This window comes from Saccopteryx bilineata, chromosome 3, assembly GCF_036850765.1.
Source record: "Saccopteryx bilineata isolate mSacBil1 chromosome 3, mSacBil1_pri_phased_curated, whole genome shotgun sequence".
Classification (NCBI taxonomy): Eukaryota; Metazoa; Chordata; class Mammalia; order Chiroptera; family Emballonuridae; genus Saccopteryx; species Saccopteryx bilineata.
In genome coordinates this window covers 310246017-310314375 of record NC_089492.1, presented here as the reverse complement: position 1 = coordinate 310314375, position 68359 = coordinate 310246017, and the positions used below count along the sequence as shown (strand labels likewise).

Genomic DNA, 68359 nt, shown 5'->3' with positions numbered 1-68359 from the left:
AGTGGCTGGTTATATACCCTTGATCACACACACAGGCTGGGGAAGCATGACATCATGACACAATTCTTTTTTTTTTTTTCATGACACAATTCTTAATTTTATTTTATTTATTCATTTTAGAGAAGAGAGAGAAAGGGAGAGAGAGAGAGGAGAGAGAGACAGAGAGAGAAGGTGGGGAGGAGCTGGAAGCATCAACTCCCATATGTGCCTTGGCCAGGCAAGCCCAGGGTTTCGAACCGGCGACCTCAGCATTTCCAGGTCGACACTTTATCCACTGCGCCACCAGAGGTCAGGCTTCATGACACAATTCTTAACAAGCCCACAACGTTTGTTTAGGGGTATAAAGCCAGTAGCCACGGCCACCATCACAGCTACCTGGCCCATGCAGGTTCACATTGGATTCAGACAGTTGGTAAAGAAATAATGGAGCCAAAAACTGGTGGGCCATCATCTTTAATCCTAGCTTGCACCTGGCGGGCAAGTAAAAACATACACTGAGCTCCAAAACCCACTCACATTCAGTGCTCACAAAGCTACTGACTTATCCAAGTTTCCTAGAATCAAAGGTTTCTAGCTCACCAGACTTATTCACCTCTGTTCCCCATCTCCTTCCTTCTCCCTGCACAAACTCTGCACTAACTGGCTTCTCACTCAACACTCTGCCATCTTGGCTGCTTCTCCTGGCCTCCTCCACGTGGCCTCTCTCTGCTCGCCTCTCTGCTCTCTCCTCTAATATTAATCTCAGAAACCGAGAGAGCAAGCTTTCTTTCTGCCCCCATTTTATAGTGTAGAAATCCAAACTTTTAATCCAATATACAAAATAGGAAAGTCTCTAATACAAAGTCACTTATCTGGGGCATGATGGGATTACACCACCCTACATCAAAAAGGGTGGGAAAGGCTTAGTCCTAAAACCCAAGCCCCAGGCTACAAGGATCCTGCCTGCCCACAGCCCGCCCCCAACACACATTAATATCACCTGGGGACGAGCTTCCATGTGGGCAGTGCCATCTTTAACAAAGTGAGCATAATATATTTTATCTGCCCAACAAGGGTATACAGAAAAACATTAAGACTGAAGGTAACACAATCAAAGACATTTACAATCTTTCAGGGTTTATCTTCCCTCCTTTGCCTTAAGGTATATTATTCCCAAAATTCCATAAAGGGAGGTATGTAAACTCTGTCTGTTATTGAAAGGTAAAAGAAGTTCCTCAGGTAACCTTTATTCTATAGTTAGAACTAAATGACCAGTTGTTCTTGCAAACCAGAAACTTCTACATTCTTCTCCCTCCCCTCCCCAAAAGAAGGACAGGACAGGAAAGCCTGACCTTTCCTCCTAGATTATCAATATTAATTTTGCAGCTTTTTGGTACCTTACTACATTCCCCACTGGTTTTATATCCTAAGTAAAATCTTTGACTTAGCCTGACCAGGCGGTGGTGCAGGGGATAGAGCATTGAACTGGGATGCAGAGGACCCGGGTTCGAGACCCCGAGATTGCCAGCTTAAGCACGGGCTTATCAGGTTTGAGCAAAGCTCACCAGCTTGAGCCCAAGGTTGCTGGCTCGAGCAAGGGGTCACTTGGTTTACTGTAGCCCTCTGATCAAGGCACATATGAGAAATCAATCAATGGACAACTAAGGAACCACAATGGAGAATTGATGTTTCTCATCTCTCTCCCTTCCTGTCTGTCTGTCCTTATCTGTCCCTCTCTCTGACTCTCTTTGCCTCTGCCACAAAAAAAAAAAATATATATCTTTGACTTAATTTAACGATAGAGCATGAAGCTATTGTGTAGGAATATTAACTTATAACATGTAACAGATATTTAACAAACAGCATTAATAGCAATACAGTTCATTAAAGAAACAAATGTTACTAATTAATTTCTTATAAACTGCACAAACCTTTTGCAACTTACATAAAACTAATTGGCTTTTATAACAATTTGCTTTTAGTCAGAACTCTTAATTTTAAAACCTTTAACCTTTAGTGACAATTAAGCTGGCTTTCGTTTTACCCTAGTTTCCCTTTTTCCCCAAAGTCTGATTATAAAAGGAATCCTTAGTGAGTTTCTTCATGTATTAGCTGTACGTAGACCAACCAGCTTCCAGTTTGTGGTTGGGGTAGGGCATGCATTCTACCTAGGCAGCAGTGGGAGTGGCCACGATTACAGTGTGTGGACTGGTCCGTGTGGGAGTCAGTCCTTGGGTGATGTACTTCTTTACTCAGACTGAGTCCCCAGGATGAAAAGGATGTACTGGCTCTCCTGGTATTGCTGGAAGTGCCTCTCGGACAGTCTGCTGAACAGTTTGCTGAGTAACCTGCAGACCCTGCAAGTCCTATTAGCTGTGAGACTCTGGACACAAATGCAGGCCCAACACTAGAATGGGCAAGCTAAACCTGGAAAGAATTTAACACAGCAACTTCCTAACAACTGTCACTGTGGCCCTACTTTTAGAAGGAAAAGCTTTTATCTACCTGTCAATTATTTTATTAAAGTCTATATTTCTAAATATTTATCTGAGAAAGCCCTTTTCTCCCTGTTTCTTTTTACAATTTCCTTACTTTCCTTAGTATTTACTTGGACATAAACCAAACATTCAGATATTATGCCATCTGTAATAGATTTTAAGTCTGGCTTTTAATTATCCCTTTCCTGTTGACAAAATCTTTTTCTAATTGGTTTCAAATAAACCTTTGGCAATAAGGGTCCTAAAAACCCTGCTGGTTTTAGGTGGCATCTTTCTCATTTGAATTCCCATGTACTGATTATGAGGCAGACTGGAAAAATATAAAATAAACAATAAAATTAAAACAGCTAATGTTAACAAATACTATAACAAGTGTCCTAATACAATAAAGTGAACAAAGCCCACTAGATTATCAAACAAAGTCCTAACCAATATAACAGGATTCAAAAATAAAATTCTTACAGTCTTAAATGTCCTTAACATGTTAATGTAATTTCACTAAGTCCATGTTGACACCATCACTGCTTTAAATTATTTGTAAATGTAACTTAACCTCACTTTAGTCTGAGAAATGTCCCAAAGAGCAGGAGTCACACATATTCAGGAAAAGTCTATAAGGTACTGGAGTTGTAGTAACATTTCCACACCTTGCAGCTAGAGTCTAAGTCCCAATGACCACTGCTTCTAGCTGCTGATGATTCAGATAGACTGGAAAAGCCCTCTGCAGCATGTGTGGAGATGGAGCTTTGTTTTCTTTTGAACTGGAGAGATGAACCCAGGAGGGGCTTTCCCTGGGGCTCTGCAACTGTGGCGTGGTGAAGAGAACCCTGGGACACACTATGCTTGGTGGCAGAAGTGGATTTGTCTAAATTAGGAGCAGGTCCCAGCCTAAAATAGGCATGGGGTATTGAGATAAGAAGAATAAAGGAGACACTATACATTAAACAAAACAACAGAAAATAAGACTGTCAATACCCACAACAGAGATCTTCGAGGGATAAATAAAACCCGAATATTAGGCAAGGTATAGTAAATGGCCCTCATGTTTACAAGAAATGAGATCAGTCTATCTGTTACTTGGAAGAAATATCCTAGGCTCATCCATGGTGATGTGACATGGGGCCAAAGGTCCTGGGCACCTTTAATCTTCAGTGGCAAGTCAGCAGGCTGGGCAAGGTCAGGACACAGATGGCTGGAGCAAGGCTGGAAGAGACTGAACTCTGCCTTAAAAGAGTGAGGGTGCAGCTTACCTTCTCGTGTCCCTTTTTCCTACAGCAAAGGCATGTCTCCTGGTGGGAACTGAGATGTCTGGCAGGCTTTAGCTTAATGACCTTTCTTTCCACTCCTGAAGCAGGACCCTGATGGAATCCTATAAAGCTCCTTTGGGGTGCTGGAGCCTTTAAGGGCATATGCCAAGAACTGGTGTTTTCCTGATCTCTTTTGAGCTCTATTTACCTTTTCTGTTCCTTTCTTGGTCATTATAGACCTTAAAAGCCATGCTCAGAAGATCTCACTGAGGGGCTTGAGGGCCCTTTTCTGTCTATATAAACTTTTTTCATATATCTGGAACTGATTGGAAAAAGACAAAAACAGCATTATTAGCTGGATCAAATAAAAGAGGGTAGAGGGTTGCAAGACAAACAGGTTTGGCATCTCCTTAGGAATCCAGAGTCTCTCCACTGCTGAATAACTCAGTATATTAGTATTCAAAAGAAAATTTTAAAAATACTTTTTCAAAATGATAATAAACTAAACATTACATAAAAAGACATTATTAACAGTTATTATATATTTCCTAATATCTAAACCAAGATTTCAATATCACAGGGCTATGAAACAGAAAATAAGAAGAATTAACAAAAGACTTTTGGGCCCTGGCCGGTTGGCTCAGTGGTAGAGCATCGGCCTGGCGTGCGGAAGTCCCAGGTTTGATTCCTGGCCAGGGCACACAGGAGAAGTGCCCATCTGCTTCTCCACCCCTCCCCCTCTCCTTCCTCTCTGTCACTCTCTTCCCCTCCCGCAGCCAAGGCTCCATTGGAGCAAAGATGGCCCAGGCTCTGGGGATGGCTCTGTGGCCTCTGCCTCAGGCGCTAGAATGGCTCTGGTTGCAACAGAGCAACGCCCCGGATGGGCAGAGCATCGCCCCCTGGTGGGCATGCTGGGTGGATCCTGGTCAGGCACATGCGGGGGTCTGTCTGACTGCCTCCCCGTTTCCAGCTTCGGAAAAAATACAAAAAAAAAAAAAAAAAAACTTTTGAAATAGCATATACATTCCTAACATGAAAAATACTTTTTACACAATAAGGGATTTTTGGTACAAAAAGGAAGTCTTTGGATTTGGCAGGCTATAAAATTTTATATGCCTTATTATAAGCACAGTTTTAGTGCAGTTTACAATAAGAGGATTGTAAAGTACTACCCCTAATGAACTATTGATTTACTGAGAAAAATAAGGAGTGGTCAAAATGCATTCACTATTTTGTAACTACCCAGCTGGCAGAGAGATACTAATCCTCTTTTTGTATTTTTTTTAAATTATTTATTTATTTATTCATTTTTAGAGAGGACAGAGAGAGGAAGAGAGAGAGACAGAGAGAGAGAGAAGGGGGGAGGAGCTGGAAGCATCAACTCTCATATGTGCCTTGACCAGGCAAGCCCAGGATTTCAAACTGGCGACCTCAGCATTTCCAGGTCGACGTTTTATCCACTGCGCCACCACAGGTCAGGCCCTAATCCTCTTTTTGACCTACAGTAATTTACACTATTAAGTCAATATGAGTGTCGGGGTGTCCAAGGGGGAAGCAGACTTTAGGAACTGGGAGAGGAGCCTGCCGCTTTTTTTTTTTTTCTTTTCCTTTCCGTTTGTCCTGCAGCCAAGTTCATTAACAAGATAATGGGCTTCTCCCAAGCAGAAATTTAATTCAATCCACTACCTGTAACTAACGGCCATGCTCTGAGCAGCTAATTAAAAATACAAATTTTGCCTGGCCTGTGGTGGCGCAGTGGATAAACCTTTGGCCTGGAATGCCAAGGTTGCTGGTTTGAAACCCTGGGCTTCCCTGGTCAAGGCACATACCACAAGCAAGCAATGAACAACTAGCCTGAAACAACTATGAGTTGTTACTTCCCATTCCATGCTCCCCTTTCTCTCCTGTCTCTGTAAAATCAATAAAGTATTTTTTTAAAAATACAAATTTTGGCCTGACCTGTGGTGGCTCAGTGGATAAAGCGTCAACCTGGAAACACTGAGGTTGCCAGTTCAAAACCCTGGCTTGCCTGGTCAAGGCACATATGGGAGTTGATGCTTCCTGCTCCTCCCCTTCTCTCTCTCTCTCTCCCTCCCCACTCCCTAAAATAAAAATTAAAAAAAAGAAAAAAAAACAAATTTTGCCTGACTAGGCAGTGGCACAGTGGATAGAGCATCGGACTGAGACTGCCGAGGTTGCCAGCTTGAGTGCAGGCTCATCTGGTTTGAGCAAAGCTCACCAGCTTGAGTCCAAGGTTGCTGGCTCAAGCAAGGGGTTGCTCAGTCTGCTGGAGGCCCGTGGTCAGGGCACATATGGGAGGGCGATCAATGAACAACTAAGGTGTTGCAACGCACAAGGAAAAACTAATGATTGATGTAAGGACCAAGAGAAGATCAGAAAATAAGCAGGGCATTAATGGAACAGGGAACTTAAGGGTTACAGGCAGGTCCTGCTCCTGTTCTGTTAGGAAAAACATGCCCAAGGTCGTTCAAGAAGCAGAGACAGATAGGGACCCTGTGAGGCTGAGAGAAAAAAAAAGAAGACAAACGTTTGTATTCTATTGGTTAAAAGACCCTTATCAGAAGTTTATGTTTGGAATTCGCCAATGAGCTAGACTCCAGCCCCTGTTGCTATGCTATGTGCAGCCCCCTTAGCAAATAGGTTACCACCACATCTGCTTCTGTATTATGCTTGCTTGCTTAGCTTATAAAAAGATTTAGCTGTGAGCGCTAGGCGCAATTCCCATCTGCAGCTCCTTGTGAGCACAGTGTCTCCGGACACCTCGGGAACTTGCCCCTGCGCAGGTAAAACTGGCCAATAAAGTTACATCTATACTCCTGAAAGTCTCCAACGTTTGTTCTTGTACCCGGTGGATGTTACATCTCTGGGGGCTCGTCCGGGATTTCCCTTGGTGGAGTTTTTGGTCGGAGACCGGAGGGACAGCTCGAGCTGAGTAAGTACTCTTCAAAGATCCTCATTGGTTTTGTTTTTGAGCTCTGGAGCATATAAACCTGAGGTAGTAGGTGGGACACTGCTGGTAATCTACCCAGGGCTTTCAGAACGGGACGCCATTTTCTGAAAGGAATTGTTAACTCTAGGATTTAACATTAGAAGTGACCGGTCACATTAGGAATTTCTGCGCCGAGCTGCACTACGTTTTGTCTGTGTGCGAATGCCTGAATTGAGTGTGAGACAATCTTTTACTCTAGACTTTTTGCTTATTGGTTGGGGTATTTTGATAATTGTTTTGTTAATTCTTGAAGGTTTAGAAGCAGACAAAGTGGGATACAGAAGAATGGGACAACAAGATTCTGTACCCAGTTCTCCACTTGAGTGCCTGCTAAACAACTTTTCTGATTTTCAGAAAAGAGCCCAGGGGTACGGAGGGCCACCTCCAGACCGAGAGACCCTCCGGACCTTGAGTCAGTTAGAATGGCCCACTTTCAACGTAGGGTGGCCCACTGAGGGAACTTTTGATCTTCCTATTGTGTTTGCTGTCCGAGCTATTATCTACCAGGTGCCCCATCCAGACCAATATTTGTATATAGATGTGTGGGTTGATATTGCCACAGAGAAGCCAGGGTATATCAGAAAGTACATAAAGAATGGCAAGAGAGAGAGAAGGGCAGTATGTGTTACTGCAAGTAACCAGAGGGCAGGGAAAGGCAGTAGGAAGGAAAAGAAGAAGACCAATTCCCCGGTACGGTCCACTGTACCATCATCTAGAATTTACCCTGTCTTGCCTGAACCGCTGGAGGATCCCTTAGACCCAGTAAATTTCCCTCCTCCCTATCGGCGGCAGGGAGAACCTGATTCCACGCAGCAGGATGTGAGTGGATTTTTGAGTCCACCACACACCCGAGGAGGGGCGATATATTCACCTTCTCCTGCAGGAAATGCCGCCATCTTGCCTTTGTCTTCTTCTGCAGGAGATGCCGCCATTTTGTCCCTTCTCCTGCAGGAGGTGCCAAGGGGAGCGCGGCCATTTTACCGCTCTGGGAAGTGCCACCGGCACCAGATGCTAGTTCACGAGCGCCCCCTCGCTTCATCTATGTGCCTTTTTCTACCAGTGATTTGTACAATTAGAAGCGGGAAAATTCTCCTTTTTCTGAGAAACCGCAGGGACTAATATCCTTGCTTGAGACAGTTTTTAGGACCCACCAGCCAACGTGGAATGACTGCCAACAGGTCTTACAAACTCTTTTTACTACAGAAGAAAGAAATAGAATAATGAGAGAAGCAGCAAAGGCAGTTTTAGAGGACAGGGGAACGGATGGGGAAGTTGAGAATGTCCTTCCCAAACAGCCCCCGATCTGGGACCCGAATACCTCAGGGGGAAGGGAAGCACTCTTCCAGTATCGCCGGGCTCTGTTGCAGGGTTTAAAAGCAGCAGCCAGGAGACCCACTAATTTCAGTAAGGTAAGTGAGGTTATCCAGGGAAGGGAAGAATCCCCCGCCGCATTTTTAGAGCGGCTAATAGAGGCCTACCGGGTTTATACCCCTATAGATCCAGAAGCTGAGGAGAATTGCAGGTTAGTAAATATAGCTTTTGTGACGCAAGCTGCATCAGACATTAGGAAGAAGCTTCAGAAATTAGAAGGATTTGAAGGGAAAAATAGAAGTGAGCTAATTGAAATAGCTCAGAAAGTATATATAAATAGGGATGACTTAGAACTAGGGAGAGCAGCTGTCAAGATCCTCATTGCAGCTCATAAGTCAGAGAAGAAGGGAAAAGGAGAGTAGCAAAAAGGCAAAGAGAAAGGTCAACCACGGAAGCAAATAGGCAAGGACCAGTGTGCCTATTGCAAGGAGAAAGGACACTGGAGGAGAGATTGCCCAAAGTTACGGGTTAACAGTCAGAAGCTAAAGCAAGATCCAGAGGTCTTGCTCCAAACCTTAGACTGACGGGGCCAGGGCTCCATTTCTGTCAGCTCCCAGGAGCCCATGGTCACCCTAACAGTCGAAGGAAAGCCAATAGACTTCCTGGTTGACACAGGGGCCACCTATTCAGTTTTAAAGAAGCCACAAGGACACATACAAAAAGAAACTACAAAAATAATAGGGGTAACGGGAAAAGCAGTAGCTTATCCACGGACCACCGCAAGAATCACAAATTTAGGTAAAGGCACTATTACTCACTCATTTCTAGTCATTCCAGTTGTCCTTATCCTCTCATGGGCCGAGATCTCTTGCAGAAACTTCAAGCCATGATAACCTTTCAGCAAGAGGACAGCTGTTCCCAGGAGGGAAAGGAAAAAGTCAGTCTCGAGGTAACGGTGCCCATATCTGAAGAATACTTGATGGCAGTCCTACAGGAAGGTAAGGACGAAGTCATCGGGGTCCCCAGAGGAAATATGGGAGAAGGTGCCAGGGGTATGGGCAGAAAACAACCTACCAGGCTTAGCCGCTCATCAGCCACCTGTCATAGTGCAGTTGCTGAGCACTGCTAGCCCCGTGCGGGTAAGGCAATATCCCATACCAGCACAAGCTAAGCAGGACATAGCGCAGCATCTGAAGCGCTTACTAGCGGCGGGTATCCTCCGGGAATGCCAGTCAGCCTGGACCAGTCCAGAAGCCTGGGACCCAGGACTATCGCCCGGTGCAAGATCTACGAGAAGTAAACGCTCGGGTAGAGACTATTCACCCAACGGTGCCAAATCCCTACACTTTGCTAAGTTCATTACCCCCTACTTGTACATATTACTCAGTACTAGATTTGAAGGATGCTTTCTTTTGTATTCCGTTGGCCCCCAAGAGCCAGGAGATATTTGCTTTTGAATGGGATGATCCGGAAAATGGACTAGTGGGACAGTATATATGGACCAGGCTTCCTCAAGGGTTTAAGAATTCTCCCACTATCTTTAATGAAGCTTTGTGTAAGGACTTGCAGGGGTTTCGAGCTGCCCACTCTTTAACTGTGTTGCTCCAATATGTGGATGACCTCCTCATCGCTGCAGCCGAAGAAGAGCAATGTAAGACGGCCACCTTAGACCTACTCCAGGATCTCCAGCAGATGGGGTATCGAGTCTCTGCCAAGAAGGCCCAGATTGTCACCCAAACTGTAAGTTACTTGGGATATAACTTACAAGGGGGACAAAGGACATTATCCAGTCAAAGGATTCAGACTGTGTTGCAGATCCCAGAACCCACTAACAAAAGGCAAGTGCGGGAATTTCTGGGAGCAGTAGGATATTGCAGACTCTGGATATTAGGATTTGCAGAGCTGGCCAGGCCCCTCCACGAATTGATGTGGGGCAAAGAAGAACAGTTTATTTGGACAGACAAGGAAAGGAAGGCTTTCCAGGCACTGAAGGAGGCCCTAGTAGCTGCCCCAGCATTGGCGCTACCAGATATGGCCAAACCTTTCCAGTTGTACATTGCTGAGAAGGGAGGGGTAGCCTTGGGAATCCTCAGCCAAGAGCTTGGGCCATGGAAGAGGCCTGTAGCATACCTATCCAGGAAGCTAGACTCCGTAGCGTCTGGCTGGCCAACCTGTTTGAGGGCACTTGCTGCTACTTCAATCCTAGTTAAGGAGGCCAACAAACTGACATTGGGTCAGGACATCCAGGTTATTGGAGAACACTATCTAGAACAGGTGCTGCGTGCCCCACCGGATAGGTGGCTCTCCAATGCCCAACTGACACAGTACCAAGCACAGTTATTGAATCCCCCGGCAGTGCAGTTCTTGAAGACGAAGACGGCAGTCTTAAATCCTGCCACCTTGCTACCATTGCCAGACCCATCAGTGGTCCATGACTGCAGACAGATATTGGACACTATCACAGGGACCAGACCGGACCTCAGGGACCAGGCCTATGAGAAGGCAGACCTCACGCTGTTCACTGATGGAAGCAGTTATGTCCGAGATGGACAAAGATATGCAGGAGCAGCCGTAACTACCCAGGACAGTGTCTTATGGCAGAAGGCATTACCAAAAGGTACATCTGCACAGCGAGCAGAGCTAATTGGACTTACAAAGGCCCTCCAGATAGCTGAGGGCAAAGTGGCCAACATTTACACGGACAGCAGATACGCCTTTGCCACTGCTCACATTCACGGTGCCATTTACAAAGAAAGAGGCTTGCTAACGGCAGGGGGAAAAGAAATTAAGAATAAGACTGAGATCTTAGCCCTGCTTGATGCCATTTGGCTTCCCTCTAAAATAGCCATAATTCATTGCAAAGGACATCACAAGGGGGACTCTCCAATTGTTCAAGGAAATTGTTTTGCTGACATCGCTGCCAGAGAAGCTGCAAAAGAGGGAACTGCAGACATTCTACCGCTCTTGCCTCAACCCTTGCTGCCTCCAAACCCTAAGTATACTCCTGAGGAAGAGCAGGAGGGAAAGCAATTAGGGGGTAAAAGAAATAGGCAGGGGTGGATAGAACTTCCTGACACCAGACTCTACCTACCCCAAGGAGTTATAGGAGAAATTGCAAAGGAAATCCATGCAAGTTCCCACTTAGGGCAAAATAAGATAGAACAACTAATTAAGAAGTACTATGGGGGACCTCAGATTAGAAATATAGTACAATCTATAGTTTCTAGATGTAAGGCTTGTGCTAAGGTCAGTACTATAAACAAGAAGCTCCCCCCTTTAGTTAGATATAGGGGAAAGTGCCCAGGAGAGTTATAGGAAATAGATTTCACAGAAATGACTCCAGGAAAGGCAGGATTTAAGTATCTATTTGTGCTAATAGATACTTTTACAGGATGGACAGAAGCCTTTCCCACCAAAGGTGAAACTGCTTCCACAGTTTGCAAGATCCTGCTAAGAGAGATCAACCCTAGATATAGAATTCCTATAGCCATAGGATCTGACAATGGACCAGCTTTCATCTCTAAGATTTCCCAGGAATTAGCTACGAGACTAGGAATTGATTGGAAATTGCATTGTATTTATAGGCCTCAGAGATCAGGACAAGTAGAAAGAATGAATAGGACATTAAAGGAAACTCTAATTAAGTTAAGAGAGGAGACTGGCGAAAACTGGGTAGAGTTACTCCCTTTTGCCCTGTTCCGGGTTAGATGTACACCTAACACTAATAAATGGACCCCCTATGAGCTCATGTTTGGACAACCTGTTCCCCTGGTTCCCCAGCTCACCAGAGAGGAAATAGAGATGTCTAATCATAATTTCCTCAAGTCCCTACAGGCATTGCAGCAGATTGGGAGAGAAGTAAGGGAGCTGCGAGAACAGAGGACTGCGGCATCGGAAGACAATGCCCAGAGGCTGTCACCACCGGAACCTGGACAGTGGGTTTGGGTCCTTAACCACCGTCGAGGGAACCTAGAGCCATGGTGGCAGGGACTGTTCCAGGTATTGCTCAGCAACCCTTCTGCAGTCCAGGTAGTAGAAAAGCCCTATTGGATCCATCTCTCCTACGTGAAACCAGCCCAACCACCCGACGAAGGATCCTGGAGATGGCAAGTCAAGCAGACCCCGGGAGAGCCTTTAAAGCTCACCTTCTCCTCCACTTAGGACTAATGACTTTCTGTATTTTACCCAGTAGGGAACTAGAATTAAATGAATGGGTATTGATTAGAACAGCAGATAGCATTACAATAGCACAAAACAATACATGGGGCAACCAAGTAACTTTTAGTGTAGATTTTTCAAAATTTTTTGGTGATGAATTCTGTGACTCTCCTGCAGCACACAGGTCTGTAAAGTGGACGCCTCGGGCACCTTTAGGCTTACCAGAATGGGAGAATATTGAAGTGTGTTTGCCCTTACGCCACAATAGGGCATTGTGGTATACTCCACATTATGCGTGTCCTGAGCCTCTTCCAGGGCAACGCTACACTTGTGGTTCTACCACTGAATTTTATTGTAAAGCATGGGGTTGTGAAACCCTTACTAGTCAATGGAAATGGAAGCCGCCACGACCAGACCCCGACATAGATCTCCTCCACCTAGGAACTAAGTATGGAGAAGAAAGGCCTAATGAAGGTATAGATTACCAATGTTTTATAAACAATTGTAACCCTACCATTGTCACTATCAAGAGGCCTCAAGACCCAAATTGGAGTAAGGGAAAAACATGGGGACTAAGACTTTATACTGCAGGTGCGGATCCAGGAACCTTCTTTACTATTAGAAAGCTACCCACAAAGAATAAGCTTCTCTTTGAGGGAGGAAAGAATAAGCTAGCTCCGAGAGTACCCAGGCTACCAACCACATCTTCGACTAGTCCTTCCATAAGACCAGAAAGGGCAAATCAGAAGGTACCTTATCACACTCTCCATCCGTCACTGGATGGACAACTGGAAGAACTAGGTTTATTAGACAAGGTGTTCACTTACTTTAACAAGACTCAGCCCGACATCACTGAGTCTTGTTGGCTGTGCCTTAGTCCTAAGCCACCTTTCTACATTGGAATAGGGGTTAATACATCAAAAGGAGGGGAGCCTGACCTGTGGTGGCACAGTGGATAAAGCGTCCACTTGGCAATGCTGAGGTTGCCGGTTCAAAACCCTGGGCTTGCCTAGTCAAGGCACATATGGGAGTTGATGCTTCCAGCTCCTCCCCTCATCTCTCTCTGTCTCTCCCCTCTCTCTCTCTCTGTCTCTCCCTTTCCTCTCTAAAATGAATAAATAAAAAATTAAAATAATTAAAAAAAAAAAAAAGGGAGGGGACTTGGTTCCTAGCACTGTAATCCCTCCCACCACGGGGAAACAAGACCAAATAGAAGACTGTTTTTCTGGAGGATCTCTCACCATTGCTGAGTTACACGGAAAAGGAACTTGTTATTCCCTAGCAAATTTTACTTTAACTAATTCCAATTACAGTGACTATTGTCTTAATCAAGAAACTCTGTCCAGTAATCCAGAGAGGCCTAAGGTAATGAAAGCACTGGAGGGGTTATGGTTTGTGTGCACCCAAGGTATATTCAAGTGTATTGTTCCTACAAACCCTGAACTCTGTGTCAGTGCGTACATCATCCCACAAGTGTATCTGTACAGAGGCAACCCTAAGTTCCTTCTTGTCCCACCTGTAAGGGAAAAGAGAGCTCCCGTTCTAATACCTATTATAGCCACTATAGGTGTTATCGGATCGGCATCAGTAGGAGCTGCCGCTCTAATACAGGGAGACTTGAATTTGAAGCAGTTGTCTCATACTTTCTCAAAGGACATTGCCATACTCCAGAACCCGGTAATTTTCTTAGAAAAGCAAATAGATTCCCTAGCGGAAGTAGCCCTACAGAATATGAGAGGACTAAACCTCCTTTTCCTCAAGCAAGGAGGACTATGTGCAGCCTTAGGAGAAGAATGCTGTTTCTATACTAATCATTCTGGAGTAATTAGAGAAAATATTAAAGTGTTAGCAAATAGATTAAAGGATAGGAAGTTAGATGAAGAGGATAACCCAGGTTAGTATGCCTCTATGTTCAGAACTTCCCCTTGGCTAACTACTCTTATATCTACAATTGCTGGGCCATTACTGATACTTTTGTTAGCTCTCACTGTTGGGTCTATAGTTATTAATAAACTCCTTGCATTTATAAAAGAAAGAATTGAAACTGTAAAGGTAATGGTCCTATCTCAACCTACTTATACCATTCTTCCCACTGATGAAGAATCAAGGGTTTGATTTATGCCCTAACAGGAGTAGGGAATGTAAGGACCAAGAGAAGATCAGAAAATAAGCAGGGCACTAATGGAACAGGGAACTTAAGGGTTACAGGCAGGTCCTGCTCCTGTTCTGTTAGGAATAACATGCCCAAGGTCGTTCAAGAAGCAGAGACAGATAGGGACCCTGTGAGGCTGAGAGAAAAAAAAAGAAAAGACAAATGTTTGCATTCTATTGGTTGAAAGACCCTTATCAGAAGTTTATGTTTGGAATTCACCAATGAGCTAGGCCCCAGCCCTGTTGCTATGCTATGTGCAGCCCCCTTAGCAAATAGGTTACCACCACATCTGCTTCTGTATTATGCTTGCTTGCTTAGCTTATAAAAAGATTTAGCTGTGAGCGCTAGGCGCGATTCCCATCTGCAGCTCCTTGTGAGCACAGTGTCTCCGGACACCTCGGGAACTTGCCCCTGCGCAGGTAAAACTGGCCAATAAAGTTACATCTATACTCCTGAAAGTCTCCAACGTTTGTTCTTGTACCCGGTGGATGTTACAATTGATGCTTCTCATCTCTCCGTACCTGTCTATCTGTGCCTGTCTATCCCTCTCTGACTCTCTCAGTCACTGTTAAAAAAAAACAACAGGAACTAAAGTGAAGCAGCTATGTCAATAAATCTTGCTCCCCCACTCCCTCTGCTCTGTCTGTAAAATCAATAAATAAAACCTTTAAAAAAATACAAATTTTTCAAAATTACTTTCCCAATAGTGGGCTGCTTTAGCCCAAATGAGGTTTTTTTTTGTTTGTTTGTTTTTAAGGAGACAGAGAGTGAGTCAGAGAGAGGGATAGACAGGGACAGACAGACAGGAATGGAGAGAGATTAGAAGCATCAATCATTAGTTTTTCACTGCACGTTGCAACACCTTAGTTGTTCATTGATTGCTTTCTCATGTGCCTTGACCATGGGCCTTCACCAGACCGAGTAACCCCTTGCTGGAGCCAGTGACCTTGGGCTCAAGCCGGTGGGATTTTGCTCAAACCAGATGAGCCTGTGCTCAAGCTGGCGACGTCAAGGTCTCGAACCTGGGTCCTCTGCATCCCAGTCTGACACTTTATCCACTGCGCCACCACCTGGTCAGGCCCAAATGAGCTTTTTAATTTCCCCACAATTCCCTGAAAATTCTTTTTACAATTTTTACTATTATGGCTAAAGCAGTGGGTCTCCCTCATGAATCCCATGTTCTCCCACATCAGACAACAACCATGCCATATGAAGTAACTGAGAGATTTGGAGAGGACCCAACACACGTCTCGGCCCCACGGGAGAGTCAGAATTTTTCCACAATTATTTTACACTAGGGGGGTACAAGCCATCATTCTAATCCAGGGGTTCCCAAACTTTTTACACAGGGGGCCAGTTCACTGTCCCTCAGACCGTTGGAGGGCCGGACTATAAAAAAAACTATAAATAAATCCCTATGCACACTGCACATATCTTATTTTAAAGTAAAAAAACAAAACAGGAACAAATACAATATTTAAAATAAAGAACAAGTAAATTTAAATCAACAAACTGACCAGTATTTCAATGGGAACTATGGGCCTGCTTTTGGCTAATGAGATGGTCAATGTTTGGTTCCATATTTGTCACTGCTAGCCGTAACAAATGATATGACGTGCTTCCGGAGCCGTGATGCGTGTGTCCTGCATCATCAGAATTAGTACTGTACATGAGTGATGCCGCGCTTTGTGGTGCCATCACATACAGTACTCCAGAAGCACAGGATGCATCCACATCCTGTGCTTCTCTCACTGACCATTAATGAAAGAGGTGCCCCTTCCGGAAGTGCGGCGGGGGCCAGATAAATGGCCTCAGGGAGCTGCATGCAGCCCGTGGGCTGTAGTTTGGGGACCCCTGCTCTAATCCATGGACGGCCCACACAACCCCTATGTCCTAGGGAAGGGAAAGGGAGAGGCAGCCGGGGGCCCTCTCTTTGATAATTTTCATTTCCCATAATCCATTTTTTCTAAAATTTTTCTAAAGCAAAGTTCTAATTTTTATAATTCTATTCTTACCCTGTATTTTCCAAATGGGCAAAACCTCTTTTGGTCAGTAGGTGGATATCTGAAACTAGTTTCTACTCTATACTTCCTCTAGTTACCTCACCCTTACTCTAGCGCCCTTCCCCCCACCACTTCACACACAGCACGTCCTGGCCTTGCCTTCCGCTCTTCTCTCACCCAAACGACTTACTTGCCAGCCCTTCACCCCCAGAGTCTGGGGAAACACTTTCAATTTTTGGGCTGCGCTTTTCTCTCACCCCTTGGCTGCTTGTAATATTAGACGTCTCTTTTTCCAATGTCCTTCTTTCTTGCAATATGCACATTGATTCTTTCCTAGCAGAGCCCTAGTCCTTCTTGAATCATTTCCTTCCTCCATTGATCCCCCTCCTGGCCCTAGGGAATGCCTTTTTACAATATTGAAACTTGTCCTGGAAAATTCAAGAATTAGCACACTAATAAAAGCAAAAAGATAAGACAGATAGTAACTAACACTCAGAATAAAGGATGTTTGACTATAGAAGTATTAATTATTACACAAGATGAGGGAAAGGAGTCAGCAGAAGAGAATAATTTCTTCAGGGGAGAAATCAGAAAGAGTGCCCTGAAGCCAAAAGTCTTGGATCCAAGAACAAAGAGAATTTACAGTACAAACTATTCACCATTTAATATTGCCTTCTAGTTTTAAGCCAGAAACCTCCAATTTTTGACACAAAAACTTAAGCCAGGCCTTAAAATCAGACGCATTTAGACATTAAACAAAGACTTCACATATACAAATCTCAAATCAAGAAATTTAAATGAGTGTGCTTTACTTATTCTAATTTTTCTGACAAAGACAAAGGCTCAATAGACAAGGGAAGGGTTCCCCCTAGTGGCCTCTCAGGTGTTCACAGGCTGCATCCCTAAAAGGACTTTAGACTCAAACTCAGGGGTTTCAGACAAAAACAATAAAAGCAAAGACTGAGATCTTGACAAACACATAGGTGTCCCTGGAAGTCCTGAGGTGAAACTGATCAGCTCAGTATCAACTCAGTCCCTACTCAGGTCTCTTCCCGCGAGCACCCCAAATGTGTCATCACCAAATGTCCCCACTAATGTTTCCCTCTGAGAGCACTACTAGATATCTCTGGAAATTCTGGGCAGGATGAAGTCCCCACTAATTGTCTCCCCAGAGAAACAGACATCTCTGGAGTTCCGAGGCAGAACTGACTAACCTGGTTAGCTCAGTTCCCACTAATGCCCTCCTAGAGTATGAGCAGATATCCCTGGGAGTCCGAAGCAGGACCTAATCCCCACTAATTGTCCTTCCAGAGTACAACCAGACATCTCCCAGGGGAGCCTTAGGCAGGACCAAAAATTCTCCACTGATGTCTCGGCCTTGGAGAGTCCACTGTGAAAGTGTGACTGCGTCCAGTCCCCTATGCAGCAGATCCAGACAGACAGACTAGATCCAAACAGCAAAGCAGAAGATTGGCCCTACCTAGACCTCCAGAGTTCCAAACAGCAAAGCCAAAGATCTGCCCTACCTACATCCTAGTCCCAAACAGATTGACCAGTACTGACCCCAAACAGAACTCAGTAAAGCAAGAATTCAGAGGAAAGCTAGAATTCAGTAAAGCAAAAGAGTTGCTTTACCTACCTCCTTCATTTCTCTGCCGAATTGTCCAAATTGTCAAATTTGGGAACTGGGAGGTGTCTGCCGAAGAACTGTCTGGACCCACAGAAAAACCAGGAGCCCTGGAATGTTTCAGGTGGGGCGTCTCCTTGAGATTCAAGCGGGGTCTGGCAGCTCCCCAGAGAGACCAGCCGATTTGGGGTGTCTCTACCCAGTGCCATGAAACACCAGAGCCCCACATTGGGCGCCAAATGTTGTAAAGTCCATACTCCAGTGTAAAGCCAGTAGCCATGGCCACTATCACAGCCTCCTGGCCCATGCAGGTTTGCATCTGATTCAGACAGATGGTAATGAAACAACAGAGCCAAGAACTGGTGGGCCATTACCTTTAATCCCAGCTTGCACCCAGCAGACAAAAATACACACAGTGGGAAAACACTTCCCTTTCCATTCAGGGCTCCCAAAGCCACTGACTTATCCGAGTTTCCTAGAATCAAAGGTTTCTACCTCACCAGCCTTATTCACCTCTGTTCCCCATCTCCTTCTCTCTGTACAAACTCTGCACAAACTGACTTCTTCAGCACTCTGCCATCTTGGCTGCCTCTCCTCTCCTCCACGTAGCCTTTCTCTGCTCTCCTCTCTAATGCTAATCTCAGGAACCGAGAGAGAGCAAGCTCCCAGTCTTCCTCATTTTATAGTGTAGAGATCAAAACCTTTAATCCAATATACAAACAAGGAAGTCTCTGATACGAAGTCACTTATGGTGGGAAAAGTTTAGTCTTAAAACTAAGCCTTAGGGGCCTGACCTGTGGTGGCACAGTAGGTAAAGCATCAGTCTGAAACGCTGAGGTCACCGGTTTGAAACCCTGGGCTTGCCTGGTCAAGGCACATATGGGAGTTGATGCTTCCTGCTCCTCCCCTGCCCTTCTCTCTAAAAATGAATAAAATCTTTAAAAAAAAAACAAAGAACAAACCTGGTTTGTTTAAAAAAAAAAAAACTAAGCCTTAGGGTATAACAACCCTGCCTGCTTACAGCCTGTCCCCACACTCAATGCAAACTATAAGCGAGCAAACATATATATCATATTTATAAACTTATTTGACCAACACCCAGATGCTGAAAAGTACCGTATCTCACTTCTGCAGGTTTACGTAGAGACACCAAGTCCAAATGAATTTTGAAGGGTTTTAGTAAAGGAGGAGATTTATTAAATATGCTGGCTACATATGGCTGACACGAGGCATTTGCAGACCCAAATTGTGTGTGTGAAATCCACTTCAGGGGTTGGTTATATACCCTTGATCACACACACAGGCTGGGGGAAGCATGACATCATGACACAATTCTTAACAAGCCCACAACATTTGTTTAGGGGATACACAAAATCATTAAGACTTTCAAGGTAACACAATCAAAGACATTTACAATCTTTCAGGTTCATCTTCCCTCCTTTGCCTAGAGGTATGTTACTCTCAAGATTCCAGGAAAGGCCTGACCAGGCGGTGCACAGTGGATAGAGCATCAGACTGGGATGCAGAAGACCCAGGTTCGAGAACCCGAGGTTGCCAGCTTGAGTGCGGGCTCATCTGGTTTGAGCAAAAAGCCCACCAGCTTAGACCCATGGTCACTGGCTCCAGCAAGAGGTTGCTCGGTCTACTGAAAGCCCACAGTCAAGGCACATATGAGAAAGCAATCAATGAACAAGTAAGGTGTTGCAATGCGCAATGAAAAACTGATGATTGATGCTTCTCATCTCTCTTCATTCCTGTCTGTCTGTCCATGTCTATCCCTCTCTCTGACTCACTCTCTGTCTCTGTAAAAAAAAAAAAAAAAAAAAAGATTCCAGGAAGGGAGGTATGTAAATTCTGTCTCTTACTGAAAGGTAAAAGAAGTTCCTCAGGTAACCTTTATTCTATAGTTAGAACTAAATGACCCATTGTTCTTACAAACCAGAAACTTCTACATTCTTCTCCCTCCCCTCCCCAAAGGAAGAATGGGACAGGGAAGCCTGACCTTTCTTCCTAGAATATCAATATTAATTTTGCAGCTTTTTGGTACCTTAATACAGAAGCAGGGATCAGGGTGATATATACCAGCCAAGTAACCCCAAAAATTGCCACCAGGCCATCAAAGCTGGGGGAGAAGCAGAGAATGAGTTCTCCCTTACAACCCTCTGGAGGAACTAAGCTTCTGCAAAAACCTTGATCTGGGATGTTGGTCAAATAAGTTTGTATGTAAAGCCAGTAGCTGCCGCCATCATCACACATCACAGCTGCCTGGCCCAAGCAGGTTCGCATTTGATTCAGACAGTAATGAAACAACGGAGCCAAGAACTGGCGGTTCATTACCTTTAATCTGAGCTCGCACACAGAGTGTGCAAGCAAGAAACACACACAGTGGGAAAACACTTCCCTTTCCATTCAGGCTCCCAAAGCCACTGACTTATCTGCGTATTCCTAGAATTAAATGTTTCTACCTCACCAGCCTTAATCACTTCTGTTCCTCAACTCCTTCTCTCTGTACAAACTGACTTCTCCTTTAGCACTCCACCATCTTGGCTGCTTCTCCTCTGCAATGTTTATTTCAGGAACCCAGAGTGCAAGAGCCCCTGGCCTCCCTTATTTTGTAGTGTAGAAATTAAAGCCTTTAAGCTAGAATACAAATAAGGAAGTCTCTGATATAAAGCCACTTATCTGAGGCATAAATGGGATTCCTCATAAGAGTGCACCACCCCACATCATGCAACAGTCAAGGGTGTGGGGAAAAGCTTAGTGTTGAGAAAATCTTAGTATTAAAATGGTGGGAAAGGCCTAGTCTTAAAACTAAGCCTTGGGCTATAAGGACCCTGCCTGCTTACAGCCTGTCCCCACACCCAGTGCAAAGTATAAAGGAGCAAACATATACATCATATTTGCAAACTTATTTGACCCACATTGTAAAATATGATTTTTGTCTGCTCACTTATAGTTTGCATTGGGGGCTGGGCAGCACCAAGTATAGTCATCTGGGAAATTGCAAATTACCTTCCTGCTTGGGAAGGGCCATTGTTTTGCTAATGTGTGCTGGAGGAGAGGTTTTTAGGCCAGAAAGTTTTGAAGAGCAGAGAAGAAGAGGCAGAGAGAAGCCATGTTTGCAGAGTGAGAGCAGAGAGAATGCAGGGTGCTGAGGAAAAAAGCCATGTTTGCAAAGAAGGGAGGTGTACGGATGGGGTGCCAGAGCTGAGGGGCTTTGGAAGCTCCTACTGAGACTGGTGAGACCTTTGATTGTAGGAGGAACCAAAGGTTCTCCTGGTTGTGGAACTAGGTAATGTGTCAGGGTTTTGTGAGCTCTAACTGAATGAAGAGGGAAGTGTTTTCCCTGTGTGTTGCTCGTCAGCAGTGCAAGACTTTAATAAAGGAATGGGCCGCCATTCTTTAGCTTCACTGTTTCTTTATCTTCTGCCCAAATCCAATGAGAACCTGCATATGCATGGCCATGATGGCAGCGGCTCCGGGCCATACATCAGACTTCCAGCCTCCAGAGCTATGAGACAATAAATGTTTGTGGTTTGAGCTGCTCTGTTTGGGACACTTTCCTAGGACAGCAGGTGAAGGGCTCTTCCTGTTTTGGGGGGGCGCAGGTACAGGGACAGACAGACAGGAAGGGAGAGAATGAGAAGCATCAATTCTTTGTTGCGGCACCTTAGTTGTTCACTGATTGTTTTCTCATAAGGGCCTTGAGTGGGAGGGGGGGGATACAGCAGAGCTAGTGACCCCTTGCTCAAGCCAGTGACCTTGGGCTTCAAGCCAGCAGTCGATGACCATGAGATCATGTCTATGATCCCACACTCAAGCCAGTAACCCCACACTCAAACAGGATGAGCCCACTCTCAAGCAAGATGTGTCCGTGCTCAAGCCAGTGAGTGACCTTGGGATTTCGAATCTGGGTCCTCTGCATCCCAGTCAGATGTTCTATCCATTGCGCCACTGCCTGGCCAGGCTCTTCCTGGTGGTTTTATGGAGTTTCTTCAGTTCAACAAGCTTCTGTAGAATGCTGGCTGTTGCCCTGTCTGTTCATTTTCATTTAATTAAATGATGTTCATGGTAATGGGCTGCTTCTTCAAAGTTTTGGTGTTCCCTAGGGTTCCATCTGTGGTCCATTGTTTTCTTAGGATGATTTCATGGTTTCACATACATTATATAGTTAGGTCTCACATTTTTATTTTGGGGCCAGAAACTTCCTTTTTAATTATAAAAAAAAAAGTTAGACAACAAAAGAACTTTAAAAATTCCCAAAGTAGAGAGTTCTAAGCCAGGCAAGCTCTACCAGATGTTTAAAAATAATGTTAAGCCTCAATAAATAAAACAGTGTGATCCCAGTGCATGAAAAAAAAATTAAGGAAACTGCCTAGGAAAGTCAGAAACAAACAGAAACCTGCTTGAGAATGTAATGTATTTTGAGGGTGGCATTTGTAATAAAAGGGTGTATTCTTAACAAATAATATTAAGCCATCTAGGAAAAAAAGCAAGTTTGGAAAGGAAAGGAAAAATAAAATAATTTTTTTTTAAATATGGAATGCTACAAACTTTGGCAACTTGCTTTTCTGTTTTTAATCAGCTATGTAGGACAGATCTTTCCAATCCCTTCAGTAATTGCATAAGATTCCATCGTATTGATCAATTATGGCACTTGCATTCTCCAATGGAAGGTTTTTAGGTTGCTTGCAGTGTTTTATTACTATAAATAATGCTGAGGAGGCCCTGGCCGGTTGGCTCAGCAGTACAGCGTCAGCCCGGTGTGTGGAAGTCCCGGGTTCAATTCCTGGCCAGGGCACACAGAAGTGCCCATCTGCTTCTCCACCCTTTCCCTTCTCCTTTCTCTCTATCTCTCTCTTCTCCTCCTCAGCCAAGGCTCCACTGGGGCAAAGTTGGCCCCGGCTCTGAGGATGGCTCCATGGCCTCTGCCTCAGGCGCTAGAATGACTCCAGTGGCAACAGAGTAAAGCCCCAGATGGGCAGAGCATCGCTCCCTAGTGAGTATGCCAGGTGGATCCCAGTTGGGCGCATGAGGGAGTCTGACTGCCTCCTGGCTTCTAACTTCGGAAAAATACCAAAAACAAACAACAAAAAAAGGCCGAGAAGAATGTCCTTGTCATTTGTCTCTATTGGCTGCATTGTGGAAAATCTTTATACATGCATACTAATATCGCTTTAATTTTTTTTATTGACTTGAAAGAGAAAGAAACATCAATTTGTTGTTGCACTTACTTATGCATTTATTGGTTGCTTCTTGTATGTGCCCTGACTGGGGATCAGCTGCAACCTTGGCGTATTGGACGATGCTCTAATCAACTGAGCAACCCAGCCAGGGATCTAATATTACTTTTTAAGGATCTGTTATTAGAAGTGAAATTGTTGAGCCATGGAATATGCATTTAAACTCAATACTGCTGTGTAACATGACAGTTTTATGTTCTGTCCAACTACGTATGAATGCCCATTCTCCTAGTCTTGTCATGACCGGGAGGCAGCGTGGTGCATGGAGTCAGCTGGCACTGCTCAGGACTCCCCAGCTGACTCTGCTTCCTTTGCTCCCACATTGGTCCAGCCCTCGGTTTTTCCCGCCCCCCTGGGGGAGGCCCATATCTCTCTTGGGGGGCAGTAGGGAGGGGCTGAAATGCTTGAAGAACCGCTGGGTGACTGGCCTCAGGGAAGATCAAAGCCCCTTCCTCAGTCTCTGGGTGGCTCAAACTGGCACACTCCACCCAGACCTGAGCCTTCTTTCAAATCTCCACGTTGCGGAGAATTCCCTAACCCCCCCCCCTCCCGCCTTCGCTCTGGGGCTGTTCACAGACTCCACAGGCTCTCAGCCTAAGGCTGCCCCTGTCTGGACACAGGATAGATGAAGACAGCGAAAAGGACCGGGAGTCAGGCAGAGATGTGGACAGATTGATATGGACATAGACTTGTCCCGAGAGAAAGACAGAAGCCTGCCACACCCCTTCCTGGTGTTTCCAGGGCTGACTGCACCCCTTTCCCACCACTTTTCAGCCTGACATGAAGGGTCCTGCAAGACCCAGCTGCCACGCATCTTCCTCTCCAGGAACCTTGACCTCACAAGGTTCCCTACAGGCCGCACCCTTCATACCCTCAGGCCTTTGTGCATTCTTCTTTCTCTACAAGGATGCCTCCTCTGAGCAGGCCCTCTGAGCCTGTGAGTCTCAGTAAAACCTCTCCGGTACCACTGTCCACTCCCCCACAGCTTCTGGTCTTTTCTAGGGGTCATGGCCTTGTGATCTCATGTACCACTGCCATGTAAATACTTATCACTCTGCACTGGGACTCTCTCTGTGCAAGTGTGTTTCCCAAGAGCAGAGATTGAGGCTCTTTGCTTTTTTTGACTGTGAGGACACATGCTGTGGACTCATTCATCTGATTGAAAACCCCACTCCAACACCTTTTATCTGTGTGACACGGAGCATATCACTCCCCTTCTCTGATCTTCATTTCATCTGGATAGTGGGGACAGCAAATCCTACCTGATGCGTTCTGAAGTCCTACCTGATGCCTCATGGTACCCAGCATTTCTTCCCTAGCCTTTTCTATGGGGGACCTCTAATATCCACCAGCATTTACACGTTGAGGCACTAAAATTGTTGATTGGAAGCTAAAATGGTGATTAATGTTTATCAGCATGTCTCACATGCCAGGTCCAGTTTGTAGACAATTTCAGTGAACATGCTCATCCACACTGGGCTGTAGACACAGATGAGGAAACTGACAGCAAGACAAGGGGACATCATTGTTTCTAGGGCTTGTCACATGGACTGATCTGTTGTCCTTTTTCACCTATAGTGGACAATGTTGGTGGTGAGCCCAGGTCCCCCTATCACTTCTGTTTGGCCAGTCCCCAGCTGCTGTGAACTTTGTGCATTAATTATGCCTTTTTTTGCCTTCTGTATTTGTGGTGCTTTGACATCTGGTGCCTTGCTGACATTGGAGGGACTGTCCCTGATAGGGTTAGCCAATTCCTAGAGGTAATAAAGAACTCACCTGTGCACAGCCTTTCCTATGCAAACCAAGCAACCTGTAGCCTAGACTCTCAACCACTTACTTTTCAAGTTTTTATACTCTAGGATACCATTCCCCTGCCTGACCACCTCAGGGCCAGGGCCAGGGCCAGGTTCCAGACCCTCCAGGACTCCCACGAGCCTGCTCAAACTATTCAAATTAGCAGATCTTAAGCCCACTTACCCTCCTGCCTTATCCATGCTTTCTTGAGGAAACCACAATAAATGTTCTTGCCCATGGTTCCCCCACAGTCCCTCTGCCTCCTGACTGGCCCTGGGGCTTTCCCACGTGGCCCTGCATGGCTTGGAGTATTCCTTTCTTTTGGGACCTGTGAGAAAAACTATCTTTCCAATGGCAATTGTCTCCTGATCTGTTGACCTCATCATACCTGAATAATATCTACATTTTAAAATACTTTTCTGCTAACAAATTACCTTGTGACCTTTTTTCCAGGATTGCCCTTGAGGTCACAGTGCTTGGAAGTTTGTTTCCTAGCCCCTTTTCAGGACCCATAGCCCATGACTAACCAGAGGAATGTAGTAGCAAGTTTCTAAATCTGGTCCCCAAGGACCACGACTTCCCCTCTCCTCCCCTCTCCAATATTAACACATTGGAGTAGTCCCGCCCATATTCAGTCAGAGTTAGCCTGACTTGTATTAACCAATAGAAAAGGTGGCAGTGACACTGTGATTGTTCCAAGCTTGGTCTATAAGAGACTGGCAGCTTCTTCTTCCTCCCCTAGAAACACTCACTTTAGGAAGGGAGAGCACTGAGATTACACAGAGAATGAGAAACGGCCGGCTGTCCACCACCCATCTGAGTCCAGCCCAGCAGCCATCCCTGCCAAGGCACTAGGCATGTCTGAGTGTCATTTGGATTTTGTAGCCTGGTTGGGTCCTAAGATAACTGCAGCCCTGTTGACACCACACAGTGCTGAAGAACTGCCTTGCTGAGCCCAGTCTACCCATGGAATTGTGAGCAATTGTAGAGAATAATTATTTTAAGATAAGTTTTAGGGTGGTTTGTTATTCAGTGATAAAAACTCAAACTAGGATCTCCCTTTGCCATAAAGGACCAGTTTCCTTTGCCTCAAGGTAGGAAAGACTGTGCAACTTAATTTATCCTCAGGGATCAGGCTGAAGTTGGGACTTCACCTGACTGCACACTCCTGTCGGTCGGTCTCCTTCCCCTCTACTCTCCTATTTCATCCACTCCTTTTTGGTTTCTTTTGGGAGCATTTCTTTAATAAATCATGGACACATGAATCTTGTCTCAGGTTCTGCTTCCCACAGAATCTTACCTCGGACATGACATTTCTGATTTTCTCATCTCCAACCAGAAGCCAAGGATCCAGCTCCCAATTTTCCCTCCTCACTCTTCCCTGCCCCTCTCCTGCATCCAAAGAGCACAGACCACCTTCCAGATGCCCCAGCAACAGGTAGCCATGTAGTTGGTGGGATGAGGAGGAGAAGAAGACATCCAAGAAGTCTCTGAAGGAAGCATCAAGCAGCTTGTTTACCCTGGCCAAGCAGCAGATGAAACCTTCCTACCCGCACCACACAACCATGGAGGGAAACCTATAGAGTTCAGGCAGGCAAAAGTCAGATGGTTGGCATGTCATCAGCAGTTCAGGGGACAGATGGAGAAGAGAGTTTTTTTTTTTTTTTTCTGATTCTGGGTCTGTGGTGGGAGGTGACTCTGCTGGCTGATCCAACCCCTCCTTCAGGGTGTCTGTCTCTTTGATCTTCCCATCCCTATCAGTTCTCAGTCCCTCAAGACCCCAGAAATCCATCACCATGGATCCTCCAGCAGGTCCCACAGCCGGCTGCCACTGGAGTCAGACAAGTCAGCAGAGAAGATGCTGGGAGCAGGAGGGCCACAGCCCAGCGGAGGACCCCCACTCAGAGCTTCCAGCCAGTCCAAGGAGTCCGTGGGGCCTCTGGGAGAAGGGGACGGGGAGTTTGTGGGGGATGGGAGCGAGGAAGAGAAGACAGATGAGAGGCCTTCAGAGTCTGGGGAGGGGGACAGCACGTCGAAGGAACCGGGGAAGTCCAGGGGGATAGGGGGTAGCAGGTCTGCAGGAGAAGAAATGGAGCGTGAGTTTAGGAAGGCAGAGACCAGACCCTAACTCCCTAAGGGTTTCCTGTTTCCCAGAGTCCAGATTCTCAGTCTCCTTTACCCAAATCTAGGAGTTCGGCTCTTACCATCAGGCTCCAGCTGATCCTCCAGGATGTCATCGATGCCCCGGTTGGGAAGCAACTGCGAATGGGCAGAAGCGGAGTGAACCTGGGGCTCCAGCCAGAATCTTGACCAGAGACCACTAGCCCACTCCCTCTCACCTGCGCCCTTCGGATGGCTTCCTGCAGCTCCTCCTCCAGAGTCAAGGCTGCTGAGATTGGTGCCGAGGAAGGGGTCAGCGCTGAAGCCGGCGCCAGAGACTGAGCTGGAGCGGCCAGGAGGGTTCCAGCGTCACGAGGAAGAGGAGGTGGGTCTGATGTTGGGCTTGACTTGGACTAGACCCCAGAAGAGGGCGTTTCCATAAGTCACGCCCACTCGCGCAACCTCACCCTCTGGCAACCCGCGGCTCTACTCCCGAGTCCTGTTCCGGTCCTTCACTCCTCGAACCCTCCGGCCAAGCCCCTTATTCTTTCATTGGCTTCTCTTCCCCCCTTTTCTCTTAACCACGCCCCCGCGCTTCATTGGCTAGTCATTTCTCTATTATCTTCTCCTCATTGGCCCACACGAGCAGAGTCCCGCTCTCACCGAGCCCTGCCTTCGGGCCGCTATGAGGGCCTTGGGCCTGAGGCGTGGCCAGGGAACACCCGCCAGACAATCCTCACGCCGCGGCTTCTGCCGCTCGCGGGGTGGGGCGCCTCCGCGCATGCGCTCCAGAAGCATCGACTTGGTCCCGGACACCGGGAGGCCCCGCAGACGCAGCTGCTGCCGGAGCTCTGAGACCTGGGGCGAGGGGCGGGGCGGGGAGAAACCGTGCTGGGTGTGCTCGGGGCGCAGGAAGAGGTTGGGGCTGTATAATTGGAAATGGAGAGAGGAAGGACTGGGGGCCCCAGCTTCTGGATCTCTGATGGGGCAGAGGCCGCAGGGTTAGACTTCTGCGTCCGCACCGAGGGAGAGAGCCAGCCTGGGAAGTTGTTCCCCACACTCACCGTTAGCTCCTCCAGCTTAAGGGTCTGAAGTTCCAGCTTGTGTGGAGAAGGCGAGGAGTTGGAGACTCCTGGGAGGGAGGGAGGAAGGAGAGTGGGCTTCATCCTGGCGATAGTCGTGAGGTGGAAACAGCGGTTAGAGGAAGCACACAGAGAAAAGTCTTTATTGGGTCCATAAAGACAGGGACTCGTGAAGATGCAGAAAAATATAGGACCAGAATTCAGGGCCTCCGAGGCAGCAAACCTAGGAGGCTTATTCCTGTGCATGGGAGCAGAGGGGCTGGGGGCTCAGACTCCTGAGAACCGAAGGAAGAGGGGCTGGAGTCCTAGGGGAGGAGGGGGCTAAGGGCTGGACTCTCCTGACCTGGGACTTTGGGTTTGAAGGAGGAGGATGCTGGGGGCTTGAAGTTCCTGAAGGACAGAAACGGGAGTCATACCTCAGAGGTGGCTGCTGTGAGTTTGTCTCTTCCCACAGAGGTGGCCCAGGGGGGTCCATGGCTGACCCTTTGGCCTGGGGGTCTGCCCTAGACCCTTGTCTTGGCTCTGGGGGAGTGTACTGGTCGTATGTCAAGTTCCTCTTGGGTTTGACCTCCCTCCAATGTTGGGAGATCTTGGGAGACTCCTGAAAAAGCAAGTGTGATGTCATGTGCTTCAGCTTCATTCCAACGTCCCTGCCCCAGAGCCCCAAAAAGGCCAGCAGGAAGAAAGACCAAGGCTAGACACTCAGGGGGACTTCCCCTCACTCAGGTGGAGACTCACCTCCAGGGACCTCCAAGAGCAGTGTTGTGACTCAGAGTGCAGGACCCCAGGACTGGAGAGGAAAGGGGCAGGGCCCGAGGGTTGGGCTGAGCTGGGGACCAGAGCTGGGCCTGAGGCTGAGATCCACGGATCTGGATCTGAGGCTGGAGAGGTGGTAAAGGACCCTGAAAGACCTGCAGGCAGCATGCCAGGCAGGGAAGAATAAGGCTGTGTGGGAAGGAGGGTCTGGAGGCCTCAGACACCCCCCCCCCTTCAGTGTGAGACAAGACCAGGAAGGGAAACCCAAATGGAGGGATCTGGGTGCCCAGACTTATGGATGTGCGGGTGGAGGTGCTAGAACCCCCTCCTTTTACATTCTCAGGAAAGGCAACAATCCTGTCCTCAGTCACCAATGGGTGTGGCAGTTGAGGACCACAGATTTCTGGGGTTTTGCTGGAACAGGGGTGGGGCTAGCAGTCCGGTCTTGAGGGGAGAGAGAAGCCCAAAGCCACGTCCTGAGGTTCATATGTGTGCCAAATGTGGAGTCTGGGACATTTTCTTTTGGGTTCATGCATTTCACTGGAGTGGAAAAGCCAAAGAGTTCCTAGGGGTGGGGTGGCAGGAGATTTGTACTCCTGGGACCTCTGAGAGGACAGGATGGGATGAATTTTCATGTATCCTGGGGCGTGGGGACTGAGGCTTGGGAACCAGCAAGAAAGCCTGGCAGCTGCACTCTCCAGGGTGCCCCAGGGGTGTGGGGCTGCCACTCCCTCCCTTTCAGGGCCCACACTTACTCGGGTTCTGATACCGTCTGTGGATCCGAAGCTGGAGGACTGTGCAGGGAAGAAGGGAGTGGGAGGAGAAAGGCAGGAAGGGAGTGTCTGGGAGCCTGGTCTGGCAGGCGGTTCAAGCTCCAGTTGGTTGAATACTATGCCCAGCCCCCTTACATACACCACGGGCAGGCGGGTGGGCAAGCGGCCCGCTCCCTTTCCTGGGCCTCCCGCCTGCTCCCTGCCAGCAGAGCTCCGAGGGCCAGAGCCATTCCAGGGCTAGGTGCCAGCCAGTGTGCGGGCAGGAGGCAGCCCTGCCCCCATCCCCACCTGCCCCCTTTAGGAGTGTGTGCCCACCCCACCCTTGGCACAGTCACCATCTTAGCAGCCTGGCCCATTTGTACCTCGCCTGCTTTTACCCACACACTCTGCTTTGCACATGCTTGCTGCCTGCCTTGCTGCCTCTCAGCCTTTCCACAGTCATCCCCCTGCACGCCCACCTTCAGACACGCAATTCCCTGGGCTCTAACTTTGCATACACACCACTTTTGTACGGTTGTCTGTACCATTTGACACTCTTCACTCTTGGCTCACTCTGTCTTGCCACTCACAAAGTCACATTAACACACTTATTTGCATATTCAGGATTTGGTCCCTTTGCACATTTCTGCCCTTCCTATACTTGCACTCTTGCATACTCCTTGCTCTTTGGTTACTTTGTCTTTGCACCCACCCAACAACACAAGCACACTCATTCACACACTCAACTACACTTTGCCTATTCAGGAATTGACTTCCACTCAGTTGCACACTTTCCACCTGCACTGGGACCTAAAATACAACTTTGACATTTTCACAGCCTGATAGCTCACTGTCCTCTCACCCACATTCCCACACTGGTCACTCCGGAGTCTCTGCACTTCGCTTTGCACAAGTGTCAGCTTAAGTCCCTGTTCCTTTGCAGGAACTGATTCCCTGTACATCTACCCCTAGGCGCCCACTTCCAACTGTTCACATGAACAATACACTAGCCATTTGCACACTCATTGATCCAACACAACTCAACCCTTTTGCTGGGGCCTCCTTAATGCACAAGTGCTCTTTTGCACAGAAAACACATGCCTTGTGGGTTCCACCTCCCCCTCCCACCTTACCCGGCACTGCACACTCCCAGATAGAGTATTCCCTGGACCCAGAGAACCCCCTTCCCTACAAGCACAGAGAAGCCTCTCACCAGATCGGAACTTGGAGCGAATGATTTGGGAGCGCTGGGAGGAAGCCGCCAGAGTCATTGCCAAGGCTGGGAATGAGGACCTGGACTGAGGGGAAGGCAGGACCGCCACAGGAGGCAGGGTCAGAACGGAGGTCAGAAGGTTGCCCCTGCACATGAACGCAGCAGGAAAAGAGTCTGAAGGACTCACACAGGAGAGGCTTTGGGCCATAACTTCTGGATCCTGGGGATGGAGGCTGGGAACCCGGACTCCGCGCCTGAGGAAAGAGGGCCTGGACTCCTGGGGCTGAGAGAGGAGAGGCTGGGGTCCCGGACTTTTAGAGCTAAGGGCCCCAATTCCTGGAGCCTGGGGGAGAAAGGACCTGGGATCTGGGACTGCTGGGTCCTAAGAAGGAGGACACTGGAGCACTGACCCCCTGGGTCTATGAAAGGGGAGGAAGGAGAAAGGGGTGAAGGGTTGGAACTCAATACTCTGAGGAGATTAGAATCTAACATCCTTGATCAAGAGGGGAACGGGATCTGATAGGTCCCGGGGACATGAAAAAGTCTCTTCTATCTGCATCTGAGAAGGGAGTGGATGGTGTCAGCTTCATGGCCTGTGGGGAAGGGACTAGGTCCAGAGAGGGGACAGAAGAGGTAAGATGGGTCACCCCACCACCCCAGGGGCTTCTCACCAGGTGGGCTCGGTGTAGCTGTGCTCTGGAGCAGGTGGAGTCCCGCGGTCTAGGCTGGAGACCGCTAGGCTCCACCCCACCAGCCTGGGACCCCCCCTTTTGGGGGCGTGCCGGGAGCCCGTGAAGCCGGGCGGGGAGACCGGATCCCCGCCTGGGACCCTGAGAAGGGGCGGGAGCACAGGCTGAAAGGAACCGGGGCGGGGCGGACGTCGGGGTTCCCCGGCTCGCTCCTCCTCCGCGTCCTGGGCTGAGGGGTCGGGCAGGACGGCGGCGGGCAGATTGACAGAGGCAGGTGGCGGAGAGTGGCGCCGGGTGAGCAGCAGGGGCAGGTGGTCGCGTCCCGACCCGGCAGGCAGGTGCCACCTGTCGTTTATTTTTTCCCTGACGCAGCAGGAGGAATCGGATTCAAGGGAGTGAAAAGTTCACACCGGAGTCCCGGACTCCTGGGTCTGAGGGAGGAGGGGGGTAGGGACCTGGATTTCTGAGTTTTAAGGAAAAAGAGCGGGCCTGGACTCCTGGATCTGAGGCAGGAGTGGGCGGGGCCCTGGTTTCCGGATGCTGGGAATAGGGACAAGAGGTATTGGAACTCTGCAGTGTGCCGGACAGGCAGAAAGATCTAGAAAGGGACTGGAAACCCAGACTCCTGAGACCCAGGGAGGAGGGGGCTAGAGTATGGATTTTGGGGATCAAAACGAGAGGATGGCTGGTTCCCACTGGCAGGACTAAGGGCCTGCTATTTGGCAGAGCATACTTAGAGCTCAGTCCTGAGGTTCTTGAGAGGCTACAGTGCCCTTGGGTTGGATTACATGCAAGAGGGCAAGCTGAGGCCGTGGTTATAAATACCTCTTCGGAGTCGGCAGGAGCCCAACACTCCAGGCAAGGACCCTGGTGCTATATTGCACAGAAAACCATCATTACTAACGCTCCCGGGTCTTAACAAGCGAGGCGTTGCCAATACCACAGATACGTTTATTGCTCCTGGCACTCAAAACCCAAGCCCTCTACCCACCGTCCCATCTACGATCCCAAAATTCAAATTCCCAGCATTCCAAGCGGGAAAGGAACTACAACTCCCAGAAAGTTCTGCGCTCCGGAGGGCTTCAGTGATAAGCCGACGAATTTTCAAGGTTCGCGCGCTGGTTTGCTATTGGTTTTCAAGGAGGCGTAGTCACAGGAGGTCCGTGGCGGTGATTGGCCGGCAGTTCCTGCTGCTCAAGATCCCAGAGGAGGCGGCGGAGTCGGCGCAGTTCACGGTGCAGGGCATCGTCAGTCACCGGCCCCGTGAGGCGCAGGCGCGAGCTGCCCAAGGGCAGGATGAGGGGAGGATGGGAGGAGAAGCTTTCGAAGATGTCCCCTGTGAGACCGAAAACAAAAAATTAAATTCTGAAAATGAGGATAAGGCAGAAGTGTCAGAGCCAAGGCTGCGACACGTCCAGAAAAAGGAAAAACTTCAACCCCTAGCAACTCCTGGAGCGGGGTACGTTCAAAAGCAACCTGTGGAGTCCTCAAGCATCATGGGAGTTGTAGTTCACACTTTGAAAGGCCACTGTTGCCTGTGAACTTGGGCGATATAGTTGGGTTGGGTTCTTGGGTCCATGAAGAAGGAAGGGCTAAGAACTTAGTTTTACAGATTCCTTCTAGTAGAGGGCTTGGAGCCAGGACTCCTAGATGAAGGGGAGGGTGATTTGTGAAGGAAAAGAAACTGGGGACTTGAACTCCTGTGTCTTGGTGAAGAGGGGAAAGAAGTTCAGCACTTATTCTGGGGGAGGAGAAGGCTAGTGGCCCAAAATCCTGAGTTAGAAGGAGGAAGGGGCTGGGGATATGGATTCCTAGGTCCTGAGGACAGAAGAAAGCTGACAGCCTCAATGTCGGTCCCCATTTCTCCTCACCTGTGTCCACAGCATCTCGTTCTGCAGGAACAGGGTCCCAAGCAGGTGGCGGCCCACGGCCAGGACCCAGCTGGTAGTGGCTGAGCAGATGGTGGAGCTGAGCAGGGGTCAGCGTTGGGTGGTCAGTTCGCAGGCTGTTCCATGAAGCCTGGTGGGAAGATGAGGTGAGAAGTCTCTGGTCAAATGGAGCAGCTGAGAAGTCCTAAATGGAAAGCCCTTCATAAAGGGGATGGAGGTAGTGGGGTCTACTGGTGTCTGTGCAATGTCTTTTGTGCACTGTGAAGCCTGGTTGTCACCGAAGTGATGGTTGAGAAGGGTGTGCTCTGCTTTTTTTTTTTTTTAATGTGATTTGCTGCAGAATAAATGAAGACAGGAGTAGACAGGACTGGAAAAGAAATGAAATTAACCATTCACTCAGTATTGAAGCTAGCGATGTGTACTTGGAGATACATCATTCAACTGTGACTACTTTTTGTATGTTTGAAAATTTCTAGCTGGCATCAGAATCAGCAGTGTGGTTAAAACCAGAGACTCTGGACCCAGATTACCTGGATTCAAAAACTCCAGCTTAGTGACATGTTACCTTCTAGCAAGTCACTATGCCTTACTCTCCTCATCTGTAAACTGGGGGAGATTAGTAACTACCCACTAGGGTTGTTATAAGGATTCAATATGTCAAAATTATAAAGCACCTAGAACACTGCCTGGTGCTTATGAAATATTCTGTAAAACTTTGGCAAATAAAAATAAATAAATGAAATCAAATGACCTAACCCACCTGATTCTCAATTTCCTTGTCTGAGATAAGATTGTCCATTAATAACCTACTTCATGGGGCTTAGTCAGCATTCAACTAGAAGTGCTAAATAGTGCCTGGCATGCAGTTTATGTTTAATGAATTTTTTTTTAATATTTTTTATTTATTCATTTTAGAGAGGGGAGAAAAGGAGAAAAAAAGGAGGGAGGAGCAGAAAGCATGAACTCCCCTATGTGCCTTGACCAGGCAAGCCTAGGGTTTCAAACCAGCGACCTTAGTATTCCAGATCAATGCTTTATCCACTGCGCCACCACGGGTCAAGCAATGAATGTTTTAACTATCACATTCCTCTCATACCAGCCTTCCTAAATCAGGATGTCTGAGGGAGAGGGCCCTGGAAACTATTATTAGTAAGTCCCACTGGGATTCAAATGCAACCCAGTTTGGACATTTGTTGAACGCTTCCTCCTAGCTTCCAAAGCACCATCCATGGTGTCTGAGCTGGGACTGGGGATAACATGGAGTCCAAGTGAAGACCCAAGGGTAGGATGAATACAGAAGATGACTAAGAAGTCTTAGGAAAAGGGGTCAGGAATCACCTTAAGCAGGGAGGTACGGGGCACACAGAGCAGGTTCACAGCCATGGAGAGTTTCCGGAAGAACTCAGTGGCGATGTCCCCCAGCCCAGCCCCCTGAAGCCAGTCCAAGACAAGGTCCAGGTTGGTCCGGATTTGGACAGCTCGAGACCATTGATAGAAAGGTCGGCCTTGACCTGTGGGGAAAGGATATGAGCAGTAATGGGTTCATGGACCTGCCCTCTGACTCCCAGACCCTTCCTATCCTTCAGCTTGGAACCTGGAGCTTGCTTTCCAGAGTCCCCAAAGGTTTAAGCCTTAGCCTGTGATGAGTCTGACTGGACGTGGATCTCAGTAGCTCCTGTCTGTGCCTCCTCACCTGAGGCTATTCCCAATCTGACTCTCACCTCGTTCCATCAGTGAGTTGAGAAGGGATGCATTGGAGAAGAAGAACAAGTAGCCAAAAGTCTGAGACACAAGGTCCGGGTGCAGCTCGCACTGGCTTGTCAGTTCCAGAGCTGCCTGGAACACGCCTAGGGTAGGTCTCAAACCTGGAGGCATGGCCTCCAACTCAGCACCAGGTCCCGGAAGCTCTGCCCCACCTGTGAAAGGGTTACTATCCAGGAGAGCGGGCAGTGTTGAATACAGAGTCTGAGGAGATAAAGAGATGCAAACAAGTGATCAGACTACAATTCCCTAGAAGCGTTAGGGTAGTAGCACATGGAGATACTGGGAAGTTCCACCAAAGGTTTCTGGGAATTGTAGTGCATTCTGCCTTCAAAACCCTAAAGGTCTCCAAGAGCAAATTCCTACTTTCCAGTTGAGTTTCTAGCATTCATCAGGCCTGGGACACCTCAAATCTTAAGAAAGGCTTTGCAGAAGCTTTTTGGGTATTTTAAGACCACCTCTGGTGCCTTACAGGACTTAGAGTTCCTCAACAGAGACAGCTCAAGAAGGACAAAGGATACTGAACAAAGAGGCCTCCTTCAGTCAACGAATTATTTATCCAGAATTCCCGAAGGAAAGAAAAGAATGGAGAGTCAGGAAGTGGGAGTGGGGTGGCAGTTAGCCAGTGGAAAGTGAGATCAGGCCAAGGACAGGAAATGAGGTCAGAGCCAGAAAAGAAATAAAACCACACCTGGCAGGGATGTACAGGAAGTGAAGCCTTGATGGAAAGGGATTCACAAATCAAGGCTCCTCAAGGAACACAGACTATCTGTCTCAAAAGATCCCCTTTCATTTTAAAGATAGGGAATCAGGCCCACCACAAACCCAGATACCCTGATCATTCTAAAAAGTAATATTAAGGTCAAGGGTGGTGGCGAGGAACTCGGGCAGCAAGCAGGTCCTGTAGGATGGGCACTCCAGGAAGAAAAAGGTCTGTAACTCAGAAAAGGGAGTGAATTCATAGGTACAGAAAGTGAGATCAGCAAACACAGGAAGTGAGGACTGGTTAAAGAGGACTTTTGGTTTAAATGACAGTGGCTAACACTATTTCACCTATCTATATTTATATACCTGTATATCTATTTATCTATCTATCTATGAACTCATCTGTGACTGAAAAGTGGACTTAGGAAAAGGGAGCTTGAGAAAGTGATAATGGTGATATAACCAGGTAGGGAGATTGCTGCAGAGACAGGGAGAGAAGCCAGGAAGGCAGGAAGTGATGTAGGCTCAAACAGGTAGTGGTATCAGAATAGCAAAATGAGAAGTGATGTCAAAGAAGCAGGAAATCTTGTGAGGTCAAGTAGGAAATGACATCAGAGCAACATGATGTAGTTCAAACAGGAAGTTATTTTATGCCAAACAGGAAGCAAGGGTCAAGGCCAACCTTGGTGAGGTAGTAGACAGACTGCTGGAAGGTACACATGATGACCTCATCCAGGAGGACCATAGCTTCGTCACATAGTTCCAAGTCATTGCAGAGCTGTGGGTCTGAGGATAGGCCTGGGGGTAAGAGGGAGAACCAGAGGCTGGCAGATAGGAGCCCAGGACCCCAGGTTCAGGAAATGGCAGGGCACTTGGGCAGGCCTAGATCTGGACCTGAGCTCACCCTCCTGGTCAGCCTCTTTCTCCATCTCCAGCACCTTCTCCTGCACAAAGCTCAGCAGTTCTGTAGTGTTCGCCATCCACAGCATGAGTGGCCGCAGCTCCACGGACACAGCCTCAGGAGTCAGAGGCTCCTCAGGGACCCCCTCAGGGTGGCTAGGGAAGGAGGATGGGACCTGTGATCCTTGCCCAACCCCACCATCGTGTCCAAACCCCAAGATCTGAGTCTAAGTGCAGATTGAGTCTAACCCTCATTTCATAGTTGGAAAAGTTGAGTCTCGGGAAAGAGCAGGAACTTACACTATGACATTCATGGAGTGAACAAAACTGACTGCAAATCCCAACCCCTGCATCCCTCTAGAATGCTTCTTCCCAGAATTTCTCTTACTTCTCTGGCTGACGGTCTCCAATTTCCTTAATCTTTTCCTGTGAAACAGTAAGATTAGAATCAAAATGAGGGCGATCGGGGAGACAGACCTATGGGTTAATACCCTGGTTTTACTGGAAGTACCTTACAAAGCCTCTCCCCACTTTTCAAATGGACTCTAACTCTCAAGCTTCAAAATGGTCTTTCTTCTTATCTTTTAAAACACACACTTCTATGATTATGAATGGTTTATTCTCTCGGGCCTACTTCTCAAGTACAGTTTCTTCTTCCCCTAAGAAACTTCCTGAATCTTCTAATAGGCCTGAGCTTATTAATATATAATCCCCTTTTCCCCACAGCTTCTCCCTAGCACTTGAGGTTTGTTCTCCCTCAACCCTAGGAATGGTATCGCCCACTACTGCTCCAAGCCTCTAGTAGGCTTCCTGCCTCACTTCTCACAATGGTCTCTTCCACCTTTTCATAGGATGGGATCTCTTCGTCCCTCCCCACATCTCCATCTCCCAGAGTGGTTTCTTCCATTATCCCACAGCTGTAAAGGTAGACGGATACTGCACTGGATGAATCTACAACTCCCAGCATCCCTTGGGCCCCTTGCTTTATTATAGCCCAAGCCCCTCCTGAGGCACCATGGGAGATGTAGTTTCGTTCTGCCCAACTACAACGCTTGGGTGGAAAGTGGCAAGAGGAGGCTGAGGAAGACCTGGGGTTGTCAGAAAGGCTGGGTAGTGTTTGGATCGCTCACCCAGACTGCCTCTTTGATAAGACGGGCCAGGCGGCCTAGCAGGCGCGGCAGGTGGCCCAGCTCCAGCTCGCGGGCTGAATGCTGCACGCACAGCGCTAGCAGCGTAGCAGGCCCAAGCGGCGGCAGTTCCCCGGCGCCACCTGCGGCAGTGCGCACGATCTCGCCCAGCAGCGCCTCTTCCTCGCGCGGCCTGAAGCGCAGCACAGGCTCGCGGCCATCCAGGTAGGCGGCCAGCGCCTCGCCGCGCTCCTGCAGGCCGCGGCCACACAGGCGGCAAGAGAAGGCCCAGCCTGGACCCGGAGGCGCGGCCCCAGGGCGCGCCGGCAGCCAGGATGGCCGCGCGGGCCCCGAGCCCCCAATGCGGGGGTCCTTGTACATGAACAGGAAGTGCTCGCCCAGCCCCAGCAGGTCGCCGGGGTGCAGCTCGGCCTCCCGCAGTAGGAGGCACCCGTTGTGCGTGACCGGAGCTCCCCGAGATGGTCGCACCATGGCAGGGGGCTCAGGGCCTGCGCGCACTGTGCAGTGACGTGGCAGGATGTCTGGGGCGTTGAGAAATGTGTCCACATAAGGGGCTGGGGACCCGCCACGGGCCGAGGAGTTCCCACCACGGCCGAACACGTGCTGTTCCCGGGTCATCACATAGACCACGAAGTCCTGGAGGGAAAGTGAAGATGTAGTGAAGAACTGTTCCAAGATGATTGGATGCTTCCAAAGAGATCTCTTTACAACAATGGCAATCGACTTTCCCATCAACCACCTCCCTGGCAGGAGCAATTCCAAGATCTCCTGGAATCCCAAAGTACAATTACCCCCACCTTCTGGGAGTGGACCCTTCCAAAGCTCTTCCTATGATGGAGTGTACCGTAACACTCCGCCCAAAGACCTGATACTTGCAAGAAAGCCCCTTCTTGACATGGGCTCTACCATTCCCTTCCCTCAAAAAATGGATACTTCCCAGATATTTCTCCAGTAGATTCTCCCATCATTTTTTTTTTTTTTTTAAGATTCTCCCATCTTCTCACCACCACTGAATGGACTCTTTCAAAGCAGTTCCTACAGTGGACTGTCCCATAACATCCAGCTCAGAGAATGGATACTTCCCAGGACATCACACCCCCAATTACTAAAATAGACTATCCCATTACCTTCCCCCTCAAAAAAAGAAAAAGAAAGAAAGAAAGAAAGAAAGAAAGAAAGAAAGAAAGAAAGAAAGAAAGAAAGAAAAGAAAGAAAGGAAAGAAAGAAAAGAGCATCCCTATTTCCTTACCCCTGGCCCCACTTACCCATCATCCCACTCCCCATGATGGAAGCTTCCAAAGACATTTCCCTTCTTTTTCTTAATTTATTATTTTTTTTAAGTGAGAGGAGGGGAGTTAGTGAGACAGACTCCTGCAAGCATCCCAACCCAGATCCAACTGGCAACACCATCTGGGGCTGATGCTTGAATTAATTGAACTATTTTTTAGCACATGGGCTGATGCTCAGATTAACCTAGCTATACTCAGTGCCTGGGGCCAAGTCTTGAACCAATCAAACTACTGGCTGTGTGAGGGGAAGAGGGAGGGGCAGAGAAGCAGATGGTTGCTTTTCATGTGCCCTGACTGAGAATCGAACTCAGGACATCCATACACCAGGCGGACACTCTAGCCATTGAGCCAACTGGCCAGGGCCTGACATTTCCCCTTTCAAAAATACTTTCTCTCAATATTCCCAAAGCAAGGAACAGTACCTTTAAAGAGACTCCCACTTTGAACAAAGGTTTCTTCCATTATCTCCACCTTATATATGTACACTTCCAAGGAGACCCCCTTTCTGTAATGGACTCTCATTTTTTCCCACCCTATGATGGACTTGCTTCCAAGGAGGCATGAACCTACAATGGAGTCACCTATTACCCCTGCTCCCATGATGAATGTTTCCAAAGATATTCTCCCTTCCATGAATGGATGCTCTCAATATTCCCATCCAAAAAAGGATATCTTCAAGGCCATCTCCATATACTGGCACTTCTAGTAACCCCACCTTATTTTATTAATGGTTGTTTTCAAGGAGACCTTTTCTTACATTTTTTATTTATTGATTTGGGAAAGAGAGAGAAAGAGAAACAGGGACATGATTTGTTCTTGTATGTGCCCTGACTGGGGATTGAACTGGCAACCTCTGTGCTTCCAGACTATGCTCTAACCAACCAAACCATCCAGCCAGGGTGAGGAGACCTTTTTATAATGGTGTGTCCCATTTCAGCCACCAAATGAAGAAGTGCAGTGCAGAAGACCCCTTCCTAAAAATGACTCTCCCATCTCCGTCCCATAAAAATGAAAAAGTTCAGTCTAACACCCTTCATAGAATAGACCTTTCTGTTCTCCATTCATGTCTGAGAGGATAGTCATTCTGATATTCATATATCCTTTTTCTACACTGAATTCTCCCATTATCTATACCCCACGGATGGACTTTTCTTTTTTCTTTTTAAATATTCTTTTTTATTTTTTATTTCTTTTTTACAGAGAGAGAGAGACAGACAGGGACAGACAGAGAGGAACGGAGAGAGATGAGAAGCGTCAATCGTCAGTTTTTCCATTGTGGCACTTTAGTTGTTCATTGACTGCTTTCTCATATGTGCCTTGACTGTGGGGCTACAGCAGACCGAGTAACCCCTTGCTCAAGCCATTGACCTTGGGTGCAAGCTGGTGAGCTATTTTTTTTTTTTCAAACCAGATGAGCCCATGCTCAAGCTGGCGACCTTGGGGTCTCGAACCTGGGTCTTCCGCATCCCAGTCTGACACTCTATCCACTGCGCCACCGCCTGGCCAGGCCAGATGGACTTTTCTAAAGAGACCCCTTTCTACAATGGGTTTGCTCATCTGCCTCTCTAGAAAAATGGACACTTTCATTCTGACCACTTTCTAAAGGTAGAATCTCCCATTTTCCACCCCTAAAGGGATGGAATGATCTGAAATATATGAACCCCTCTTTCTAAAATGGGCTCTCCTCTTCCTGAAACCAAGAAGGGATGCTTCCACAGTACATACAATGAACTCTCAGGCCACAGTGACGATGAATAGAGCAAATAAATCCCTTTCTATAATAAATTCAGCTCTCCTGTTCTTAATGAATGGACACTTCCAAAAAAGCTTCTTTCTTTTTTTATTAAGTGAGAGTTGGGGAGGCAGAAAGACAGATTCCTGCATGCGCCTGGACCAGGATCCATCTGGCAAGCCCTCTATCAGAGTGATGCTCTGCCCATTTGGGGCCACTGTTGCTCGGCAACCAAGCTACTTTAGCACCTGAGGCAAGGCCATCCTCAGCACCCAGGGCCAACTTTGTTCGAACCATGAGCTATGGCTGCGGGAGAGGGAGAGAGACAGAGAGAAAGGGGAGGGGTGGAGAGGCAGATGGTCACTTCTCCTGTGTGCTCTGAATAGTAATTGAATCCGGGACTTCCACACACAGGGCCGATGCTCTACGGCTAAGCCAACCTGCCAGAGCTGCCCCTTTCTTCCTTCCTTCCTCCTTTCCTTCCTTCCTTCCTTCCTTCATTTATTTCTTTTTTTTAGAGAGAGAGAGAGGCAGGGAGAGAGACAGGAACATTGAGCTGCTCCTGTATGTACTCTGATCAGGGAATCAAACTGGCAATTTTTGCACTCCAGAACGATGTTCCAAACCAAGCTATCAGGTCATGAAACGCCTCTTTTTTACAAAGGAATTTCTCATGAATTTCACCCAAAAGAATGGACGTTTCCAATAGTTCTTCCTCTTCCCATAACAGATCTTGTCCTTTAATACCCAAATAGATCCTTTCAATTTGACTATGTTCCCAAAACAGACCCTCCTTTTTCCAACCTTGTCTGGAGGAATGGGCTGTTGTAATATATGCAAACCTCTTCCTATAATGAATTTGCTCCATCCTGTTACCTCAAAAAAGAAATGAATTTTTTTCTGCACAAGTTCTTTCCTGAAGAATTTTAACCTCTCACCCATATACACAGCCAAGCCACCAACCAAATTGGATCTTTCTCTCTAATAGTAAAAATGGAACTGCTCAGTTAGCTCCAGCACCTTCTGGAGTGGACTTTTCCATTGATCACAATGGTGCCTGTTGAGCTTGGTGGTACCACTGTTACCCGAAAGCAAACACCATAAGGATGATTCTCCTAATCATCGCACAAATATATGAGTTATTTCCTCTAATATGTTACAGTTCTATGAATGAAATACTTCCCACTGACCCCCAACTGCTAGTCCTTTCTCCCTCTCCGCTCTCTAACATTCAGACAAGATCTATTGCCATCCAGATATGTAAAATAGAAGAATCAGTACCACCTGACCCCATCACAATGGTCAAATCATTCCAATATAAACCACCTATTAAAAAAGGATTAGTTCATTCCTCCCTAGAAGATACAGGTTTACCCAAAAGACAGACTCTTCCATTACCCCCCTTCAAGAAATAGACACTTTTGTCTGACTGGTGGTGGCACAGTGGTTCAGCAGCAGCCCAGGACGCTGAGGGTCCCAGTTTGAAACCCCGAAGTCACCGGCTAGAGCACAGGCTCTTTGGCTTTAGTGCAGGTTTGCCAGCTTGAGTGTGAGGTTGCCAACTTGACCGTGGGATCATCGACTTGATCCCAAGGTCTTTGGCTTGAGCCCCAGGTCGCTGGCTTGAGCAAGGGGTCATAGACTCAGCTGGAACTCCCCGGTAGAGGCACATATGAGAAAGCAATCAATGAACAACTAAAGTTAAGCAACTACGAATTGATGCTTCTCATCTCTCTCGCCCCTCCCTTCTCTCTCTCTCTTTTTTTTTTTTTAAAAAAAGAAAGAAATAGACACTTTTAAGGAGATCTCCTTTCTACAATCGGCTTGCCTATTCTCTTGAGGAAGCCAGTGCTTTCCCTCAACTTTGAAAGAAACGAACTATTCCCTACATGTCCTGGGATCTTTCTCAGCCGTCTCTCTTCCACTATTCATACTATCCTCTTTGACAATATCACCTGCCTTGTTGGGGCCACACCTTCCAGCATACCTGAGTCTACTGCAATCCAATGAATTCCGGGGTTGTAGTTTTCAAACCCTTTAACCAAAGGGTGGGGAGAAGAGGGCCTTCTTCATAGGAAAGGCTATACTTACCTGGGCGTCCTGGTAGCCCTGAAGCAGCAGGAAGTAGGGCCGGTTGCTGGGGGCCTGGATAAGGCACTGAGTCAACTGATCGAAGTCTCCAGGGTCTGTAGGTCCGATTTGGGCGTCAGCTGCCCCTGGGGCCATGCTAAGTGCCTGCTGCCTGCGCTCCTGCTGCCGCCTCCGCCTACCCTGCAGGCTGAGCTCTGACACGCTGCGCCGCAGAGACAGATTTTCCGAGCGCTCCTTGCCCGCTGACCCAGCCTGGGGCCCTGATCCCGACCCTGGGCCAGGGCTTGCCAGTGCCGCCCCACCAGACGCGGCCCGGGAACGGTTCTTCTGTGGCCTCCATAAGGCGGGGCCCGTGCCTGCAGAGACAAATGGAGAGAAATGAAACTAAAACTGGCAAAATGTGGGATAGATAAGCCAGAGATCCGGAGATTATCAAGAGACAGAATTGGCTACAGACAGATGAGGCTGCTTTCCACATTTAGATTTTTGCATATGCTGTTCCTTGTGCCCGGAACACACTTTCCACCTGACTCTTGAAGTTTCCAGCTCAGAAACTCATTCATTCATTCAACTATAATATTTTTATCACTTGTTATGTGCTGGGCATTGTTCTAGGCACTAGGGACTTTGCAGTGAACAGGGAAGACCCTGCCCCCAGGGAAACAGAACACCCTCCCTGACCTTCCAAGTTGAAGCAGAGAACGGCATCCTTGGGCACTTTGGCCTTTGTCTGGGCCCAGCCCAGCCCTGGCATACAGTAGGTGCCTAGTGGAAATGAGGTGAATGGGTGAACTGCTGATGTGTTTCTCACTAGGCTGTATAATCTCGGAAGGAGAGAATTTCACCTGTCAATGCTCCCACTGTATTTCCCCGGGGGTACTAAATAATGTGTGATCCAGAGTAGGTACCTAATGAATGCTTTTTGAAGGGGGAAAAAAAGACAACGATGTTTATAATTGCCATTCCTTATTAAGCAACTAATGTGCCTAACACTGTGTTAAAACTCTATATACACTATCTCATTGAATTTTCACATAGCATTTTGCTGAGTTTAACTGGCTAAGAATAGATTGGAATCTCAGCTTGAGTTCAAAGTCCATGAGTTTAACTGCCACATCACTCTATCTCCCAAAATGGGACTCAGAAACAGAAAAGAGATTACAGGGCTCCTATGAGCCTGGCCCCACCCCTGCCAGGTTCTACCCAATGGCACCACCTCCTGTTCCAGGCCCGGTCTTTCCGAAGACCAGGTCAACAGGTAGGCATAACCTTCCCTGGTGTTCACTCTCAAGCCCCAGCTCACAGACTTCGCAGCCAGCCCAGAGCTGCTTAAAGCCACCTGCTCCAAGGTACGCCCCTCTCACACTACTACTCATCCGCCAGGACCAACGCCTCTTGATCCAGGCTACTCTTTTTCAGGCCTTGCCCCAGCATCACAGGCCCCGCCCATAGACGCTGCACTTACCCCAAGGGCTCTGGCTTACCCCATCTGGCAGACCCAGGTCCGGCCCCAGCCCTTACCTCCACTTGACCAGGTGCTAGAGTCCCTCCCGGTTTACAGTCCACCGCCTCCCTCCAGCCCTGCAGGCCCCGCCTCACCATGGCCCCGCCCCCAGCCTCAGCCCCTCACTCCTCCGGCCCCGCCTCCATGTCACACCCATCCTGGTCCCGCAAGCCCCACCCCCAACAGTCTTGCGGGCCGGCTCACCTTCGCTGTCCGAAGCCCCAAAAGCCTCCTGCTCCAGGCGACGAGCTTCTTCGCGGCAACGCAGCTCAAAACGCCGCGCCCAGCCCGGCCGCGCCCGCCACAGTTCCTGCACCAGCAGCGGGCGCTCCGAGTCGCCCAAGACGCGTAGGTGCTCCGCCCGCCACTCGCCGTTGCCCACGCTGCCCGCCGCTGGCCTGCCCAGCGCGTCGCACAGGGCGAAGGCGTCCACGCAGCTGCTCTCGCCCGGGCCGCCGCTGGGGCTGCCGGCCAGCCCATAGCGCTCCAGCGCCTCGGCCACCAGCTCGCGTGCCGTGGAGCGCGCGGTGGCCAGCACACTCTTGTAGTTAGCGCCCGACGCCAGCCCGGCGCCGAAGATCTTGAGGACCCCCGGGGGTGCAGTGGCGCGAGCGGCCAGTGGGGGCTCGGGGGCCACGCCCGCCGCCAGGTCAGGCAGCTTCTTCTCGCTGGCCCAGCGCTGCGCGCTCCCCGGGGTCCCGGGACCTCCAACGCCGCCAGATCCCGTGGCTCCAGTGCTCGTACCCCGAAAGAGCTGGGAGATGCGCTTGGCGCGACTCCCTGAGGCTCCCCCGGCCGCCTTGACCGCACCTACTCGCCGCAGCTCCACGTGCGGCGGCGGTGGCGGTAGCGGCTCGCTGCTACGGCTCCCCGTGTCTGAAGAGGAAGACCTGGGAGCCCGCCGGGGAGCAGAGATGTGGAAGAGAGAGACCAAGAAAGACAGGCAGAGATGGGCGAGTTAGAGAAGGAGGAAGGTGGACAAAGACCCAGATAGGGGGGAGGGGAGAGAACAGAGACCCAGAGACGAAGAGACAGAGTCCCATTGAGAGGGGACAGAGACCCACAGAAAGGTGAGAAGCATAGAGTGAATGGAGATGGGGGGTGGGCAGAGGCGGGAGGCAAGGAGAGAGATTAAATAAATAAATAAATGTGAGTCCCACAGAAGGACATTTCCAGAAGTGAGCAGAGTGGGGAGGAAAGAAGGTGAATCAAACCTATGATCCTTGTGAGTCCCCATCCCTGTGTCCACGGGCCTAAGTCCACCACCAGGGCCAGCACTTCCCCCATCCCGGCCCTATATCACTGCCAGCTCGCTTACCCACTCAAGGGTCCCTGGCATTGCCCAGTACAGGGATTGGGTCATACACAAGGACAGATAGAAAGCAGATGGGACAGGAGCAGGAGTTGCAAAGAGGAGAGCACTCACTTGACAGAGGCAGCGCTGGGCCAGCGCCGCCCCAGCTTGGCCAGCTGCTTCCTGGGAGAATTGATCCACAGGCCTACCGGGAGATGGAGCTTCCCAAAGCGGGGGCTCCCGCCCTCCTTCCGTTCACCAGATAGCATGGCCCTAAGGGAGGGTGGGCAAGGCCCCAACTCCTGAGGCTCTGAGTGGTTGGGATGGGTTGGAAGGGGGTCCGGACTCAGTCAGAGCAAGGAGGGGGCTCAGAGTCCTGAGTCTGGGTAGAAGAGAGGGATGGGAGCCTGGACTCCAGGATGTGAGGCGGGAAGTAGCTGAGGATTGACTCCCGGGTCTGAGGGAGAAGGGACCTGGACTCCTGGGTCCCCGGCTCTTACCCTGCTTCGGGTCCCAGCAGCACCCGGGGGGCCCTGGCTCCTCTGGCCTGGGTCCGTTCTTGACCCCACTGTTCCTGTTCAGCCTTTCCTCTGCCCCAGCTCCCAGCACTGGGTGGGGGACAGGAAAAGGCGAGAGGAAACCCGGCAGGAAGAGCGGGGAGGGGGCGTCCTGTGAGGGGACCGGGCCTGGGGGAGGAGATCTGGGTAGGGCTGGCTCTGCCCCACTTCTTGATTCTGAAATTACATCGCAGCCAGTTGGTCCCTGCCAGGACCCAGGGGGCCCGATTTCCAGCCCCTCCTCCCTTAGACAAAAGACCATCACCAGACTGCTCCTCTTGGGGAGACCAAAAGTTCGGATCAGTATGGAGGAATAAAACAGATACTTAGACAACCAGATAAATCTTTATTGGCTTCTTGATTTTTTGGCCTTTTTCTCTGGAACCTGGGAGCTCTGAGCAGCTTTCTTGCCCCTGCTGATCCAGGACTTTATGGACTCTATGAAGAATCGAGGATTCTTCTCGGACCAATAGCAAAGTATACTGGGAGAGTGAGGAAGGCAAATAGCAGAACCAGATCAGATCACAGCCTTCCTATATTTGTTCTTATTCTAGGAATTATTCAAGCTTTCTGCTCTTAGGTAAGCCCCAACCTGTTTTCTAAGCCCCATCCCCAGTGGAAGGCCAGCTATCAGACCCACTCTGCACTTAAGTCCCACCCTTCACTCCAAGCCCTATCTTTCTCAACGGGAAGCTCACAAGATGACAATGCTGGCTATCAGCACCACAAAGCCCCAGGTTAGCACTCCAACCAGGAGTCTTCTTGTTGTCTTCTCCACAGTTGGAGACTGTGATGGTGGAGACTGTGATGGTGGAGACTGGACGGTTGTAGATGAGTTGGTGGGAGCCCAAGTCAGTTCATCCGTGGCCATCTCACCCGGGTTAGGGATGTATGATGACTCTGTCTCCTCCACGATTCTTTTAGGCAACACTGATAGAAGAGGAGGAAGGAATAGTCCTGGGAAGGCACAAAGGCCCCACACAGCCGAAGCAAGCTCTCCCTGCTCCAACTCGCCTCAGAACCCAAGCCCACCAGGAGACAATCACACCCCCCCCCAATTGCGTGTAACCGGAACACACTCAGAGGGGAATCTTGTGGCAGTAGCCAGGGCAGGAAATCACACCCTTCTGGCCTGAAACCACACCCCCGGCAGGAAGTTATTCTCCCATAGGTCATATCCCTGAAGCAGACCGCCCCCAACCTCAGGACCCTGAATCCCATACTTCTCTCGATTCCCCAGCACTGACCTGTGACATGAAATAGGATGATCGTGGCTGGACTGGATTTCACGGTGTTCAGCTGGCAGCGATAGGTGCCCGCATCCTCCGGCTCTACCATGGTCTTGGTCAGAGTAGGCTCTTTCCCTTTGGATACCAAGGTCTCAGCTTTGTCCTTCCAAACCTAGACCCAAGCTCAAGAAGTCACAGAGGCCTGGGGAATTCAGGGATTGGGGGAGTACAGGGTACAAGGTTCCCAGGGGTCAATAGCAGCCAAACGTGGTGGGTCATGGGTCATGGGAATTGTGGTGCAGGCCTGTGGACCCAGGGTTCACACAGGCCTGATGGACTTGGAGTTCAAGGGTACCGAAGTTGGAAGGCCCCACCCTGTAAAAGTTGTAATCGGTCAGGCCTTGAGAGGCTCGATGCCAGTTGAGTTCACAGTCCAGGATCATGTCTTCCATTTCATGGACCTTGACTCTGCGCTCTGGGGATAGAGGATCGCTATGGGATGCTCCTTTATGACTCTTGACCCTCCCTTAACCCCCTTCCACTCTGTCAGCCCACTCTTTTCTCTTCAGCTGACTGTAGTCTCTGCCTGCTCTATATTCAATCACTCCCCTGGCTCCGCCCCTTTTGCGCCAACACCTCCTAACGGGACCCAGCTCTCTTACCCCCACAAGTCAAGGACTTCCGACAAGCGTGAACCTCCTTCTTGCAGTTACTGCACCAGATCAGAGTCTGCAACATCATACCTGAAGGAGCAGGGTCAAGATCATAGTCGCCCACTAAGAGGCGGGGCTAAAAGGAAAGGGTAGGTTGGGGCTAGAGGGTAGCCCTGTAGGAAGCCAGGATCTAACCAGGAAAGAGTGCTCCCCAAGATGGTTTTGGCACAGAAGAAATACTGGAGACCCAGAAACCTCTCAGACATGGAAAATGAAGAAACACTGAGACCCAAAAAGGGGAGGAGAAAGGCTGAGTGTTCACAGTTGCAGGGATGAGGAAGAGAGGACCAGCTTTCATAATACTGACTCACCACATTTGTTGGGACAAAAAGCTGCATCGGAAGAGAAAAAAAAGAGAATCAGATTTTTAAATTAAAGGAAATGAGAGGGGGCAAAGAAAGAAGCTGGGGCTAGAGCTCCCGGGTTTGAGTGCAGAGGACCTGGGTGCCTGCTCCCCGCCTGGGGTCTGAGGAACAAGGGGGCTGGGAGAGCTGAAAGGCTGGACTTGGAAAAGCAATGAACTGGGGACAAGGACTCTTGCACTGTGGGAGGAGGGGGCTGGTTGGTGTTCATGACTCCCGTCTTCCCTCACCCTCTTTTTGGAACTGAGCAGCATATTTGGCAAAGGCGTCCTTTTGCAGGCTCAGCATCCAGAACAGCTCCTTCACGAAGAGCTCACCTGGGAAGAAGCAGGATGGAGCAGGGTGGTCTCCTCCCCTCCCCCCTTCCAGCTGTGAGGTATGTAAGTTTGCCTGCCTGCAGAGCCAGGCAGTCTGCTTTTCAGCCTTCTCAGGGAAGAACAGTGAAACTGAATGACCACGTAACATTGACTAAGGGACAGCTGGGATGAGAGCAGTGTATGGTCTCCATTTTAGAGATGACAAAGCTGCAAGGCCACACAGCTAAGAAGTGACAGAGCCAAGAATAGGACCTAGGCAGTCTGGCTCTAGTGCCTGACCTGCAGAGCAGGCATCATCAGCAATACCTTCTGGAGCCCCTCCTCTGCCCACTCTGAGCATTTACCTTTTACATCACTGTCCGTGATACGTTTCAGATCCTTCAGCAAACTCCAGGAAGCTTTTTCTAGTGTGGCCTCATCTGTGGGGAGAGATGGAACTCCAGATTCCAGTGTTACTGTCTCATTGGCTCACCTGTTCTTAGAAACTACAATACCCATGGGGTCACTGGGCAAGGATAGGCCTGGTTAAGGGATTATCCGCCCGTAGCTTTCTGGGAGTTGTAGTTTTATTGCATAAAAATAGCAGGATAAGGAGTAAGTACTGGAACAAAGTATTTGCTAGACCTGGGGAACCCCGAAATCTGTACCCATGTCTGCTCCATTCTCGAATCCCGGAGACTCTGTCCCAGCCCTTTCCCCTCTGCACCAAGCAGTTTTATCCCCAGGCCCCTCTTTTCCCAGGACCCAGGAGTCCAGGCTTCTCCCTGCCCTCACCAACGGCCCCCATATAGGAATCCTCGTCAAACGGTAGTTCTTTGAAATCTTGCACAGCCTGCGTTACCCTTTTCATCAGATTTTTGTGATGTTCAGCCACTAGATGGCCAGGCAGGTAATCCGTCTCAAGGGAGTTTAGCGCCTCCTTGACCTTTGTATCACATATAACACAACCCAGGGCAGGAAGCAGGCAGCTGGCCAGCGCCGCCACCAGGAGGGGAAGCCGCGGCCTCGTAGAGACCATAGTGCGCAATCCGCGCAGACCCGCGGGAGGAGTCTTCTCACGCCAAACCAAGAGGAGGTGAGCGCTAAACGAAGAGATGCCCGTCCCCATGATTATGGACCCCCAATTTGCAGGGCGCACACTTCTCGTTAGGAAACCGAGTCCCGATGCAGTCTACACAGCGGTGCTGGATCTTGACTCCAGTCTTGTACCCGCAAACACTAGGGTTCGCTGAAGAGCCGAGTCCAGGTTATGAGGGCTTTGAGAGGGCAGGACCGGGCCCGTCCTTCCACTCTATTTTCCCACTACTATAATTAAGGATTTTGTTAAGGGCAAGGGTGAGGTTGGTTGAAGGGTAGGGAAAGCATTTGACTGGAATCAACGTCACGGTTCACCCCTAAGGATACTACCACAACCTCAGCCTTCCAGCTTCTTACGGAAAACCCCAAATTCCCAGAAGATATTCCCTGTGGGGGTCCCGTGGCCCCACCCAGAAACCCAACTCTGAGTCTGATTGGACCTCAACAAAGGGAGTCCCAGCCTATCGCGACTTGATGTCATAGAGGCGGTCGATTTTTTAGACCAGAACTTCCCAGCATCTATCGAGAATGTTATATCTGCTCTAGCTTTCCAGAGACGGGGAAAGGAATTCTGGCCTTCAGCTTCCTCACTCCCTGAGCCCCAGGACGCAGGCTTTCCGCTAGATGCCCACTACCCAGCCATGAGTCTCGAATACACTAGAAGAGGTCCTGCCCAGCCCTGGGATTACGACTCCCAGAAGGCCCCAGGTCTCTCCCTAGCAGATTACCGCAGCCAACCCCATAGCATTATGGGGAATGTAGTTCAAGAATTATACTCAGCACCGATAACAGTACAGTATGGTGGTCACTAAAGGTAAAGAAGGAAGAAGAGGGTCGGAGAAGAGGGTCTGGAAAGGATAAATAGTGAGGGAAGGAGATCTGACTTGGGATGGTGAACTCAATACAATATATAGATAATGTATTATAAATTTATACACCTGAAACCTAAATAATTGTATTAACCCATGTCACCCCAATAAATTCAATTAAAAAAAAAAAGAATTAGCTCACTTCCTCCTCCACCTTCTCTCTCAGCCTCTGGGTCTGAATGTCAAGGTCCCAGAGTGAGGTCTGGGGACCAATACTGAAAGTCTGGGGAAAGGTATTGGGACTCAGAGACCACAAGTCGAGCAACAAGAGGCTGCCTGCTCTGAGCAGGGACAATACCCTAATACATGAGCCATAAGAGTCTCTAGAAGTTGTGCATTTTCCCTCCTAACACACACAGAGACAAACAAGACTCCAAAAAACCTACAAACTCAGGGGTTGGTGTTGTGGACTTTTAATTCATACTTCCCTCACCCCACCTACAGCAGCTGAATAGGAAATAATAGTCTCCCAAAACTCCCTGAGAAGACTAGAAAATGGGTTTAGGTTTTTAGACAATTCTGTGACAAACTATATACCATCACCCCCCTCAGAAAGCATGAAAGAGCTTCTGGAATCTGAGTCAAAATCCCATCCTCTTTAGCCTGACCTTGGCCAAGGGTATACTCCTGCTTGGGTATGAGGGCAGACCAGGTTCTGTGTACCCCAAATATTTCCACCCCTCACTTGCCCAAAATCAGATTTAGTCATTCTATGACTTCAGTGCAGACAATGTTTGGCAAGGGACACAATACCAACAACTTTCTACAAGCCCAGAGGGCACATTTATGCTAGCTGACTTCGGGAAAACCCATCCCATCTCCCCAGCAGCCTAGCCACAGAGGAAGAAATGTCCTTAATTGGGAGAGGCAACTCAAATGCAAAGCTGCCTGTCTTTGGCTGTTTTTGAGCTTAAAAAAAAAAAAGTCCCCTTAAATTTCTGGAAAGTCTTGCAGCCAGAAGCAGCAAGACTTCAGCAGCCATCCTCATCTTCACCTCCCAGGTTTTAGCCTATCTGCTGGGCAGAAAAGGTCTTTGTGGTTTCTTTCAGGGGCTGAGAGGTTAGAGAGACTTCCACTCTTCTCACAGACTGCCCCAGCTACACAGTTTCTCTTCCATCGATCTTTCTGGCAGTGGTGGTGTTGAGCTTCTGATTCTGCCTTTGTTCAACTCTTCACCAAAATTATCCAGAATTCCAAGACCCCCAACCCTCTGGAAGGGCCCTGCAGTGTTCTTCACAGGCATTAAGCTGGCCCTCTTTAGGGAAAATCCCCCATCTAGAAGCATTCCAGACACATAAAAGGGTAATTGACAAGTACTTGCTCTAGCACACCCACTAGTCCTGAGGACCCAAGAGAAGAGAAACATCTCTTCTAGAGAAGACCCAAATAGTCAACACTATAGCAGGGAAGTCCCTAATTCCTGGGTGGTGGGGGTGGGGGGGATCTAGAAGTACTTTGGATATGGCCTGGGAACTACAGGTGGCCACTGTGCCTTGTAGAACTGTCTGAGCCTCCCCAGACACTGCCAGTCATCATGAAAATATTTTCTGCTGGTTCTAGAATGTTTAGGTCATTGCTCGAAGCCTCTCTTTCTCTCAAAGTCTAGTCAGGTAAAATCACTCTAGAAATGGGTGCCCACCTGCTGCAGGACCACCACAGGCTTCTCCAGAAGCCGCAAGGCCTCTGAAGATGCCTAATGCTGGCCCTAGGCTGATCAGCCTATTAGGAAAAAACCCCATGGCAATTTCTGGAGTGGAGACAGGTCTGCATTTATGCCCACCCACTCAGGCAGGAAGGCAGCCTCGGGTTTGAAGATCTTGAGGAAGCTGGAGTTAGGCAAGGTGAAGTTGGCTAGGTAAACCGTGTCTCCACCAGCCAGAAAGGCGGCCCAGAAGCCAAAAGTGCCAATGGTCATGATGGTGTGGTTACACTGCATGAGCAGTGCAAAGTCACTCTCCTGTGAGCCCCTCCTGCCCATCGCCAGCAAAGATAACATCTCCCTGGGAAGTGTTAAGGTTTTCCCAGCACCATTCCATGCAGTTACTGGTAACCACAAAGATGGGGGTTTTATGCCTTGCCCGGAACCAGTCCATGGCCTGCTGGAGGTAGGCGCCATTACCCACCACACCCTTCCAGCGTTGGGGCATAACCTTCAGATAGTCCTCACAGAGCACATGGACACCCACGGAAGTGCGTGGGAGGTGCCCAATGCAGGGCAAGCGGAGCTGTCTCAGGAAACTTTGGGCTTTTTCCCGAAGGTGATCATGCAGGGTGAACTCACTCCGGATCTGTTCCCGGAGATGATGGAAGAAGGTCCAGGAGCAAGGGAAGCCAGTGAGTTTCAGGAAAAGATCCTCCAAGTGGACATACTCCTCCGACATCCAGTCGTGCAGGAGCAACTCCTGCCAAGGCCAGCGGCTGTCTACCTCGGGGGCCAGCACAGGCAGGGTGATGTGGCACACCGGGGCCAGGGCAGCGTGCATGGCGGGCTGGATGAAGGCCTGGGGCCGTTGAGCTGGGCCAGGGCTAATAGAGTAGCATACTGGCCCATCTGATTACCAAACCGGCCATCGGGGGAGATAGTCCAGGTTCCTAAGAGGGAGGCAGGGTGCTTGGGACAAAAAGAGGAGGTGCTGAGATTCATCGGAGTGCTTGACAGGCAGAATATGGCCACTGGGGCAGTCAGCAGCGGTTCATCTGCAAATAGGACCGAGAGGTCCAGCCCATTATGAAAGATGTCTTGATAGATGTGGAGGAAGAGGATTGTTGAGAAAACACAGATTAGCAGAAATGTCAGACAGAGGCGATGGCGGCTAAGGGTCCACATGGCTGCAGGGGACAAAAGGTGAGTTAGCAGAAGCTCAGAGCCTGGGGGAGACTGTCAGGGAGGGGCATCCCGAGGAATGAGGGGGCTAAGGGTTTGGACTCGAGATCTGAGGGGAAAAGGGATCAGTGTCCAGGATTCCTGGGTCTGAAGGGGGAGAAGCTGGAGGTTTGGAATTCAGGCAGAGGGGGATGTGAGATGGTGAAAATTGGTGGTTTCCAAGATAGCTGTGGTCCCGGGTCCAACACCTTGTCCCCACAGCTTGCAATCTCACTATCCCCACCTATAAGGCCCACTGAAGTTGGATTGCGTCCCACCAACTCCTTTCTCAGGTGTACAGGTGTGTGAGGGGCAGAATCCACCAGAGAAATGACAGGAAGGACAGGCCAAACAGACCGTGAGAGGCTGGAGGCCCAGGACTGATAAGAGATCTCGATTCCCTGATTCCCTTAGGAGTAGCAGGAGCTGGGAAATGGGTATGGAGGAGACTTCCCTCCTCAAAAGGGGTTAGAGGTTAGAAGTGTGATTCCTGGGTTTGGATTCTCCTCACTTCCCACTCACCTGAGTTCCTGGAGAGCGGCATATACACAGTCGGCTTAGTGCAGCCTGAGTGCACTTGTCCCCAAGAAGAGTCTACATCCGGCCGCCCCCGGAACGACGAGCTCCAGGTTCCCAGGCCCTGCAGTCCTCCCCTCCACGCCTCCTCCTTCAGAAGGCAACCAGAACCCCAGGAGGAAGGAGCGTGGGCGCAGTCCGCTAGTTCATAGCCTCCACCTTTCGCCGGCCTGGCAGGTGGCTGCGAGGCTGAGCCCCGCCCGTCCCCTGAGCCCAAGGCTAGGCTGGTAGTCTTCAAACCCAGCCCTCGGGGGACAGGCCCCTTCTCCTCGGCATTGGCCAACAGGAGGGCTGCGTCCCCGGCAGCCTACCTGGCCACCCAGGGGCCACTTCCTTCGGTGCACTTGGAGACGTGGCGCCCAGATGCCATGCTGGACCTGGGCGATCCAGTCCCTCAACCTCTCGCTCCCTCTCCCCTCTGGAGCCTGGGTTTGCCATCTCTCCCGTGTACCTGGATGCGTCCAGCCCGGCCTCGCCCCAGCCGCTTGAGGTGGGGCCGCACCCAAGTTCCGGCGGCGAGGAGAGCGTTCTCCTCCCGGGACCGCGTTCTCCCTGGGGGGATGGAGAACCTGTTGGCCAGGCTGCCCAGAAGCGGATGAAAAGCCTCCCCCAGCGCCCGGAATCCGACATGAAGGTGTCCTCGCGCCCACCAGAGGCCGCTGGCCCCCACATTGCCCTCCTGCCCCGGCTGTCCACCGACAAATCCGAGAGGCGCGGCCGCAGTCTCTCCCTCGGGGAGATCCTAGGGTCCGACGCCCAGCTGCTGCTTTCCAGACGGGCGCGCCCCGAGGGCAGTCTCTCCTGAGGACTGAAAGCCAGAGTGGAAGAGCTCTTTTTGCCTGTCTCAGAGGCCGGAGCTCAGAGCCCAGCGCAGGAACAAAAAAAGCCTATGCTCAACAATAGGAAAGAAGCTTCCATTGCTGAAGGTGCCGCCCACCTCACCCACTGGCCCCAGCAGTCTGACCACTGTCATTCAATGAACCGAAGACTCAGGAATTTGACTGACTCTCTAGATCAGTGGTCCCCAACCCCGGGGCCGCGGACCGGTACCGGTCCGTGGGCCATTTGGTACCGGTCCTCAGAAAAAGAATAAATAACTTACATTATTTCTGTTTTATTTATATTTAAGTCTAAACAATGTTTTATTTTTAAAAAATGACCAGATTCCCTCTGTTACATCCGTCTAAGACTCACTCTTGACACTTGTCTCGGTCACGTGATACATTTATCCCTCCCACCCAAAAGGCCGGTGGGTGAAAATGTTTTCTGACATTAAACCGGTCCGTGGCCCAAAAAAGGTTGGGGACCACTGCTCTAGAGTCTAGATAGTTGATCATAAATCCTCCAGACCCAGGGCAGGGCTGGGAGTCCTTAGACTAAGAAAGGTCCAGGCCCTCCAGCACCTTGCTCCTTTCCAATCTCTTCACCCTTAGATTCCAAGAAATTGCCTGCCCTTCCCTCCCTTTGAGCTCTTGGGTCTAACTTCCTTCTCTGGAGCCTGGCTCACCTGCCAACTCCAAGTTACAGACCACCCTCTTCCACCCTCCCACCCAGGCAATTCTGGGAGCATCTTGTCTGACCTGGGGCTTTGGGGTTTTTTTCCCCTCAAAGTGACAAGGGGGGAGTGGAGGGGCAGACAGACAGACTCTCGCATGCACCGGACCAGGATCTACCCGGCATGACCACTAGGGGGTGATGCTTTGTCTGGGGCATTGCTCTGCTGTAACAGGAGCCATTCTAGCGCCTGAGAAGGAGGCCATGGAGCCATCTTCAGCGCCGGGGCCAACTTTGCTTCAATGGAGCCTTGGCTGCAGGAGGGGAAGAGAGAGACAGAGAGGAAGGAGAGGGGAGAGGGGGAAGAAGCAGATGGGTGCTTCTCCTGTGTGCCCTGGCTGGGAATCAAACCCAGGACTTCCACACACTGGGCTGATGCTCTACCGCTGAGCCAAACAGCCAGGGCCCTGAGGTAGCTTCTTTAGTGAAAAAAGCACCAGTACTGCATCAGAGAAGCGAAAAAGGCCTGGATGTTTGGTATACCAGCTTCTGAGCAAGGGTTGGTGAGATTGAGATTGGAGGTTGGCTCTCAGCCAGGTGAGAGACTTCTGGGCCAGTTTACCAGTTTCCTTGTGGAGGACACTTTGGTCATGTGGCATTTGCTGATTTCCTGAGGAGTGAAGAATCTGTGTCTGAACCCGGAAACCTAGAAATTCAGGTGAATGAAGAACTCTAGTTATGAGACACAATCTGCAACAGTCATTGTGAGAGGCTGACAGTTTACAGGCCCCTAGCCCCTCCTCCCTCAGACCCAGAAGTCCAGGCCCCCCAGTCCTGCCCCCCTCAGAACCAGGAGTCCAGGCCGCCCAGCCCCTCCCCCCTCAGCCTCAGGAGTCCGGGCCTCCAGCTGGAAGGACCCCCTGATTGCATCATCCGTTCAGGCTGACCTGGCCACGGTGGAATCCTTGCTCCTGCCAAGTGGGTCAAATATCACAGGTCAGGCGTAGAAGGTGATTGGGCGGGTCTGTCTGGATATAAATTCTGGAACTTCTACATTTATCCCAAGAGACTTGAGTGTCCCATCAGCTGGGAATCCACATGCAGAAGGACCCAGGCATTTGGACTACCTGAGCAGCAATTCATGAATCTACTTTCCTAGCCGAACAGGATCTGAAACAGAATCTAGACCCTTCAGCACTTCAAACTGCAGTCTCCAGATCTTGTTTGAGGACACAAGCCATTGATGGGCTGGGACAAGGCCAGATTCTTGGGGCTGTGGTTTCCTGTGCTAGCTGTCCTGCTGGGAGACTGCCAGGCACACCCAATCCCAGACTCCAACCCCCTCCTCCAATTTGGGGACCAAGTCCGGCAGCGGTACCTTTATACAGATGACGTCCAGGATACAGAGGCCCACCTGGAGATCAGAGCTGATGGCACAGTGGTGGGGGCTGCCCACCAGAGTCCGGAAAGTGAGTGTAGGGGCAGGGCCTGGACCTAAGGAGGGAGGGGCTGGTGGCCCTGGACTCTGGGTCTGAAGAAGAAGGGGCTGAGGGCAGGACTCCTGGGTTTGACAGAGGAGAGGCTAGGACCTCATATTCCTGGGTCTGAGGGTGGAGGGGCCTGGGAAAAGGCTGTAGGAGTCTCTGATCACTATCTTCCCTCAGGTCTCTTGGAACTGAAAGCCCTAAAGCCAGGCGTCATTCAAGTCATGGGAGTCAAGACATCCAGGTTCCTGTGCCAGGGGCCAGATGGAACACTGTATGGATCGGTGAGTTTCCGGGATGCCCTCCTCAGATTTATCCTTCCTCCTATCACCTTCACCACCTGGATACCATGTCCAGCAACTGTGGCCTAAGCGAGGCTTGGTTCTGTGCTCTCTGCATGGCTCGACCTCACTGAAACCCATAAAAGTGGGGCTGTTGTTATCAATTTTTGCAAGAAGGGAAAACTAAGGCTTAAGCAGTGACAACATTGGCCCCAAGTCATGAGGTCTGTGAATGACAGAGTGGCCTAAGAGACTGTGTTTTGTGTCTCACAACTCAGGGAGCCTGTACAGTCAGTGACCATGACCTTAGGTGGTAGCCAGACTTCCCTGCTTGGTCTCAGAAAGCCTTGACTGTTTCCAGGGCTGGAATGTTCCTCTTTCTGAAGTGGGGATAGAAAGTGGGCCTTGCAGGACTGCCCAGGAATGTCCTAGAGGTTGGGATGGGAGGCCTGGACCCCTGGGTCCTGCAGCGGGAGGTGTGCAGGTGTCTCTGATCTCTGTTCTTGTCCCCTCAGCTCCACTTCGACCCCGAGGCCTGCAGCTTCCGGGAGCTGCTTCTTGAGGACGGTTACAACGTCTACCAGTCTGAGGCTCGAGGCCTCCCTCTCCGCCTGCCAGCCCACAACTCCCCATCCTGGCACCTGCCCCACCAGGGACCCTCCCGCTTCCTGCCGCTGCCAGGCCTGCCCCTGGTGCCCCCAGAGCCTGCAGGGCTCCCGGCCCCTTACCCTCCCAATGTGGACTCCTCAGACCCCCTGAGCATGGTGTGGCCTTCGCAGGGCCAAAGCCCCAGCTATACTTCCTGAAGCCATAGGCTGTTTATTTTTGGATCTCTTCTTTATTTATTGGGTTATTTATTTTATTTATATTTTTATTTTTCTTACTTGGAATAATAAAGAGTCTAAAAGAAGGATTGGAGTGAGCATGTGTGAGTGTTTGAGGACAGAAATGGAATCTGCTTCTCCTGCTGCTATTGATCCCCAAAGCCCCCTGCTGAGAGGATGGGAGAAAGTCCAGCCTCCCTGGGCCACAGTTTTCTGTTCCCATGAAATGTCCCCAGGGACTATGGACTATCCCTGCTTTGACAGGACAGAACTTATTCCCACTCACTCTACCTCCAACCTCTAGTTAATGTTGCGGAACTATTTCTCAGTGGTACCTCAATAACAGATTCCTTTTGAAGCAGGGGATTATTTCTAATGACACTACAGGCCCATAACCTCATGGGAAATGTAGTTTTCTGGGTTCATTTAGCACTAGAAATGGGAATACATCTTGGTCCTTAGACTAGGACAAGGACTTTTGGATCTTTGGGGTGTTTTTGATGTTGGGTGGCACCCTGGGTCTTGAGGGATCAGAGGGCTGCACATATGGACATGTGAGGCCCAGGAGAACAGGGGAATAGGAACCTAGAACCTGGACCCCCTAGGGCTGGGGGCCCAGAGATTTGGTCTGAGGGTATGGGGATTGAGGTGGGGAGTCCTGGGTCTCTGAAAAAAGACTTGAAGATCTGAATACATCCATCCAGGTGCTCATGGACTTTGGAGTATAATAACTATCAAGGACATATTTTTACGAGAGCTTACACTGATCACTGATCACTACAATGGCAATCTTATTACAATATATAAATGTATCAAGTTAACATGACCCACACCTTAAGTTTACACAATGTTATATGTCCAATATATTCCAATAAGTTTCTTTTTTTAATATGGAGTTTTATCTTTCTAAAAGAGAGATTCTATTGAGTTATTCTGAGATCTCTGGGGATCAAGACCATGCCAGCATCTTCTGACTTCCCATAGCTTCCTACAGTCACATACTAATTGGAGTCTGTGAAATCTCTCTCTCTCTCTCTCTCTCTCTAACACACACACACACACACACACACACACACACACACACACACACACACACAATATGACTGACACGACCACTGCTGCTGTTCTCAGACACCCTCTCCCCCGGGGTCTCTGGTCTCCTGTTCTCCCTGGACCAGTGCTGGCTTGGCCTCTCCCACTTATACTTCAGGGTTTGTGGGGCTCCATGGCCAGCTGGCTTTGGGGAAGACACTCTCTGTGACCTTTCGCTCTCCTGCTTGCTCTGTGTGGGATTTTCGGTGGGGAGGGGGGATGGGATTTAGGAACGCAGAAACCATGCAGCCGAACCTGAATCTGACGAGGAAAAGTCAAGCAAATCTCAATCAAGGGACATGCTGCCAAAAACTGGCCTTGACTCTTTGAAAGTGTCAAGGTCAAGAAAGAAAAAGGTGGAGGAGTTGTTCACAGACCGGAGACTGGAGAGACAGCTTCACACAGTGCAGTGTATGGGGAGCCCACTCCCCACCCTGGACATCCACAAGGCACTGGCTGATGCTTGACTGTGTTCTACACATTAGATAGTACTAATTTCTCCATGTTAAAATTTCTGATTCTAATCATTGTATTGTGGTTATTAAAAAGAATGTCCTGCCTGACCTGTGATGGTGCAGTGGATGAAGCATCGACCTGGAATGCTAAGGTCATCAGTTCGAAACTCAGGCTCGCCTGGTCAAGGCACATATTGGAGTTGAGGTTTCCTGCTCCTCCCCCCTTCTTTTCCTCTCTTCTCTCTAAAATGAATAAATAAAATCTAAAGAAATTTTAAAAAAGAGGAATGTCCTCCTTAGCAAAAGCACACTGAAGTGTTTAGGGACAAAGGGACATGGTACCACCAATGTTTTCTCAAATGTTTCTGGAAATGTAGTTATATAATATTTAAAGATAGAGAGTGACCAAGAGAACAAACAGAGGGCATGAATAGCGAGAATTGGGGAGCCCAGGTAAAGAATGTATAGAGTTCTCTGCACAAGGCTTGAAACTTTTCTGTAAGTTCAAAATTATGTCAAGTTAAAGTTACTCCTGTCAAAAATATCCATGCTGTAGCCACTTTGAAATGTATAGATGAGCTCGTAAGAAGAAGGATAAATCTCCAGGTGCACCCCCCAGCACCACCAGAAGAAAGAAAGAAAGAAAGAAAGAAAGAAAGAAAGAAAGAAAGAAAGAAAGAAAGAAAAGAAGAAAGAAAGGAGAAGAAAGAGAGAGAGAAAAAAAAGAAAGAAAGAGAGAAGAAAGAAAGAAAAAAGGAAGGAAGGAAGGAAGGAAGGAAGGAAGGAAGGAAGGAGGGAAGGAGGGAGGGAGGGGATAGAGGGGATGGAGGGAAGGAGAGAGCGAGAGAGAGAGAGAGAGAGAGGGAGAAAGAAAGGAAGGAAAGAAGGAAGGGCCTGACCAGGCGGTGGCGCAGTGGATAGAGCGTCAGACTGGGATGCCAAGGACCCAGGTTCGAGACCCCGAGGTCGCCAGATTGAGCGCAGGCTCATCTGGTTTGAGCAAAAGCTCATCAGCTTGGACCCAAGGTCGCTGGCTCGAGCAAGGGGTTACTTGGTCTGCTGAAGGCCCGGGGTCAAGGCACACATGAGAAAGCAATCAATGAACAACTAAGATGTTGCAATGCGCAACAAAAAACTAATGATTGATGCTTCTCATCCCTCCGTTCCTGTCTGTCTGTCCCTGTCTATCCCTCTCTCTGACTCTCTGTCTCTGAAAAAAAAAAAGAGAAAGAAAGAAAGAAAGAAAGAAAGAAAGAAAGAAAGAAAGAAAGAAAGAAAGAGCGAGCCTGACCAGGTGGTGGAGCAGTGGATAGAGCATCGGACTGGGATGCCAAGGACCCAGGTTCGAGACCCCGAGGTCACCACCTTGAGCACGGGCTCATCTGGTTTGAGCAAAATCTCATCAGCTTAGACCCAAGGTCGCTGGCTCGAGCAAGGGGTCATTCAGTCTGTTGAAGGCCTGCGGTCAAGGCACATATGAGAAAGTAATCAATGAACAACTAAGGTGTCGCAATGCTCAACAAAAAACTAATGATTGATGCTTCTCATATCTCCATTCCTGTCTGTCTGTCCTTGTCTATCCCTCTCTCTGACTTTCTCTCTGTCTCTGTAAAAAAAAAGGAAAGAAAGAAAGAAAGAAAGAAAGAAAGAAAGAAAGAAAGAAAGGGTTAAAATATTCATTGTTGTGTGTCTTTCACCGCAATAATAAAAAGAAAAATCCACCAAACTGCACTAAGAAAACTTCAGGGGGGATCTCCTGTTTATGTCTGGGCTCTGGATGGGGGGAAAGAAAGGGGAAAAAATATTTTTGAAAATTGTGTAACCACCTGACCAGTCTCACGTGGAATGGGTATGAGGTCACACTGGGTGGCTGAGGCTTGGCAAAACAGGGAAGCTGATGGAATAGCAGTTGGACTGGTGACAGCTCCAGGACTTCTGGCCAAAGCAAAGGTCTCTCTGGACAGATGCCACTCAACTCAGATAACACAGAGGAAGTCATGAATAAGTTCATAATCCAAAGTCACAAAATTTACGAGGGAACTAGGCACGTGGCATGTACCATGAGAAACATTGAACAACACTAGGCAGCCCCCCCCCCCCGCAGTAACCATAGTGTAGAACTGTCAGAGAAAAACAACAGTTCACGATCTTTTTTAAAAAAATATTATGATCAAATACACACAACATGAAATTTCCCCATTTCAACCATTGTTAAGTGTACAGTTTCATAGCATTGAGTTTATTCACATTACTGTGCAACCGGTCCCCAGAACTTTTTCATCTTACAAAACTGAACCTCTGTACCCATCAGACAATAACCCCCTCTTCTAGCCTCTGGCCACCACAATTCTACTTCCTGAGTTTTCCTACTTAGCTACTTCATATGTATGTCTGTTCTCCTATTGGTCGTTTCTCCCCAGAGCTCTGACTAATACAACCCTATACGGTTCTCTGCAGAAGCTGCACAGAGGAGCGAACCCGTGACCTCTGCGCTTTGGGACAAAGCTCCAACCAACAGAGCAACCCAGCCGGGGCCCTTTGCCCATTTTTTAAATCAGGTTACTTGGTTTTTGTTGTGGTTGAGTTGTAAAAGCACCTTATATATTCAGGCTATTAACCCCTTATCAGATAGATGACTTGCAAATATTTTCTCCTTCTCCATAGGTTTACTGCTGTGTCCCTTGATTTACAGTGTAAGTTTCCAATTTTAAGGTAGTCCAATTTATCTGTTTTTAATTTTGTTGCCTGTGTTTTTGTTGTCATATCCAGGAAAGCATTGCCAAATCCGATGGCTTGAAGCTTTTCTGCTAAAAGAAGCTTTTTTCTAAGGGTTTTATAGTTGTAGGCCTTATATTTAGGTCCCTGGTTTAATTCGAGTTAATTTTTACATGGCGTGGAAAGGAAGGGTCCCTCTTTGTTCTCTAGCATGTGAGTATTCAGTCTTCCCAGCACCATGTGTTGAAAAGATTATGGTAAAATCTTTTTATGTCAGAAGAGCTTTGGTGTATGGAAACAACTGTTCACACTGTTTATTCTTCTGGTAATGATTAATTCATTTTTTTTTTTTTACAGGGACAGAAAGAGAGAGTCAGAGAGAGGGATAGACAGGGACAGACAGACAGGAACGAATAGAGATGAGAAGCATCAATCATTAGTTTTTCATTGCGCGTTGCAACACCTTAGTTGTTCATTGATTGCTTTCTCATATGTGCCTTGACCGCGGGCCTTCAGCAGACCCAATAACCCCTTGCTCAAGCCAGCAACCTTGGGTCCAAGCTGGTGAGCTTTTTGCTCAAGCCAGATGAGCCCGCGCTCAAGCTGGCGACCTCGGGGTCTCGAACCTAGGTCCTCCATATTTCAGTCCGTTGCTCCCAGAGGTCATCAAACGTTTTATAAAAACTGCCCACTTTTGCAGTGCTGGTCAATCTGGTCCCTACCGCCCACTAGTGGGCGTTCCAGCTTTCATGGTGGGCCAATCGCTGCACCGTTTGGTTGCTCAGTGAATTCCTTTTTAAACGATCAACTTTCCTTTAAACGTTAACTGACTCTTTCCACAGCTAAAAATAGCAAGCCATGAATTTCACAATTTTAGATTTCCCCAAATATTTGAACATCGATTGCAAATTCAGTAAATAAACTTTTAAACAAAATCTGGTATCTCGGCCTGACCTGTGGTGGCGCAGTGGGATAAAGCGTCAACCTGGAACACTGAGGTTGCTGGTTCGAAACCTTGGGCTTGCCTGGTCAAGGCACATATGGGAGTTGATGCTTCCTGCTCCTCCCCCTTCTCTCTCTCTCTGTCTCTCTCTCTCACTCCTCTCTCTCTAAAAAATCAATTAAAAAAAATCTGGTATCTCATATTCCTTTAAATATGCGTGGCTATGCCTGACCAGGCAGTGGTGCAATGGATAGAGCATCAGACTGGGATGCGGAGGACCCAGGTTCGAGACCCCGAGTTTACCAGCTTGAGCACAGGCTCATCTGGTTTGAGCAAAAGCACACCAGCTTGGACCCAAGGTCAGGGCACATATGAGAAAGCAATCAATGAACAACTAAAGAGTCGCAATGAAAAACTAATGATTGATGCTTCTCATCTCTCTCTGTTCCTGTCTGTCTGGCCCTATCTATCCCTCTCTCTGACTCCTTCTCTGTCTCTGAAAATAAATAAATAAATAAATAAATAAATGTGCTTTGATAAAGGGGTTAAGAAGTACAAATTGCCAGTCATAAAAGCACTCACAGGTACATAAAGTACAGCATGGGGTATATTGTAAGCTAATACTGTGATAACTGTGTATGGTGTCATATGGGTACTAAACTTATCAGGGTGATAAATTCATAAGTTATATAAATGTCTAATCACTATGTCATATACTTAAAACTAATATAATATTGTACATCAACTATAATTGATAAAAACTTGAAAAAATACCAGTACCTAAGGAAAAGTGCCTTGAAAAGCAATAATACAAGCTTAATCATATTTTTCACAAATTTGATATAACAGATTCCCACAAATGCTTTAAATGTCATCAAGGAGAGACAATAGGGGATGATGATTATCACATTGATCAGTTTGTTTACATTAAACCAGGGGTCGGGAAACTTTTTGGCTGAGAGAGCCATGAACGCCACATATTTTAAAATGTAATTCCATGAGAGCCATACAGTGACCCATGTACCTTATGCATTATCCAATAAAAATTTGGTGTTGTCCCAGAAGACAACTGTGATTGGCTCCAGCCACCCACAACCATGAACATGAGTGGTAGGAAATGAATGGATTGTAATACATGAGAATGTTTTATATTTTTAACGTTATTATTATTTTTATTAAAGATTTGTCTGCGAACCAGATGCAGCCATCAAAAGAGCCACATCTGGCTTGTGAGCCATAAGTTCCTGACCCCTGCATTAAACCAATCCCTGAAGTGCTGGAATGATGGATATAAATGTATTTCTTTAATACCTCTATTCTTCCCCTGGCTGGATAACTCAGTTGGTTAGAGCACTGTCCCAAAACACAGAGGTTGTGTGTTTGATCCTTGGTCAAGACACATATAGGAGCAGATCCATGTTCCTGTCTCTCTCTCTTTCTCTCTCGCTAAAATTAATAAATAAATTAAATTATAATAACTATTCTGATCCAGATTTTGAGTCACAATCCTGATACTTCTTTGTGTGTGTGTGTGTGTGACAGAGACAGAGAGACAGAGACAGGGACAAATAGGGACAGATAGACAGGAAGGGAGAGAGATGAGGAACATCAATTCTTCATTGCAGCACCTTAGTTTTTTATTGATGGCTTTCTCATATGTGCCTTGACGGGGGGGGGGGGGGGGGTTACAGCAGATTCAGTGTCCCCTTGCTCAAGCCAGCGACCTTGGGCTCAAGCTGGTGAGCCTTGCTCAATCCAGATGAGCTTGCGCTCAGGCTGGCAACCTCGGGGTTTTGAACCTGGGTCCTCTGTGTCCCAGTCCGACACTCTATCCACTGTACCACCGCCTGGTCAGGCCTGATACTTCTTACCTGTGCCTTTTCTTACCTTGAAGATATTTCTTTCAGGTAAGAGAGTTCTTTTAGGTGAGATTTTTCTTGGAAGTTAGGTTTTGCTCATTCATCAAGTGAGATTAGAATAGCAGTGTCACGGTTGCAGGTTAGGCCCTGGGGTCCCTTCCAAGCCGGTTCTCACCAAGCCCAGGTTCCAGGATGAACTCATTGTTTTTCATTAGACTGGCTCTTGATCACGTGACTTAGGAAATTGCTTTTGGTGATCCTGATTCTCTCCCATATCTGTTTTCTCAGTGTCAGATCCTTCTAGTACAGCCTGAAACACATGTTCTAAGAGTCATGTCGTTTTAATAGGCGGGGAGGAGAGATTACTGTTTCTTCTGGGGCCTTTTCTGTGAAACATGAAAACCGTTTACTCTTTTTATTTTTAATTTTAAAAAAATTATTGATTGATTTTAAAGAGAGAGGCATGGGGGGAGAGAGAGACAGAAACACAGACCTGTTCCTGTATGTACCCACAACCTTTGCCTACAGAGATGCCACTCCAACAACCAAGCCCCCGACCAGGGCAAGGACCACGACACTCCATTGCACACCCGGGTGAGCACGCGTTCCCTCAGCTTGCCCTGGACGGGCTGGCTGCTGTTTCTTTAGCGTGAAGCTCACCGTCCAATTCTGTGACCCCGTTCGCCAACCCACGAGCGTGGTGGAGGGCCCTTTCAGGAGACCAGGGGACAGGAGGTGGACAAGGGGTTTCGTTCCCACCTCCAGCTCCAGTCTGCGTCTGGCCAGCAGCCGTGGCAGCGATGTCTGCAGATTCCATTACATTTGACACCAGCGGACTGCACAGCCCCGGAGCGCCTTTGACCGAGGTGCCATCCCCTGTTAACCATGCTGTCTTGAGAGTGGGAGCCGAGCCGGCTGCCTGAGCCCCGCCCCAAAGGGCTGATGCTGCCCTGCAGCTGCCAGTCCTCCCGGGTCCTCCGAGGTCCAACAGTCAGCTGGGGTTTGAGCCACTTCTGGAAACTACTACCTCTGCTCTCTCAACAACCACTTTTTGCTCTCCCAGCCTCCTGGCACTTTAGTAACCAATTCCTTTTAATAAATTTGAAATATCTGGAGTGGCTGTTTTCCTCAGCAGACCCAGAAACCTGGTCTCTTTTGGTTCAAGTGAAGCTTCTGGTCAATTTTGAATCAAAACATATCTTTCTTTTTTAATTTTCTATTGATTGAGAGGGGGGAAGGGAGGAGAGAAAGCGAGAGGAAGAGAGAGAAAACCATCAACTCCTTGTTCTATTTAGTTGTGGACTCATTGATTGCTTCCTGTATGTGTCCTGACTGAAGTTGACCCCATGATCTCTGGAATACTGGGATAGTGCTTTATCCCTGAGCCACCTGGCCAGGGCCTAAGTGTATCTTTCTAGGAAAGCTTAAGACCTGCAATACTGACAACTATAAAATAAACACATGCTCTGGCTAGGTAGTTCAAATGGTTAGAGCATCATTCCGATGTGCGAAGGCTGTGGGTTCAATTCTCAGTCAGGACACATACAAGAATCAATCAATAATTGATTCCCTTCATTTCTCTCTAAAATCAATTGACATTCCTCTCTTTCTTTCTCTCTCTTTCTCTCCCCCCCCCCTTCCTTTCTCTCTAAAAAAATTAAAATGATATTTTAAAAAACCATGAGGACAGGCCCTGGCCAGTTGGCTCAGCGGTAGAGCATTGGCCCAGCATGTGGAAGTCCAGGGTTTGATTCTCGGTCAGGGCACACAGGAGAAGCGCCCATCTGCTTCTCCATTCTTCCCCCTCTCTTTTCTCTCTATCTCTCTCTTTCCCTCCTGCAGCCAAGGCTCCATTGGAGCAAAGTTGGCCCTGGGCACTGAGGACAGCTCCATGGCCTCCACCTCAGGCACTGGAATGGCTCCGGTTGCAGTGGAGCAACGCCCCAGATGGGCAGAGCATCACCCCCTGGTGGGCTTGCTGGATGGATCCCAGTCGGGCGCATGTGGGAGTCTGTCTGCCTCCATGCTTCTAACTTGGAAAAAATACAAAAAAACCAACAACAAACTATGAGGACAAAATAAAAACATTTTCAGGCAAGTAAAAACTGAAAAATGTTTACACTGTGAGTCCCACCCTAAAAGAACTACTGAAGAATATAATTCACAAAGAAGCAAACTGGCCTGACCAGGTGGTGGCACAGTGGATAGAGTGTTGGACTGGGATGCAGAGGACCCAGGTTCGAGACCCTGAGGTCGCCAGATTGAGCGCAGGCTCATCTGGTTTGAGCAAAAAGCCCACCAGCTTGAACCCAAGGTTGCTGGCTCCAGCAAGGATTTACTCGGTCTGCTGAAGGTCCGCAGTCAAGGCACATATGAGAAAGCAATCAATGAACAACTAAGGTGTTGCAACGCGCAATGAAAAACTAATGATTGATGCTTCTCATCTCTCTTCGTTCCTGTCTGTCCCTGTCTATCCCTCTCTCTCTCTGAGAAAAAAAAAAAGAAGAAGAAGAAGCAAACTGAAGCCAGAAGAAATGGGTGAGAAGCCAAGAGGAATGGGAAACAAAGAAATTGGTAAACAGGTAGGTAAATCTAAGTAAATATTAACCGTAGAAAGCAATAACAAGGGGATAAGTCATTCAAGGGTATAAAAAGAGCCAAGGCTGGAAGCAATGGGTGAATGTGGTCAAAAAGTACACACTGCCTGTTGTAGTCTTGGGTG

The 68359-nt window shown here is 48.7% G+C and overlaps 5 protein-coding genes and 1 long non-coding RNA gene across 11 annotated transcripts; 2 read left to right on the top strand and 4 right to left on the bottom strand.

Moving 5' to 3' along the window:
- Nucleotides 1-25855: 25855 nt before the first annotated feature.
- MAMSTR (MEF2 activating motif and SAP domain containing transcriptional regulator) lies at nucleotides 25856-31635 on the bottom strand. Of its 5 annotated transcripts, none has more exons than XM_066265287.1 (10): nucleotides 31597-31635; nucleotides 30926-31071; nucleotides 29716-29754; nucleotides 28943-29115; nucleotides 28621-28805; nucleotides 28187-28289; nucleotides 27786-27980; nucleotides 27362-27535; nucleotides 27227-27281; nucleotides 25856-27097 (listed from the first exon to the last, which is right to left on the bottom strand). In XM_066265287.1, exons 2-10 carry the CDS (start codon nucleotides 30981-30983, stop codon nucleotides 26814-26816), a joined length of 1266 nt encoding a protein of 421 aa, XP_066121384.1. In that variant the 5' UTR covers nucleotides 30984-31071; nucleotides 31597-31635; the 3' UTR covers nucleotides 25856-26813. The 5 variants fall into 5 exon arrangements, with proteins under 5 accessions (XP_066121384.1, XP_066121383.1, XP_066121381.1 ...); XM_066265286.1 differs by having other exon boundaries at nucleotides 30926-31010; nucleotides 31113-31618; XM_066265284.1 differs by having other exon boundaries at nucleotides 30926-31618.
- A 916-nt stretch (nucleotides 31636-32551) lies between these two features.
- RASIP1 (Ras interacting protein 1) lies at nucleotides 32552-46553 on the bottom strand. Of its 2 annotated transcripts, none has more exons than XM_066271622.1 (12): nucleotides 46428-46553; nucleotides 46060-46200; nucleotides 44838-45523; nucleotides 43130-43485; nucleotides 38000-38653; nucleotides 37258-37295; nucleotides 36874-37025; nucleotides 36652-36767; nucleotides 35225-35468; nucleotides 34842-35014; nucleotides 33486-33633; nucleotides 32552-32950 (listed from the first exon to the last, which is right to left on the bottom strand). In XM_066271622.1, exons 2-12 carry the CDS (start codon nucleotides 46194-46196, stop codon nucleotides 32751-32753), a joined length of 2904 nt encoding a protein of 967 aa, XP_066127719.1. In that variant the 5' UTR covers nucleotides 46197-46200; nucleotides 46428-46553; the 3' UTR covers nucleotides 32552-32750. The 2 variants fall into 2 exon arrangements, with proteins under 2 accessions (XP_066127719.1, XP_066127720.1); XM_066271623.1 differs by having other exon boundaries at nucleotides 36652-36755.
- LOC136332202 (uncharacterized) lies at nucleotides 32935-34245 on the top strand. The gene is made up of 3 exons (XR_010730604.1): nucleotides 32935-33073; nucleotides 33498-33649; nucleotides 33844-34245. It is a non-coding gene; the product is annotated as an uncharacterized lncRNA (long non-coding RNA).
- A 277-nt stretch (nucleotides 46554-46830) lies between the features above and the next one.
- IZUMO1 (izumo sperm-oocyte fusion 1) lies at nucleotides 46831-50254 on the bottom strand. Its single transcript, XM_066271619.1, has 9 exons — nucleotides 49880-50254; nucleotides 49450-49524; nucleotides 49019-49105; nucleotides 48738-48758; nucleotides 48376-48456; nucleotides 48088-48188; nucleotides 47732-47885; nucleotides 47183-47414; nucleotides 46831-46966 (listed from the first exon to the last, which is right to left on the bottom strand). Exons 1-9 carry the CDS (start codon nucleotides 50211-50213, stop codon nucleotides 46831-46833), a joined length of 1221 nt encoding a protein of 406 aa, XP_066127716.1. The 5' UTR covers nucleotides 50214-50254.
- A 1207-nt stretch (nucleotides 50255-51461) lies between these two features.
- FUT1 (fucosyltransferase 1 (H blood group)) lies at nucleotides 51462-54954 on the bottom strand. The gene is given in 4 exon segments (XM_066271621.1): nucleotides 51462-53017; nucleotides 53019-53557; nucleotides 53560-53880; nucleotides 54437-54954. Coding segments are annotated over 4 exon segments (1134 nt in total). The 5' UTR covers nucleotides 54459-54954; the 3' UTR covers nucleotides 51462-52765.
- A 2105-nt stretch (nucleotides 54955-57059) lies between these two features.
- On the top strand, nucleotides 57060-58660 carry FGF21 (fibroblast growth factor 21). Its single transcript, XM_066265283.1, has 3 exons — nucleotides 57060-57453; nucleotides 57649-57752; nucleotides 58265-58660. The coding sequence occupies exons 1-3, from the start codon at nucleotides 57228-57230 to the stop codon at nucleotides 58553-58555; spliced, it is 621 nt and encodes a 206-aa protein (XP_066121380.1). The 5' UTR covers nucleotides 57060-57227; the 3' UTR covers nucleotides 58556-58660.
- The last annotated feature ends 9699 nt before the right edge of the window (nucleotides 58661-68359 follow it).

What these genes read in the sequence shown, in the direction of transcription:
- RASIP1 (XM_066271622.1), bottom strand. Translation starts at nt 46,196, where the DNA reads ATGCTATCTGGTGAACGGAAGGAGGGCGGGAGCCCCCGCTTTGGGAAG. An exon ending in GAAAGAGGCTGACCAGGAGG is followed by an intron (nt 36,768 to 36,873) that starts GTGAGCTCAGGT and finishes TCTTACCCCCAG; the next exon opens with GCCTATCCTCAGACCCACAG. An exon ending in ACGAGATGCTGTGGACACAG is followed by an intron (nt 32,951 to 33,485) that starts GTGAGGAGAAAT and finishes TCGGTCTCACAG; the next exon opens with GGGACATCTTCGAAAGCTTC.
- MAMSTR (XM_066265284.1), bottom strand. Translation starts at nt 31,133, where the DNA reads ATGGCCCAAAGCCTCTCCTGTGTGAGTCCTTCAGACTCTTTTCCTGCT. An exon ending in TCACAGCAGCCACCTCTGAG is followed by an intron (nt 28,290 to 28,620) that starts GTATGACTCCCG and finishes GACTATCGCCAG; the next exon opens with GATGAAGCCCACTCTCCTTC. An exon ending in GGATCAGCTGGAGCCTGATG is followed by an intron (nt 27,098 to 27,226) that starts GTAAGAGCCGAA and finishes CTTCTCCTGCAG; the next exon opens with ACCTGCTACCCCCTATCCCC.
- IZUMO1 (XM_066271619.1), bottom strand. Translation starts at nt 50,213, where the DNA reads ATGGGGACGGGCATCTCTTCGTTTAGCGCTCACCTCCTCTTGGTTTGG. An exon ending in TTCCTATATGGGGGCCGTTG is followed by an intron (nt 49,525 to 49,879) that starts GTGAGGGCAGGG and finishes CTCTCCCCACAG; the next exon opens with ATGAGGCCACACTAGAAAAA. An exon ending in TTTTTGTCCCAACAAATGTG is followed by an intron (nt 48,457 to 48,737) that starts GTGAGTCAGTAT and finishes CTGCTCCTTCAG; the next exon opens with GTATGATGTTGCAGACTCTG.
- FGF21 (XM_066265283.1), top strand. Translation starts at nt 57,228, where the DNA reads ATGGGCTGGGACAAGGCCAGATTCTTGGGGCTGTGGTTTCCTGTGCTA. An exon ending in TGCCCACCAGAGTCCGGAAA is followed by an intron (nt 57,454 to 57,648) that starts GTGAGTGTAGGG and finishes ATCTTCCCTCAG; the next exon opens with GTCTCTTGGAACTGAAAGCC. An exon ending in ATGGAACACTGTATGGATCG is followed by an intron (nt 57,753 to 58,264) that starts GTGAGTTTCCGG and finishes TTGTCCCCTCAG; the next exon opens with CTCCACTTCGACCCCGAGGC.